General features: G+C 33.1%; 3 protein-coding genes across 6 annotated transcripts in view; 2 read left to right on the forward strand and 1 right to left on the reverse strand.

Moving 5' to 3' along the window:
- The window catches only part of LOC148597623 (cysteinyl leukotriene receptor 2-like), a 13,179-nt gene extending 1,586 nt beyond the window's left edge, over window positions 1–11,593 (forward strand). Inside the window, exon 2 of the mRNA XM_088563466.1 lies at window positions 8,720–11,593. Coding sequence (XP_088419592.1) covers window positions 8,720–9,856 — 1,137 coding nt within the window. The 3' untranslated portion in view covers window positions 9,857–11,593. The remainder of the gene's footprint in view (window positions 1–8,719) is intronic.
- An 18,772-nt stretch (window positions 11,594–30,365) lies between these two features.
- LOC148597624 (solute carrier family 13 member 2-like) lies at window positions 30,366–44,741 on the forward strand. 4 transcript variants are annotated; one of them, XM_088563458.1, is made up of 13 exons: window positions 30,366–30,551; window positions 34,609–34,758; window positions 35,232–35,347; window positions 36,099–36,235; window positions 36,789–37,050; window positions 38,451–38,585; window positions 38,869–38,952; window positions 40,096–40,206; window positions 40,611–40,714; window positions 41,618–41,730; window positions 42,548–42,709; window positions 43,185–43,322; window positions 44,010–44,523. In XM_088563458.1, exons 1-13 carry the CDS (start codon window positions 30,444–30,446, stop codon window positions 44,094–44,096), a joined length of 1,707 nt encoding a protein of 568 aa, XP_088419584.1. In that variant the 5' UTR covers window positions 30,366–30,443; the 3' UTR covers window positions 44,097–44,523. The 4 variants fall into 4 exon arrangements, with proteins under 4 accessions (XP_088419584.1, XP_088419583.1, XP_088419585.1 ...); XM_088563457.1 differs by having other exon boundaries at window positions 30,369–30,551; window positions 44,399–44,741; XM_088563459.1 differs by having other exon boundaries at window positions 30,369–30,551; window positions 36,885–37,050; window positions 44,399–44,741.
- Window positions 44,742–49,377: 4,636 nt separating this feature from the next.
- LOC148597625 (uncharacterized) lies at window positions 49,378–50,349 on the reverse strand. The gene is made up of 2 exons (XM_088563059.1): window positions 50,043–50,349; window positions 49,378–49,865 (listed from the first exon to the last, which is right to left on the reverse strand). Exons 1-2 carry the CDS (start codon window positions 50,290–50,292, stop codon window positions 49,378–49,380), a joined length of 738 nt encoding a protein of 245 aa, XP_088419185.1. The 5' UTR covers window positions 50,293–50,349.
- Between the last annotated feature and the right edge of the window lie 10,599 nt (window positions 50,350–60,948).

Here is a 60,948-nt window from a genome sequence, read left to right on the forward strand (position 1 = left end):
TTTTTATATGTCAATGGATACGATTTTATATATGTATTTATTGACAGTGTAGAAATATAATATGTTTTCCAATAAGAAAGTCACCCATTCTCCCCAGCGAATGATAGTTCGGCCATACCAACATGTGGTGGGTAGAATAATAGACAAGAAGAGACCAGAAATCAAAATAGGGGAAATTGCAAACGTTAATGTGAAATGATATATAGGGGTTAAAAAAAAGCAAAATTTGCAATTCAATTCACAACATTGTTTCATTCGTGCAAAAGGATCCCCAAAAGAATATAAGTTTCAATTAATATCTTTAATCTTATATGAAGTATACAATTTGCAATGAACACCACTGTAAACAATATGTTGAATAACATAAGAGCACTTTTAATTATCTAGATGATTTCTTCTACCATATGTCAATATCAGACCAAATTGGTTTTTAACGATTTTCATGTAATGCTCAAGAATCTGTATTATAAAAAAAAATAATTTATAAATCAAAGATAACAATGCAAATTAATTGATCTCTGTAAGAATAAAAGAAAATACTCGTACATTTTATACACGAAGACATGCATTATACAATACCGTTTATAATGGTATGATATATTGTGAGATAGTATGGTTTGATACCATATAAGAAAATCAGCTGTTTATTAATGGACCTACACATTTATTAAAATAAATCAAATGAATGTTATTAAGGAACTAAATACTCTAATCATGTAAGAACAACAGAAGATCGTACAACTGCATTATCGTAACAAAATGTCTTAATTTAAAAATACCAATCATAAAAATAAGACAAACGTCTGCAGGATGTACACTGGTGTCGAGGACTTCTAAAATAATGTATTTCTTGCAACAAGTTAAGGTATTTTGAGTCTTATTATTACTGAAATCTATCCTATAACCCTTTGACGATGAGTCAGAAAGGCATAAAGTAACGAGCTTCATAATCTCAAAACGGCCGACTGTTTCCTAAGTGTAATCTTGATTGACGCCAGTGGCAAAATATCATTATGATCATTGCACAATGATAAAATGCATACTTCTAATGCTATCGATTTCACCTTGTAGTCGTTCTCAAACTGTGTCATTATATGCAGTTATTCTATATGTCATAATGTATTAAATGCATATAAAGTGAGAAGCAATGTTGAACCCAAACATACTTTTTGCAATTATTTTGATAATATAGTCGTTAAGCATAGTCTTTAATAGAAATGTTTATGATAATTCAGTAAAGTTTTTAAAAAAAACACTTGCTCTGTTTCCGAACTGCAATACTAATTGACAATAATTGCCAAATAACATTAGAATCATTGTACAATTATCAACCGCAGATAATATTTGATGCGAGACCATGACTTGCTTCTTGCTGCACTTACTTTTAGCAATTATTGGAATTTACATAGAGATAATATACGAAGGAATAAGTGACAAGATTGAAGTCATCACTACAGAGGTTGTATGGTCGTCATAATGAATTCGTGGATCGTTATGATGTATCCATCGGCACCATGAAAACTGATTTATTCAACGGGTCATAGTTTTCCTTTCCTCGTTTGTCTACCCCGGACTTGACTTTTTATGAGCAACTCAGCGGGTGTTTCTAGGAAAGCAAAGGACGCTTACCCTACCGGTGCACCTGGTCCATGCTCCCGGTTTTTAGTGGAGTCCGAGTTGGTCATTTGCTTTTGTTACTTTGTATGTATAATTTTAGTTACTTTATGTTCTTTGTTGTGTTTGTCTCTTTTCCATGTCTGGTCTTTGTTCCTCGATTACATCATTTTGATTACCGCTGTAATCATGGTCCTTGATTATTCTAACAATCGTAAATGAACTTTTTTGAGTTGTATGATTTTAATATACGGCAAAATGTGACAATATAGAATAAGAATGTTGAAAATTGTTTGCAAGTGAATGGAACTTTCTTTAAGCTGGATAACGTATTTCAAAAACTCAGCGTGTTTCGGTGATGTCAATTTAATACAATTTGTTATCTGATATCTCGTGTTCTGAATACCAATAACATTATTGAACGTGATTTAACTGGAAACGTAAGTAAGATGTTTGACGAATAGTTTTAAAGGTACAATAATTTTGTTTTTTGTAATCGAAATTAAAGAGCATCAATTAGCTTTGAGCTATGCAGTAGATTCATTTGTCTTTTGTCTGTATTTTTCTCTGATCATTAAAGGAAAATGACGATTGATAGACCAGATAATACAAATGTGATCAAACTAAAGTAAATATTTAGAAATTTCACGTACATGATTTTAGTGAAGAATATATTGCATATTATATTACATTAGCAAAGATAACCTTAGACTAAGAATACTTAAATAATTTTCTGACAAAAATACGTATACATATAACAGAAACGGTGTAGATAGTTTATTGTGTAATACTATGTGATACACTACAAAAAGGCTACACATTTCCATTCGTGTTATTAACTTGCTTTGTGTGTCTATATGCTGAATTGTATGATTATTTTTTTCAATGTGTCTGCCCTTAGGAGGAAATAGTTTTATTGCATTTCACTGTCGTTTACAGAGTTATCTCCATTAATTTTGGATTCTACAGTGCATTCTATATTATTTTTTATTTATTATGAACAAGGTTTTTTATGAAAAGCTATCTAATATTCTCTGTTTACTTTTCAACAAACATTTGAATAAATCATATCAACAAAATATCCAGGCTTTTTAAGCCATGTATCACGTTTTGCATGATTCTTGTCTTATCTGTAACTTAATGCTGATAAAAGTCTACCGGAATGCAACCTGAACATGACTTACAATTTATTTTTAAAAAACGAATAATTGTAGAAAATTGTTTTACAGTATTTTTGGAGGCAAACATCGGTCATAAAAACGAAACAAAATATGGTGAGACATTCATAGTTTCTTCATTCTGTTTGGACTGGGGGAACACAATTAACAAACTAATTTAACATTATAATAATCACACCTAAATTGTTGTTTAATATGTTCTAACAGAAATTGATGGTAAAAAAGGAAGTTTAAAAGTTGCATGTCTCCATTGAAATATAGGGAATATGATGTTTTATTGATATTATATAATAATTGAATAAGGATAAGCTGCTTAACACCTATTGTTCTAATGGATGCTATATCGGATATTGTTGGCTCCATAGGTCTTATATGGTGTATTCTTTTCTTATATCATTGACGTTAATTTAGTTCATGATGTCTAATAAAGCCTTTTTACTATTGTAGTACTGTCAATCATCTATAAAAGAAAATCTTCTTGGTTTGAATATTAAGTAACCATTATAGATTTGAAATCGGTATTTATCAAAATTGACAACTTTCTCAAATGTTATCATAGACATCGTTGATTTGCTAGTTTAGAATGCTCGATCCATGCTGTTCTACGAACACTTTGCTTCAATAAGCGCCATTTTCTTACAATCTTTCTCGCTTTTGTATATCCCTGGAAAAATACAGAGACGTCCCTTATGTTAGTTTTCAAACTGCACACATGTCGGTCGGTAAAAATTATAAAATGCCTTTATTTTGAGCAAAATAATTTTTTTACAAGAAACAAACTGACACCAATAAGATAATTAACAAAAGAAAAGTGAAGGTTGCTGTTAAGATTTACAGAACATGTAAACAACCGTAAACTGTACAAAAAGGGGCTTGGCGCACAAGTGACTGATATCAATCTTTGTCGAGCTTGGACGACATATTAAGGCAATGATCTGTATTGAATTACTGTACATAGGAAGAAATTGCAACATTTGTTTTTCATATGTTTAGGACCACTATGAAAACAAGTGAAAAATATATGTTTCTGAATTCATTAATAAACATCATTTAAAATGTTATAAATTGGATTTCATATACACATCCTGAAACGTGTAACATTCCCACTTAATCGTGTATCGTGTGCTTCGTGGGCATGTTTCGTGGGATCGTGTAATATGCACCGTGGGATTCGTGTGCATATGCTTTTGTGTGCGCACTTCGTGCTTCGTTCTTCATACAACGGTTCTATATTCATAATGGATGATAAAAATAGCTTCTATGGTAGATCAATTTTACGAAATACCGTTGTAATTTCGTTTTCTATGCCAAAATCAGTGTTCCTTTTAAACATATTATTTGTACATATAATCAGCTGATAATGAAATATTGCCAACATTTGAATGGCATTTTAATATGGTCGGGTTTAAATTTCCCGCACAACAGCTTTTATGTTTGTCGTTTGAGAATAAAACATGATTATATTTTACCCCAATTGATGCAATTTCAATATTTTTCCTACTCCCAAACCTGTGAACATGTTTTTGCAATGTACCACATACAATAAAAGGATATTTTTTATATCAACAATGCAATGCAATAGTATTTTTTAGACAAATAAGATGATGTCACATTAATTGACAGAGCTAATTTTTTTTCAAAATAGAGTACTTTTCACCCATACGTTGCCGAAACTACGCAGACTTTTTGAATCGCTCTAGAACTCTAACAAATAGGCTTCTGGAGCAGGGTTATGTTGCTACAAGATTAAAGTCATCACTACAGAAGTTTTATGGTCGTTATCATGAACTCGTGGATTGTTATGGTGTATCCATCAGCACCATGAAAACTGATTTATTCAACGGGTCATAGTTTTCCTTCCCTCGTTTGTCTACCCCGGACTTTACTTTTATGAGCAACTCAGCGGGTGTTTCTAGAAAAGCAGAGTTGCTTACCCTACCGGTGCACCTGGTCCATGCTCCCAGTTTTTAGTGGAGTCCGAGTTGGTCATTTGCTTTTGTTACTTTGTATGTATGATTTTAGTTACTTTATGTTCTTTGTTGTGTATGTCTGTTTTCCATGTCTGGTCTTTGTCCCTGGATTACAATCTTTTGATTACTGCTATAACCTTGGTTCCCTTGATTACTCTTTCATATTAAGATGGTATCGCATAAGTCAAAAATACTCTATAATCTAAATCTTCGTATATTTTACACCAACTGTATAAAATTTCAATATGTTCATATTCCAAGACCTGTGAAAATGTTTTTGCAATGTACCATGTAAAATAAAAATGGACATTTTTAGTATAAGCTTTACAATAGTATATTTTTTACACAAATATCGCATTAAAATAACTTAGCTACCTCAAAAAAAGAGTATTTTTATCACGATATTAATGATCATATGATGGGCCAAATTCAATAAATATGACATTATACACATAAATATAGTTTTACTTATTTCATATTCAAAGCAATAATTGTATGGTAACAAAAACCTATATCAACTTAATTGTTTAGTAACGTTTCTTCAATTTTAAGACTTTTTAATATTTTTCATACTCCCAGGCCACTGACAATGTTTCTCAATGTACGATGTATAACGCAAATGGACGTGATTTTATATCAAAACATATATAGACAGTAAGCAATGTGTGTATATCGAACTTGTTCATTAAAATATAATACACATTAATGTAAAATTACATGTAAGATGTTAGCAATCGACAAAATACGACAAACACGCTCACTGTATATCATAAATTATTATTAGTTTTGTTTTGCAAGTAAGATTACGAAGTATGTCAATTACTGAAATGAATACTTGTGGAGGACACGATCATTCGTGTATCGTGCTTCGTGCATCGTGTTTGGTGTGGCTCTCGTGTATTGTGTGCTTTGTGTGCGTTTTTCGTGTGCTTCCTGTGCGTGATATTGGGAACGTTACACGTTTCAGGAGGTGTAAGAAAATGGTGCTAATATCATGTGACTTCATGTATTTTGTTAAGCACAAAAACACGGTTAAACTATATTGGTCATAAAGATAAGTTTCGATATGTTTTAACGCATGAAAACATATGTTGCATTTTTTTTTCCTATGTACATTAAATATTGTCAATGTTCTATCAATATTCCACTCGTGTAGGATTGGTAACCGACCAAATTTACATTTTTATTGAAAATAAACGCTGTCAAAGTATTTCATATTGCACTAGTGCTACTATCATTATATTCTTCAAGTGCAATATTAGAACAGTGTGACATAAGCTGAAGATATCGCACGCTCTTGCAATATGCTATCTGTTTTGACCAATATACATGCAATAGCACAAACTATGAATTTAACTGTTTTTATGCTTGATTTAAAAAAAAGTCTAATGATATAATTACAGCATTTCCCTTATAATCGTTGTTGAGCGATGTTGATATTGGCAGCGTTACGAATAAGGATGATGTTAAGACAGATTTCATCACATATAATCGTTCGAAATAAAAAAAACACGTGTTATTAGCCCTGGCTTGTGTTGATTTCAATGGGAATGTAAAATGAGGTAATTATTGCAATGACATAATGTTTACAGTGGTTAAGCTGTTTTTAGATATCAGACATTGAGATAATGTTTAGATTAAAATGATGGCTGCATTTCTGTTGATTGTTTGAAAAGCATTTATATTATAAATTAAACTTAAGATGCTGTTTCATTACCTACAGCGTAAATACTTTGACCAAATGAATGCCAATATTTAAAGCATTTTGTAAATATTGTGGTGAGTCATGTATGCATTAGGATGAATAGTGTCAAATAATTAAATTATTCTTTTTTTTATTTTCATCTAGGCAAGGTCGTTAATTTTCCATAAACTTAATTGGTATCATAAAGTCTCCAATGTCGATCTGTCCGCAATCCGACATTCATATAACTCTAAACTAAATAACTAAATAAGGCTTTGATGAAGAAACAAATCTTGATTTAAATCGATTGCAGATTAAATCATAGGATTGATTTTAGTTTTTTTACTTAGTATACTAACACATTCCACATTGGGACAGTTTACTTATGTTTAAAAACTGCTGCTTAGCGGTTCATGAATATAACCCAACGTGGTTTATTTCACATAACCTGATCAAGATTTTAAAAAACAATACTTAAATAATCTTACTTACATGTATATGAAATGTATAGTGTTTGTTTTCAAGGTCGTCTGATGTGTGCTTAGATAAAACAAAAAAAAAACAATCATGTTGTATCAACACACGGGACTTTATGAAATCTGCAATTTCATATATCAGACAGTTGTTAACTGACATGTTTTACCGTAAACCGAACATAATGCAAGGATTTTTCTCGATCTCTTCAATAAATAAAATAAAAAAAATTAAATTGATATTATCTGACAACATGCACTTTTTCCTCTCCAATTTGATTTCGATTAATATAAAAAATAACAGTTCAAACATTGCAAACATGTGAGCAAGGTTCTGTAAAGTTTCAAGTTTCATCAAATTACATTCAGTTGGGTAGGAGGAGTAACGGATAAGAGATTGATTAACTCATCCCCTTTTTTGCGTAAAGTCCTAAACTACGTACGGAAGATAGGAAGAAAGGATAGAAGTATGAACAAACTATTTTATATTAGTAAGATGGAAACCAAAATAAACAGTGTAAGATGTATCAGTATTTCTAAATCTGGTTAAAGTTGGATTGATGAATCGTGTATCATCTTAATGTGAACCAATTCCCAGCATGCAATTCAATCATATTATTTACAGTGTGTATCCAACGTTTATATAATTGTAGATAAGCACATGGTGATGCATTCATTTCACATGAATTTTGATTGATTTTTTCTAAATATATAGGTAAATTATACTGTAGTAAGACACGAACTGTTTATAATATATACATATATTTGAGGTAGTGAAAGGGTAACCCACACGAAAAATTGAACTAATGCTCTGATTACATAAGTTGATGTGAACTGTTCCGCCTATTCAGGCAGCCTCATTTAGGGTCTCAATTAATACACTCTTTAGGTTATAGACCACAAATTTAACCAATGAGCATTTGAAACGTACGCAAAAATAGTCCTACGCAGAAATTTATACTGTTCCTCATAGTGCTGTGAGAAAATTTCTCATTTTATTTTAAAAAATTAAGCTGTAATCTCCATAATGATTTCTAAATAAACCCCTATCGTGTGAAAACACTGTGATTTCCCATGCTATTTATAGATCCTTCACTTCCGGTGACCAGTACTGCACTGCAAGTCTGCTAACCCCACATTCCATTCTGAGCAGGAGCCATTGAATATTGTGAAATTAGCATTGAAGCCTATGGGAAGTGGAATTAGTAGATTCTAGCTTAAAGTCAATTGGTGTTGGTCTAATTCAGGACTTTAATTCATTGCTTTGTGGTTCAATTCAATGTGTTAAAACGTGTTTTTAATCATCTGATTATGAATTATACATTATAAAAGGCACATCAATTGTAAATGTGTAACTTTGTAAGATCGACTCCAAGAATATAAAACACAGTGAGTATTGTTCCTGTATACAGGTCATCAATTATATTCAGTTGATAGTTTTTGAACGATTATTGGAGTCTAATATCCATATCAAATGTTCAGTTTTTAAACCTAGCAAGGAGAAGTTTTCACCCTGTTCAACACAATGAACTGTTTAAATTGAATATGTCGATGTATTCTGGAAAAACATCTTTTTTTTATATTTAATAAAAAAAATATCTACCACACACAAAAATAATAAAATGATTTAAGTTTTGATTTTATTTTACAAATTACACATTCTTTTATAAATCTAAGCAGTTCAGTATTCAATGCGCTGATAATAAATGCATTTCAGAGTATTGAAAAACGTGTTTCAGTTTATTCTTAAGACATACAAAGGGGGTCAAAAAATGAAACAGTTTGATGTTATTCTTTCAGATGAACGAAACAAAGCCCTCATGTGGACATGATTCAGTATATGACAGATTGTTAAAGTTACTAAGAAATAACACGAATACAAGCTGTTTATTCTTTTACACATCAGAAGACTACGAGGATGTATACCAAGCTGGGAGGCATTTTTATTCTTATTTTACACCACTTATCATTATATTTGGAATAGTAGGGAATACATTGTCATTAAATGTTTTCCTGTCGAAGAATCTGCGATCGTTATCAGCTAGTACGTATCTAGCTGCTCTTTCTGCTTCAGATTTATTTACTATTGTATTCTACGTCAGTGTTGAGTGGATACGACGTGGACTGACATTTCTGTTTCCATATGCTGATGTAAAGTTTCTAGATGTTGAAGGTTTGTGTGAGCTACAGTTGTATCTATCCTATGTTTCCCGGTTCCTGTCTGCTTGGTTGTTAGTAGCTTTTACCGCTGAGCGGTATGTCGGTATATGTTTTCCGCTGCTACGTCGAAATCTCTGCTCAACTAAAAGCACACGGAAAATTGTTACCTGCCTTTTGATTGTTTCTGCCGTTGTTGTGATTTACAAGCCAATACTAAGTGGCATATATAAAAGCGCTGGAGGAAACCGTTACTGCACTGGTTCCCCTGAGCATGGATTCCTGTCCTTTGTTTTTGATTCTATCTTCGCTATGCTCATAACTCTAATTCCCTTTGTGATCATAACAATATTAAACATTTTGATAGCACGAAAATTAATTAAGCAAAACAGAAGTCGACATTCCAAGAAGATAATCACTGAAGAGAGCATCATACGACTTGAATTTACGATTATATTACTGGCTCTATCGATCTGTTTCATAGCATTTAACATTCCATATTTTGTGTTGTGGTGCCGAAATTTTCTCACATCGAAATACGTTTCATTATTATTTGATGCTAAGTCTTCAGATGTTAATTTAAAATACTGGCAGGGTATACTTTACTTTGTAAGGACTATATTCTATATTAACTATTGTATTAATTTTTTCCTTTATTTGATTACTGGCGCATATTTTCGGCGTGAAGTGAAAGTTTTATTTTCTTATAGAGCTTTACGACGGACATCTGTACGGTACCCTAATGGTTATCAGGCTACACTCATATTAAAGTGGATTTAACAGGATGATGTTGTTCTTTAGAAAATTTGAAGGTATTATTCATGTAAAGATTATGTTAATATGTGCGTATTCCGATTGCTATTATAACCTTACCTCTATCTGTCATCCTTTATCAAATGACAAAATTGTTCACCTTCTATTTTGTTTTATAATCTGAATGCTGTAGGTTTCCTATATATTGTCAATATAGGGCAATAAGAGTGACCTTTTCACGCATTTTTCCCAGCTTAATTAGTTGTGTTTGACCTAAATCGAAAATTGGAAATATAAAAAAAAATCTCAAGTAAAAAAAACAAACAGATGGTTGATAGGTTTGCAATATTTGCTGATTTTTAATGTTTTATTCATAATTAATTATATGTTATTTAAAATTCGAATCGATAAAAAAACTAACAACTTGGAATGAGAATCTTGATAGTAATAGTAGGTCAAGCACCGGCTTGGTCACGTTGTAACTCAAAAAGTATTTAACCAATGACATTTAAATGTTCTCAGTGTTTATTTACAAAATGGGAAAAAAACGACATATGTTTAAACGCATTTCTTTTTATTTGAGGTTGATGGATGATAGATCCATAGAAATTTGAACTATATTTAGTATACCCTTACTTTAATTCAAGCACGTACAAATTTGATGCCGTTTTAGTGGATATTTCAAATCTCCAAAATGTTTGAGTTTTATATCAATCTAAAATGAAAAACAAAATTAACATAATCAGATGTGGTGCGATGGTCTTTACGGTCATACGATATTAAATAAATGATTTTGGATTTCAGTTCTTGTTTAAGCTAAGAAAGAGTAATCGGGGCTTCAAAATTGGAGCAATAATCTGTTCATTGGATAGAGAATAAACATGTGAAATTAGCACAAGACAAAGAAAATGAATAAACCGAAATAATACATACGTAGGAATAAAAGTTAATGAGCAACGCGAACTCCCTAAACTTTGAACAAGCGCAGCGGTAGTTAAATAAAAATGTTCCATGCTTCTAGAAACAACCGCTGATTCGGTCTTGAACTGTCTCATTCTGGGTTGATGTAGATGGACAGGAATTCTGTAACGCTATGAACTTACACAACAATGGAAACAACATATCGATTCTATGGTGACATTTATACAAGGTTTGCAAATATTACTCTAACCTTATAGCCTAAATGTCTATCACTGTAGAAAAAATCCACGTAGTTTCAACACGTTTCCAGTGACGTACAGGATGATACATAGATGGACGAAAAGTAAATAATATGAAATATGATGTCATTGCATACGCGTTGGTCGAAAACTTATGTCATGTTTTCTATTCCATTGATCCCTTAGAGGTACATCATTTTGATAACATCTTCTTCGAAATATTAAGGAGATGATTTGGAATTCGTTTTACAAAGTACTAAGAATCTGTATCATTCACAAAGTATTTATAAATTGAAGTTCCATTTTCTTTTCAATAACACTGATGTCTAATGCATTTAAGTCGGGATTTCTACTGAATATTTGGAAATGTTGTATGAAGAATTCTCATAGGTCTTGTTGGTATTTTGTTTCGATACTAATACTAACATTGAGAGCTGAAAGAAGACCTTTCGAAGTTTTTTTCGTATCCACGATTTTATAAAAAGCACTTCGGAAGTAACTCCGTCGAGGTAAGACCCTTTGTTACAGTCTTGTTTTTATTGCTGTTCGTTGTTGTTCTATTATTTATTTTTATTTTTATTTTATTTTATTTATTTATTTTTTATTTCTTATTTTTTATACATTTTTTTTTTTGGGGGGGGGGTTGGTTTTTGTTTGTTTTTGTTTTGTTTTTGTTCTGTTTTGTTTCTTGTGTTTTATTATAATTTCTATGATGATATTCAACAGTATATGATTATAACATTTGAGTATACAGTTGTTAATATTTTCAAATCATTTATATCATTATGATTATATAATACATTATATCGTATCTTTTTTTGTTTATTTAGATAAAAAAAAACGACGTTACCTTCAAATAGTTATTATAGATTGTATTTACTGAAATAATTCTTTACCAATGTATGGGAGTAATAATCATTCTAGAAAAAAACAATATATATTACTTTACTCAATGATGTTTTGAATTTTTTTAATGAAAGGTACGAATGTTCTATGAGTATCAGTATTATCTTTCAAAAAGGACTCTTACGTGTACCTGACTGTTCTTGCAAAAAAACTCCATTCAAATTTAATCCTTTTGGTCACGTCGTTACGGGAGATTTGTCCACCTTCGAAAACGAATCTCTGCATATTATTCTTTCTAAAGGTCAAAAGTACCGTGTACAACGCTCCATAAATTGGAATTATAACTAAAGTTCTTATGGATGCCGTAGAGGACTACGCATGAAAATGGACAAAACGAGAACAGGATAATATTGATGTTCTGTCAGAGTGGTTATAGACCCTGAGGTCCTGAATTTTGAAACAATTGAACGTTTTAAGTTGGTAAATGAGTGCCAATCCTACATCAGTTTTTAAAGCCCCGTATGTAGCAAAAATATTTTCTACTATACATGACAAATATATTGTCGTACCACAAAAAAAAAAGCCCAAAACAATATTATTTTTTGACTGCAAAAGGTTTTACATCCAGTTTTTTTTTTTTTTTTTTGTCAGAGGTAGACGTAGAAAATAATAGCAGTGATAAGACTTATACTGCTACCACCCTCTCTTTAAAGAAGAGATTGTGGAAAACCATAAATCTGTGATATGCTCTTTTGGTCTCTCTACCAATGGTGATGATTGTGAATTACCGTCTATGTACTGGATTCCTAAACTCCACAAGAATCCATACGGGTAGCATGACATAGCTTCTATTCTTACAGCTGTCAAATAGGGTCTGCAGTCCTACAACAGCACTTTTTACCGTAGTGGTATCGATTCAATGTGAATGCTAAAAAATTAGAAAGATCTTTAGGAGAGAATTAGTATAAGACTATTATCAGAATATAATAGCATTAAAATCTATGATTTTTCAACACTGTATACTTCAATTCCCAATACTCAATTAAAATCCAGACTTTAACACATTATACATCGTTGTTTTTGTTTTTTTTCAACAAGATGGTATACCTAAATACAAATATATAGTTCTTGGTAGAGATTCCTCTTACTTTGTTAGAAGTAATTCCAAATCAACTTCCAAATATACAGAGGAAGATGTTTACAAAATGCTGGAATTTTTAATCGACAACGTATTTGTCCAGTGTGGTGAACGTGTTTTTTCAACAAACGGTCGGCATTCCAATGGGAACAAATTGTGCTCCTTTACTTGCTGACCTATTCCTTCCCTCTTATGAAGCTGACTTTGTAGCTGATATGATCAGAAAGAAAGAATATCGTTTAGCTAAATCCTTCAATCTCAGTTTCTGCCATATAGATGACGTATTATCTTTAAACAATCCTAATTTCGGAGATTTGATACATCGCATCTACCCAAAAGAGCTTGAGATAAAGGATACTACAGACACTGTGAAGTCAGTGACCTACACTTAGAAATCGATCAAAAGAATGTAATCCAGGGACAAAGACCAGACCTGGAAAACAGACATACATAACAAAAAAGTTACAAATGCAAATGAGCATTCGGACTCCACCAAAAACTGAGAGCATGGACCAGTTGCACCGGTAGGGTAAGCGTCCTCTGCTAGAAACACCCACCGAGTTGCTCATAAAAAAGTCAAGTCCGGGGTAGACAAACGAGGAAAGGCAAACTATGACCCGTTGAATAAATCAGTTTTCATGGTGCTGATGGATACATCATAACGATCCACGAGTTCATGATGACGACCATAAAACGTCTTTAGTGATGACTTCAATCTTCTTGTAGCAACATAAACCTGTTCCAGAAGCCTATTTGTTAGAGTTATAGCGCGATACAAAAAGTCTGTGTAGTTTCGGCAAGCTCTGGCATAACGTATGAGTTGTGATATGAACACTTCATACCCAGGTGCCGAAGGGATGTTACCACAGATGAAAAGTCATCACGTTTGTCGTAAAGTTTGGTCAGTAGTTTTCCTTTACCATCGATTTCTAAGTGTAGGTAAAGAGATGAGGCTGACATCACAGTGTCTGTAGTTATGTCATATTGGTTAGAAATGGTTTAATGAACGAAAGTGAAAAACCATCTTCGCACATAGAAATTAAAATCATACAGGTCACGTTTCTTACTAATAAATATTTAATTAGTTTCTTACTAATAAATATTTGATTATACGCTATAACAACTTAAAACCCTCAATTCAGACTAAATTTCTGACGTGTTATATCAATTGTTCGTTTGTTGCTGTACACAAGTATTTTATTTGAAGTTTGAGACACACCGGAATTAGAATTACTGGAGATCGGTTCGTAAAGTTTATAATTAACCCAGACTAGTTTTATACAAAGCTGTGACAAAATAATTGTTAAACTCACATTTCCAACATTCTCGATCTACTTGTCCTGTATCGAATGTTAACCAACCGATATTGTTTATCTAAATCGATTGATTTGATAGCCCAATAAGTCACTCAAGAAATTCACTGAAAATCAGAGTTACATCGACTAGACTTGCAATCAACTTCCATCAACGTTACTTTTCTACTATTTGATCGTAAATTACTTATATTATCATGAACTGAACTGATCTAATTTATTTATAGAACGAATTCTTACTCACACACATGAATTTAAAAAAAAAGGTTGAAATTGACATATTGAAAAGTCTAGTCTAATTTTCAATTATATCTTCGTGCATTGACTGTGTTTTGTCGAATAAATTCAAATACAACATAAACCACGTGGACGATTCATTGTTTTTATACAGAGTACTTTTACCAATAAAATAATGAAAAAAATCATTATCGACTGTATTAATAATACACTTTAATTACTAACAGTATAAGAAAGATTGCGCAGCAGTAAGGATGTTTTGTCCATTCCTTTCCGTCTATGCAAATATTGAAATAATCGGAAATGCATTTTGCTACCAAGCAGGAAGATGATATTTATTATATAATCTGATACAACATTTCCAAACAGATTACATAACAATACTTTTATTCTGTAAGTGAAAGGAATAATGCCGTCTCTTTCTAATCTGTACTTCCTTGTTTTCTAGAAACCAATCCCCCACAAAGATTCTTAAGCCTGGCAATAAAATACTAATGCTTATGACTATAAGGAATATATAAGGTATATATCACTCTGACTACAATTACTTATTGCTGTCAATAAAGGGCACAAAATGTCCATATATATCCTTTGGACACTTATATGCTTTTGTAGTTTTAAAACATGAAATAAAGAAAATTGAATAACGAAAAAGATTGGAAAAATATCATTGACAATCATTGATATAAAATAGACACAAAGTCGAATGTTTTTAGAAAAAAAAATGATTCTGAATCTTTGTTGAGAAGCGTACATCTTTAGTCAATTTATTTTATCGAGTTTATTTTATATAACACCGATCATGTTACCTGTACATGAATCAACTAACGCTGACCGGGTCATTCCTCCTCGTAAAATTAATCTGGGGCTCGACCTCGTACCATTGTGACATCCAGCGAAAGCTATATTTTTATATAGCCTAGCTGGTCGAGTGGTCTAGAGCGCTGGACTTAGTGCAGGCGGTGTTGCCATAGATACATATTGCGTTGCGTGTACATATATGTATATTGTTCGATTCTCCTAGATAGCACCATTTTGTCTTGAAATCAAAAAGTTAGTGACGTTAATGTTTCTCTTGGTTCTGGCTTTGTTCTGAATATGTCAATGACGCTGCCACTATTAACACGTTTCTTTGGTAAAGAAAATGCATTAAGAGGAGGGGTATGAACTTGTGATTTGTCTTAACTCACAAAGGGTCATTTTCGGAAGAATATAAGACGTCTATGTTGACAAATAAAAAAGGTGTAAAATCTATTAGTGGTAAGCACAGACTTTATCTGAGAACAAAACTGACATTGTATAACTCAAGTCGTCAAGAGGTTATCTGGGGTAACATGGTTGTCAGCGTTGATCAGTGCCTGAGGGTAATTGAAAACCAATTTCTATCGTAATTGAATAAATTTGAAAACAGAATTAAAAATAATAACAATTATTTTTGCAATGCACGATATAACTCTACAAAGCTTATAAAAATAATTGTACCACACATCAATCAGCTAAATAAACAAACGGCCGATTTGTCATAATATATCATTATATGGTTTTATCCTTTCGAATCAAATTGACATTTTCGCAATCACAGAAACCTGGCACACTAATGATCCTGACCATTCAGGACTCAAAGTACTCAAAAAACCGGAAGGTTTCGAAATACATCATGTGGTGCAAAGTGCAAGGAAAGGCGGTGGTGTTCGTATCATACATAACAATGCTATAAAATTGAAATCTATTCCTCGTCTTCCATCTTACTCTCAGCTTGGGATTATTGCCAAAACGTTGAATGCCAACAATAAGCATGTCCATCTGTGCATCCACAGAATATCAGTATAAAATATTAATTTTTTGATTGGTGGTCCGAATAAAGCGACTCTGCAAGGTAAGATCATGATTACTGGTGACCTCAATTTCCATTTAAACAATCTTAATGACAGTTATTCAAGAAAACTTCTGGACACGCTCCGTGATCATGGTTTACAGCAGAATGCAATTTGGTTGACTCATGTTTATGTTTATGGCCATACCCCTCGATGTGGTAATAACTCGTGAAAATAACTGTATTTTGTTGGGTACGCCAATGATCTTTGACTCGAATATAAGCGGCATTAACGGAAAATCAACTTCTGACCATCTCGCTATATTGACTCCTCTCTGTGTCGCAAAACCTGCCAGAGAACGGTGAACTATTTCAGAAAACTTCGTAATATCGTATCAGAATAGCTCTCAAAGGATCTGTCGAACTCCGTTCTTTTACAAACATGCATAAGTGAAGGAATTTAGACGAAATCGTGCAAATGTACAATACCCAGGTTACTTCGATCATAGATTAACACTCTCCGATTCAGTCAAAAACTATCATTTTGCGTCCTAATACTGAATGGTACAGCAATGACAGCAATGCCAAGCAAGAACGGTGCAAAGCCGAAAGGGATATGAGAAAGTCAAACCTGGTAGTACATTAAAAAATATACCGAGAAATTCTTCTACAATTAGTGAAATCATACCGACCAAAAGAGACTATATCAACTCTGCAATGACATGGGAAACAAAAACGAAGTTGTATTTCCATCACACACAGATGATGAAGAACTTTCTAACAGGTTTGGGGATTATTTCCTCGGAAACAATTCACGATAACCTTAATGTTTCTCGAGTAAATTTAGAAACAACAGATGTTCTAAATGTTGATATTGAATTCAGCGGCACTAATTGGACACAATTTCGATTATTGTCGATAGAGGATATCCGTAAAATAGTACAGAAATCCCCCGTAAAATTGTGCGAGATGGATCCTTTACCAAATTTCCTATTGAAAAACTGCATGGAAATTTACCTTCCCGTCATTACAAGAATCGTAAATAAATCTCTATTTGAGGGTTATTTTCCATCTGCATTCAAGAAGGCAATCGTTGGTCCGTTATTAAAGACGCCAGGACTCGACTTAGGTATACTTAAAAAAACTATAGACTGTCGAATCATCCTTTTGTCTCTAAAATACTTGAAAAAGTGGTGGCAATCCGTCTTGAGGAACATTAAGAATTCAACTCACTGTATGACAACCTTCAGTCCGCGTACACCATGACACCGCAATGACTGCAGATAATAACTCGTGTACTGTACTTGTTGTGCTTTACTTATCCGCTGCCTTTGATGTCATAAGCCATCCGATTCTAATGGCACGACTTCAACATTCTTATAGAATAACCGGACAAGCGTTACAGTGGTTTCAATCTTATCCACACAACGGATCTCAAAGTGTTAACATTGGGAATGTGCAATCCGTCGATACATTTCTGTCTTTTGGTGTCCCACAAGGATCAGTGTCGGGATCAAAGAAATGTTGTATGTTTTCTAAACCAATTGACCAGATATGCAAACGCCATATTATGAATTATCATTGCTACACGGAAGACACATAGGCGTACCTGGAAATCAAACCTTCGGACAACTGGACCAACATAGCTACTCGCATGGAAGCTTGTCTTTCTGACATTAGTGCCTGGATGAAATCAAACATGCTCAAACTGAATCAAGACAAAACGGAGTCAATTATTTTTTACCACAAGGAATTTATGAACTGCAGTATAAGATTTGATGACTATACTGACTAAACGAGGCTTCTGTAGTAAAACACTTAGGTGTCGTCTTCGATAAAAATCTAAATATGGAGAAACAAATCAATACAATTTCAAAATAATGTTTTCTTCAAATGCGGAAAAAATGGACGACTTCGAACGTTTATAACGAACGATGCGTGTAAGACATTGATCAACTCATTGGTAACCTCCAGTCTAGACCATGTAGACTATGGGAATGTGCTACTTTATGGTATAACTGCCAACATTACATCAAAACTACAGCGAGTACAGAACACAGTCGCACGTTCAATTTCTCGAACACGGAAACACGGTCATATTACGCTGGTACTAGTCTCCCTATATTGGTTGCCTGTTAGATTTCGAAGCCATTACAAAGTTATGTTGTACATGTACAAGGCCATGATAACTCAAAGCCTGTTTATCTTCAAGAACTTGCCTTTTTGATATCAACCAACCGGAACTTTGAGATCGGAGAAAATGTACCTTCTTAACACCCCACGAGTAAGAACAACAACGTTTGGCGAACGGCGTTTCGACAAAGCTACCGCAACTATATTGAACGATCTCCCACTAGCCATTCGAAACGCAGAGACAATCAGTGTTTTAAAACATTCGGCGGATGTTTCTAGACGCAGAGGACGCTTACCCTATCGGTGCATCTGGTCCATGCTCCCAGTTCTTAGTGGAGTCCGAGTTGCTCATTTGTTTTTGTTACTTTGTTTGTATGATTTTAGTTACTGTATGTTCTTTGTTGTGTATGTATGTTTTCCATGTCGGGTCTTTGTCCCTGGATTACATTCTTTTGATTACTGCTATAACCTTGGTTCCCTTGATTACTCTTAAGAGACTACTAAAGACACATCTTCTTAAAGTAGCCTACGGAGAGAATGCTTTACTGTGATCACTAGTGTACATAGTATTGTGATATTGTTAGGGTTTTATGTTTTTTTATGTTATTTTTTGGCGTTTGCTGCCTTCCGTATTTTATTCATCTTATAGATATTTATTTTATTCATTCCAAATTTTACTTGTATATATCAACTTGTAAATGTATGTGATTTTTTTCATTTAGATTCGCATGTACCTTTCTTTGTTTTAATCTTGTAATACATTTTCTTGAAATATAATTATTATTATTTAAGGGCACATTGTGTTTATTTGTAACTTTTTTATGTTATGTACAGCGCTAAGAGTAATTTTAGTATTTGATAGGCGCTGTATAATTATTGTATAATAATGATTTACATCTTAAGTTTTAAATTTTAATATATCTGCCGAAAGATTTATGGAAGAGTTGTCAAATTATGGAATAGACTTCAGACTATGTCTGTTAATGAAATGTGACATGAAAACACAGCGCTGATCAAACAGAAAATAAATCCGTTATAAAAGCTGAGAATCATGTATCTCATCTGTTCATTTTACAAATTAATCATTTTTTTTCTATTGTATAATTTGTTGAACATGAAATGGAGAAATATTTTGCTGATCTTTAGGGTACGTTTCAGTATATTTCGGTTTTTGAAATGTTCATATAACAAAATGATCTCGTTAGCCAATTGTAAAATGTAAATATCAAGGAGAACCAACTGATATCCATATCTACATCGAATAAGCAATGTATTGGTCAAGTAATAAACAAGTGTACGATTTCTTCCGATGTCGATTTTTTTAAGTTGTTCAACCTGAGGCGCAGACACCTAACGAGTACTGTAAGGTAGTTCAACCTTAGGGTGGACTCCTGACGAGTATTATAAGATAGATCAATCTTAGGTGCGAATTCGTATGATTATTATACGGTAATTCATTCTTAAGTACTCACTTCATGAGTATTTAGAGGTGGTTTACCATACATGCGGATTCTTGTTGGCATTTTGTTTTATTTGTTGATTTGTTTTTGTTTTTATATTTGTATTTTATGCATATAGTAAAGATCGGTTTCATAAATTATCTCAAATTAAAAATTGTTTCAAAACATTTCTTCACTAAAATTCTAACCAAACCAAATGTTAGAAATAAAACATAGTATAATGCCAGACGCATTCCGGGAATATCAAGATATGATAATTTTATATAAACAGTCAGACAGGAACATGTTAAGGTATTGTCCTTCGGTAAAACCATACAAAATAAAATTATAACTGACATAATTAAGAAGTTTCAGAAGGAAATAGAAGTATTATGTCATATAAGGATTGAAAACCGGTCATATGCTTTAAGCACTACTGCCGTAGATTTTTTTTCTTAATTAATATACTTTTAACACTAAACAATTCAGAAAAAATGCATTAATATTTTGAAATCAAAGTGTAACTTGTTCAACTAGCTTTTACAAAAACCCATGATTGATCTCTTGACTTTTCAAAGCATTAGAAAGAGCAGCAACATTTATTTATGGTTAAATTGGAAGTCTAAATAGTAATGCCTCGATTTTAAGTAATTTACAAAGTAATATAGTTAACTTGTATTCATGATTTGTTGTTCTCGTTTATTTAGAATGTTCTAAGTTTCCTCAAATAGACTCACTTTTTTGTTCAGGATGTGGTGTGTTTGAAAGGTTTTTTTTAAGGTTATATTCTATTTGGATTACCTTCCTCACCCAAGGTCTACTATCTTAGGAGCTTTGATTTATAGAAAGTCTCGTACATGAAATACACATTATTCAGTATTAAAGACGTGTAACATATATACACACATATAATACATATTTTGCTTTGACATCCATGTCTTGTTTCCGATCATCAGCTTTGTTTTGAATTCTAATTATATTATTTAATTGTAATGAGAAGATTGTGGAATATCAATGACAGTCGTAATCAGTAATCAAGGGAACCAAGATTCTAGCGGAAACCAGAAGATACACACAAAAAATTAGACACAAACAACAAAGAACATAAAATAACCAAAATAATGCATACAAAGTAATAAAAGTAAATGAGCAGCTCAGATTACAATAAAAATGGGAGCATGAACCAGGTGCACCGGTAGGGTAAGCGTCCTCTACTTCTATAGAAACACCCACCGAGTTCCTAATAAAAACTCAAGTCTGTGTATTTACGCCAAGCTTTGACATGCTGTGCTAGGTGTGAATATGAAGACTCACAGGTGCTGAAGGGATGTTGCCACAGTTGAAAGGGAAGTTGGCAATATAAAACGAAAATTCATCCGTTTGTCGTATAGTTTGGTCAATAGTTTTCCTTTACCATCGAACCTAAGTGAAGGTCAAAATATGAGGCTGACTTCACAGTGTCTGTTGTATCCTTTATCTCAAGTTCTTTATGACATATGCCATGTATTAAATCCCTGAAACAATTACGATAATATGTCACCTATTACGGGAAACTGAATTGAAAGGATCTAGCAAAAAAAAACATTTTCTTCTTTTTGTCAGATTAGCTATAAAATTAGCTTATAAAAATAAAGGAAAAGTCAACAATTAGAGGAGCACAGTTTGTTCCAATTAGAATGCCGACCGTCTGTTGTAAATGCGTCCAAACTTGATAAATGTGTTGTTTCCAGCATTTTTAGGAAATCTTCGATATATTTGTTAAAAATGTTTTGGAATTATTTTCCACAAAGTATGAGGAATCTTTACCAAGATCGACCTATTTTTATCTTGGTGTACCGTCTTTTTTGGAGTAACAACGAAGTCGTTCAATTAAGTACTGAGAATAGAAGTATAGAGTTGAAAAATCATAGTTTTTAATGGTATTGTATTCTAAAGATAAGCTTGAATTGAGGGTTTCTAAAAGATATTTCCAATTTTTCAAGATCCACATTGGATTATTACCAATACGGGAGTAACAGGTGTCGTGATAGGAGTGGATATTTTTTTGACAGCTGTGAGTATAGAAATTAGAGGTTTTTTAAGGGGTTTGGTGATACATTTTGCAGATCCAGCTATGTAACCTTTTTTGTACAGATGCTTGTGGCATTTAGGAATCAAGAACTTATACGGTAGATCATAATCATCGTATCTGGTAAAGAGACCAAAAGGAGAAAACACAGGCTTATGGTTTTTCACTTCTAGTGTGTAGAGTGTAGTGGCAGTATAAGTCTTACTACTGTTATTATTTTCTATGTCTACCTCTGATAATAAACATTAGATGTAATACGTCTTGCAGACAAACAAGACTTTATCTGCTGATACGGCAACATATTTGTCATGTATACTAGACAATGTTTTTGCTTCGTCGGGGTCTTTGAAAACGGATGTAACATTGACACTCATTTACTTACTTAAAACTTACATATGTTTCAAAATTTAACACCTCACAGCCTTTACAAAATCCGACAGATAATTGATGTTTTCATGTTCTCGTTTTTTCTATTTTCTTGCGTAGTCCTCCATGGCATCCATAAGAACTTTGAAGTTATAATTTCAATTGATGGAGCAGAGGACTTCACTGAGAGATTTGCTTTCTATAATGTTTAAATCTCTCATAATGACGTGACCCGAAGGACCATATTTGAATGAAGAGTTTATGCCAAAACAGGTGGTTTAGCCTTGGTCTGCAATGTCGAAGTTCTGCGAAAGCCATTTATAATTAAAAGTTTTGGATTTGATAAATAAGGTATAGGAACATGAAATAATCGATCCTGATTTCTCTTTGAAATACGGGGGAATTTGTTTTCCTTCCGTTTTTGTAATGGAGGATGTTAGCCAAATGAATTCCGTCTATACCTAATTTACAAACGGTAGTAGCAGAAATGATTTTTTTCCGCTAAATCTTTTACACAAACAGCTTAAAAAGTCTGTGGAAATGAATATCAAAAATGATGGCCACAGGTCTGTTTAATGATGAGGTGGTGTCAGGAAACAGCAGTCAGGAGTGATAAGACATGTTTTGTAAAAACGAGTGTAGTAGAATGAGAGGTTTAAGTAGAGTTAAGTTCAAATGTGATCAAGTCCAGGAGGTTTATGTATGAGAGGAAGACATCATGGGTCTTCGATGACCTTATCAGTCATGGATATTTGTCAAACCAATGCATTATATTTATGTTATTGGTATATCGGCTTGAAAGGTTTCATACACTTCTTTTTTAAAGAATACGAACTTTCATAGAGAAGGGTTGTGTGATAATGTTGATTAAAATGTTGATAAGCTGTCGGGGAATTTGGTGGTATTAATTCACGAATTATGACCGGACATCCGTTTATTCAATCGTTCAGCTGTTCATCGACATATAGTAAAAGGAATAAGTTGCATTATCATCTGTAGATTAACTTTGTCTATTTGCAACTTATCACGATGACTATTTAAGTGAAATGTTCTATTTGTTTGGTACTAGTGAAACAAGAGTCGTTATTAGAATGTTACATGTTTTGCAGTTTCTAATTCCACATTTTGATATAGTAAAATGTGGTTCGTCATCGTTGTAGTCAAATATATATTATTTAAAGTGATAGAACATGGTTTGATTACTTTGAAATAGTCAGTTTTTTGGCACTGGATTAGATTGTCAGTGCGATTGGGTTCTCTTTGTTGGAATTATAGGGGCACTGTCCGTACTAGGTGTGAGCGTGCTAGGATTCCAAACTGGGAACACTACAGTTTTACAAAACAAAACAAAAAATAAAAAGATAACCATGAATATATATCATCAAATGTTCGTAATTACACTAAAGACATTTAATGGAAAAAAAATATCATTTAATAAATGTTATTTTTACCTGTTGATATTAATGAGCTTTAAGGGTTATATAACTTTAAAAGAAAAATAAATGAATCTAAAGTATAAAACATAAATAAATGCAGGTTATCAAATGTCGATCCAATATCTATCGTATAAGCCAAATTTCAATGAACTGATGAACGTCTCAGACGCTTCAGCTTTAGAAAGACTTAAACATAACATAAAAAATGCTTATGATGTTTTAAAAGATTGGTAAAATTCCTAGTCAGTGCAAACGCAATTTTAAACGGTTTGTGACGATAATGGAATCATTTACATCTATGATATATTATTTGATATTAATATTTCTCCTTTAACAGAAAATTAAATGCATACATACTTCACACTTTTCATCTACAATCGTGTATTGCAACACTAAAAATTACGAATGATCTCCCTAACTGTTCTTGTCACTGGGTTGAATTCAAATATGATGAGAAAAAGACTATGCCAGAAAATGGTCACAACGAGAACAGGCAGCCATTTTTTCCTAAGAGATCTTAAGTTAGTAAAACACCAAATATCAACCTGACGGTCAGAAAAAGAAAAATGAGATCAAGTAATTAACAGTAATCACAAGAATGTAACCAGGGACAAAGACCAGACATGGAAAACAGACATACACAACAAAGAACATAAAGAAACTAAAATCATACATACAAAATAACAAAGCAAATGAGCAACTCGGATATGGCTATCTAGCTATAAAACTAATCCCCAGTTATAAGGGGCTCAACTTTTGTTACTGCTACGAAAATCATAGAATACAAAAAGACCAGAATTTGCGCAAAGAATAATAAGCAGTACTCAAAATGTTAAGTAGAATAATGTTGTGTCGTAAAAATGAAAATTTAATTAAATATCCCTGATGATTTGTTTAAATTGACACAGTATGGCTGGAAATTCTGGAAGATGTTACGTTTGTGATTGCTTTCCATAAGACAAAGAGAGGTAATCGAACATGAATTGACAGAAAAAAAACTCATTTTACTTTGTTTCGCAGTTTTATTATGGAATCAATTTGAACCTGAAAGTGAAAGCAGAAAATGTAGAACATACAAAATGTTCATCTATAATATCAACTCCCACCAAGCATCGGGATTTACATCACGTTCTCTGTTTCATGAGTGTTTGTTTCCCATACTGACAAAGCTAGATTACCAAACATGAATGAGCCAAAATGAATATTTCTCACTTTTTCTCAAATATGTAATAAATATGTAAAATGAATTCAGTATGATACGGTTTTATTGAACAGAAAACATCAATAAAGGCTAATATATCGGTATGATTACTGTAGGAATGGAAAAAAGACCCTTAAACCTTAATGTTAAACAATATGTAAAGTTCGAGAATAGAAATCAGCCGAAAGACCGTCTTCTTTATGTACGTCAACGTGTGATTTACCGATGCGAATAAAATTCAATAAAAACGTCAACCGTAGTCGACTGTGTTTAAAAGATTGACCGACGATTCACACCTATTACGTAAGGCGGTTAAAATGTGACTATAAAAAACATTAGGAGAAGTCATTGTAAATTTAATTCTTTTTCCGACCCCAAATGGTGAACACTTGTCTCATAACTGTAAGATATTATTAGTGTGTTTGCAGGATACAACATAAAATAGGGAAAATGGCGAAAATGTCTAGAAATTTTAGAGATATTGATTTGAAGTCTTTTTGTCTTTGTTCGTGCCAGCAGTCACAGTTTACAAAATCAAAATGGCAATCCGTAAATCCCATTTGTTTGATATTCTCAAATTACAAAATAATTAATAATTAAATAAGTAAAACATTTGTCGAAACATATATGATATCTTCTTATTGTGTTCAAATGTGTCACTTGTTTGGATCATAATAAAAGAAATCTCTTATTTCATATTATTACAATTTATGCATACTGTAAATACAAATAAAGTTGGTGAAAAATTGTTTTACAATAATTATACATACACAATTACGACTAGTTCAACGTGATATGTATCGAAATAAATGGTGTAACTCCTATGATTTAAGAGTCAAGCAATTAATGAACTGTCCATAATTAACGGGACTAACAAAAAACCAATACTGAAACTGAACACTCATTTATCTTTTCGTCGATTGTCATCTTAAACTAAAACGTGACAAAATAATACCCAAGTCAATAGTAACTAAGTTGCATTGTACTAAATTACCCAAAGTCCAAGCTTTATACAGAATTAATTCCCAAGTCAACAGTAAGTACGTGGCAATATCCTAACCTACCCTTAGTCCAAATTTTATACAGAATCAATAGTCAAGTCAACAGTAACCACGTGGCAATGTCATAAACTACCCGTAGTCAAAACTTTATACAGAATTGAAACTAATCATTTACATTCTAACTATTTATCGTCGTTTCGGATGAAGATCTACCTTTAGTTTTGCCCTATATTTTTTAAATATGTGTCATATATTTAAAGGATCCTTTCAGCAATTTAAATGTTATTTTGAACTTAATAATTCATGATTCATATGACAATTGTGTATCTTATTATGAATATATATTTTAATGACTATTTACTAGCTTTTGATCTGTTTTGCTAGTATTTACAATCTGATTAATATTTCTATCTGAACGACATTGACATTTAAATCAGATTAAAACGTTTATTTATGCAAATGTAAATCGCAATTGGAAAATTTATAATTCGATTCGGTAATTTTCCATTCGCCTGCTGTAAAATATCACTCGTTCTTTCTATAATAACGTTATTTTACAACTCATAAACATAGGTTTGCCTATAGAACTGAGACTTTCATGTCCTGCAAATCTCTTGACAAAAATGATTGATTTATCGAATTATCGTCTTGTTTTGATTTATTAGTATGTTGGGTTTGTTTTTGATTTTTTTCTCATTGGTTATATTTGTTTGTAACTGTGTTTGTGTTTTTTGCTTATGTTTTTGGTTTTGTTTTGTTTTGTTTTTGTTTAAAAAATTCTTGCTTTGTTTGTTTCTTTGAATGTTTGATGTAAATTCTGTTCTGTGTGTGTGTGTGTGTGTGTGTGTGTGTGTGTGTGTGTGTGTGTGTACAAATGCTTGCAATAGGAGTCTCAATGACATGATCTTTTTTAGGGTCTATTTCAACTATTACATACGCCTTGTTCCCTTGATTACTCTTAAGGATAGAGTGTCAATGAATGATCTCTATGGACGGCCTGAGTCTATACTATTACATATGCGCCCATAACGTTTAGTAAAGACATGATATCTTTGAATGATCTCTCAACAATTAAATACGCTTTCAAAAAGAGTGTAAATGGCGTGATTTCGTTAGATTATCTGTTTCTACTAATACATTCTCTTACATGAACGTTGCAATAACATTGTCTCTTTTGATGATTAGTTTCTACTGTAACATACGCTCACATGAAAAGAGTCAATGACGTGGAAGCAGACGATGATTACCTGACAGGTACACTAGGTCCATGATGTGGTGTACGAGTTGCCCATTGTTTACTTGTTTACTTGGCATATTTTATGCTCATTGCTGTGTGTGTCCGTTTTTCATAATCCTTTTTTTTTGTGATTACCGCCAGAATCTTGAATCCCTTGATTATTTCTAATTTAACATGCGCTTACATAAGGGTTGACAATTATATGATCTTTTTGCATGATCTGTTTCTTGACTATTTCATAGGATTACATAAAAAGTGTCAATGACTTGATTTCTTTGAAGGATGTCCTTCTCCTAATACATACGCTTACATAATGAGTGTCAATTGTATGATCTCTTTGGAGGATCTCATTCTCCTAATACATACGCTTACATAATGAGTGTCATTGGTATGATTTCTTTGGAGGATCTCATTCTCCTGATACATACGCTTACATAATGAGTGTCAATGGTATGATCTCTTTGGAGGATCTCATTCTCCTAATACATACGCTTACATAATGAGTGTCAATGGTATGATCTCTTTAGAGGATATGCTCCTAGTATTACATGTGTTTATATAAATGGTTCAGTGAAATGATATATTTGAAGGATCTATTTCTACTATTGAATTTTCAAACAGCTATAAAATTTGACAGATGACACGGTGTCTTTCATCCGGAAAAAGCCGTTTTGAATTTGTCTCCTGTTGTTCTTTAAATAAGTAAAAACTATCATAGGGGAATAGAGGAATACTGGATACGCAGACTAGGTACTGCAATTCCTTACGGATGCAATAACAATATCAAAAGTATAGGAAACCTATCAAGCCAATATATCAATAGCATAAATGTGATGAATTTATTTGACAAAAATCCAAGACGGGAAAGGAGTCATGGTCATCGTCACTATACGTCACGATAACTTGCATAATGTCTCCATAGATGATCTCCTTTCTTTCATACAAAAACCTCTTGGACTTCATCACATTAGGACCAAACTTTATTCTATACCTCTCACTCTACTACACTCCCTTTACAAAACAAGTCTTGACACTCCTGTTTCTGACCCCACCTCATCATTATACAGACTTGTTGCCATCATTTTGAATATTGGTTTCCACAGACTCTTTAAACCAGCTTGTGTGAAAAGTCAAGATGAAGAAAAACGATCATTTCTTCCACTACCGTATGTCAACAAAGGTATAGATGCAATTAATTTGGCTAACATCCTCCATCACAAAAACGCTACCAACAAAATTCCCCCATATTTCAAAGACAAACCCATACAAATTATTTCATATTCCTATACTTCACCCATTGCATCCAAAATTTTCAATTAAAAAGGCTATTGCAGAACCTCGAGATCGAGGACTTCAAGGCTAAACCACCTGACTGTTCTTGCAAAACCTCTCCATTCAAATATGGTCCTTCTAATCACGTCGTTACTGGATATTTTATCATTATCTAAAACGAATCTCTGCGTAATATCCTTTTTAAAGGTCCCAAGTACCGTGAACCCCGCTCCATAAATTGGAATTATAACTTTAAAGTTCTTATGGATGCCGTCGAAGACTATGCGAGAAAATGGATAAAACGAGAACAAGAAAACATTAATTATCTGTCAGAGTTTGTAAAGGCTGTGATGTGTTAAATTTTGAAACATATGTAAGAGTGGTTAAAGACCCTGAGGTCCATAAGTTTGAAACGAATGAACGTTTTAAGTAGGTAAATGAGTGCCAAGGCTACATCAGTTTTCAAAGACCCCGATGTAGCAAAAACATTGCCTACTATACATATGTTGTCGTACCAGCAGACAAACAACGTGTCATAGCTGGATCTGCAAAATGTACCACCAAACCTCTTTCAAAACTTTTAACTTCTATACTCACAACTGTCAAAGAGGGTGTGCAGTCTTACCACAAAACCTGTTTCTCCCGTAGTAGTATTAATTCAATGTGGATCCTGAAAAATTCGAAAGATCTTTTGGGATTTGATACATCCATCGCATCTACCCAAAAAGAACTTTAGATAAAGGATACTACAGACACTGTGAAGTCAGCTTCATATCTTGACCTACACTTAGAAATCGATGGTAAAGGAAAATTATTGACCGAACTTTACGACAAACGTGATGACTTTTCATTCAGAATTGTCAACTTTCCTTTCATCTGTGGCAACATCCCTTCGGTACCTGCGTATGAAGTGTTCATATCACAACTCATACGTTATGCCAGAGCTTGCCGAAACTACACAGACTTTTTGTATCGCGCTAGAACTCTAACAAATAGGCTTCTGGAACAGGGTTATGTTGCTACAAGATTGAGGTCATCACTATAGAAGTTTTGTGGTCGTCATCATGAACTCATGGATCGTTATGGTGTATCCATCAGCACCATGAAAACTGATTTATCCAACGGGTCATAATTATCCTTTCCTCGTTTGTCTACCCCGGACTTGACTTTTTATTAGCAACTCGGCGGTTGTTTCTAGAAAAGCAGAGGACGCTTACCCTAACGGTGTACCTGGTCCATGCTCCCAGTTTTTAGTGGAGTCCGATTTGCTCATTTGCTTTTGCTACTTTGTATGTATGATTTTAGTTACTTTATGTTCTTTGTGTATGTCTGATTTCCATGTCTGGTTTTTGTCCCTTGATTACATTTTTTGATTACCGCTTAACCTTGGTTCCCTTGATTACTCTTTAACGTTTAATCGTCTAATATGTATTGTGAAGTTATACCAATCTTTATTAGCCAGTTGTGTTATGAATAATGAATTGTTCCTCTTTTTACATTTTCATATTTTTATATTTTCTTAAACCGATTTAATTAGAATTACACTTCTTTGATCTGATATCAACAAAACAAAAGGTATTCATTTCCAAAATGAGATGAAATTTTTCTATGTAAAATCATTTTTTTCTAAGAAGCTTATTCAAAGGGTTCTTTCAATTGACAGGAGTCGTACGATGCATGTATACTACCGTGGTTGACATTTTAAGGTTGATCGACATACGGTGTTTTATAGATTTTGTTCCTGCAAGTGACACATTCAATCAATGTCGCTTTGAGACAAACAGAACTGTTCCATAACTAACAATTATCTTGCACTGAAAGGGTTGTTTTTACCGCTCCACTACAGTTCCGTGAACGTAAGATTTGTTAAAAACCGTTAGGTGTGTGATATGTGTAAATTTTGACATTGAATCAGTTTGACCCAGTTGTGTTGTATGGCTTTTCATTGACCAGTATGAAAGGGTTTCAGTTATTTTTGTTAAATATATGGGCACTACGTAGTTTGATTGTTGTTGCTGTAGCATTCCTGTCACCCATCAGCTTATTAAACGACGAATTAGTGGTAAGCATTTTGTATTTATAGACAACTTACGATGTAATGTGATAAAGGATTTGATATTCGCTAGTAAGGTACGTTGAAGGAAGAACAAGGTATATCTTGTGTTTTTATATTTTTTATATTTTTTATTAAAGATTACTTTAAATGAAACTTATTATTAAAAGCTTATATATTGCAACATATACGAAACATTTGTCACCGATTTAGAGATATTTGAGCCTAAGTATAGTCATTGAATATATATTCTGTACGGAATGTTCTCTAGTTTTGGATCCTATAAAGATAAACAAGTTACAAGAAGTTTTTTTCTTTAAAATCACTTAACTGACATTATTTTCATATTTTTCATATTTAAAAAGGTAATTTTGGGTCACTAATTATTTTGTCGTATGATACTCAGAATACCGGAAGTAACCATTTCACATTTCCGGTATCATTTGTCAAGCATTTTGTGTGAGATATGACATAGTATTAAGCACATTGCAACAATAACAGTACAATATTATTCCAGATAAAAAATTATCAAAAATATAACCTTATGTTATTCTTGCATATAAAAACGAGACAAAGAAAACCCAACCTTATCTATATCCAAACTCTATTGGACCATATCTATAAAGTATAATAACTTCCCTTAAACTAACACACACACATATATATATATATATATATATATATATATACTACCCTTGACCCTATCACCTGTAACCTTCATTGACCTTATCTACATTGGTTAATACCTCCCTTTGACCTTTTCATCAGTAGGTCCCCTTGACCTTATATACATATGATACTTAATTTCCTTGACCTTATAATAATAATACGATAATAAACCCCTTGGAATTATCGATACCCTTGACCTTATCACCTAAAACCCCCTTGACCTTATCTATATATGATAAAAACTCACCTTTAACTTATATACATCTATATACGATAACCACCCCCTTGATATTATCGATATGTGATAACAACACCATTCGAATATTTCTAGATAGGATTATAATTTTCCACAAATTATTGGGAGTATTTTACATTATACAGTCGAACTTCACTGACTCGAACTCGGATGGCTCGAACAATACGGATTTCTCGAACACAATTCAAAGTACCAAAATTTTCTCCTATACAATCAATCTAAGTAACCTTGGATTTCTCAACTTCCATTTTGACTAGTAGGTCCGTTCGGTAATAAATCTTAGAGAATAACCCTCAATAATTCGAACTCATCAGCCATTTTGTCATCTTGAGTTATAAAAGGTGTGAATTCCCCTTGACACAAATTATTTGGAGTAATATATCTAACATTATTTGTTATATAAATCATTTTCTGTTTATGCTATTCTGCCCTTTGACCCCCCACCCCCCCCCCACCCCCACCCCCACCTCTGCTCTATGATATCATTATATGTATTTGCACGTCGATATTCTCGTATGTAACATTAAGTTGAATGCATGATTTGCTCATGAATATGTATTTTTTTAAATATTTTTTTCTCATTTTAAAATGTGAAACGAGAAATTTACATGTATCAAAAAAAGTTGGAAAGTATGTTCCATGTATTACTGCTTGTACATTTTATGTGAAGATAAATGTAAAGGATCGTAAACAACTTTTTGTCAACAATTTCAAAAATTTTAACAAGTGATGTAAGGATAATTGTAAATGTGTCAACATGAATAAAACTAGCAGAGCAAAATGATTGATGTTTTATTGGTTTTGATATATTCACCGATAAGCAACACTTTCCCACATATATTTTAACTTGTACACATAAATGTAGAATAACAAATAGATATCTAATGTTATTGATATGACTCAAATGCATACTCACAAAATCAATAAACTTTAATGCTTCGAAACGACAGTAATTAACATAATAAGATGCAATTTTCAGAGCAAACACAAAGTTCATGTTGTACACATGTAATACAAAATATTATGCTCACATGGTCCAAAAATAAATGTAATTTATTTTCCATCACTCAGCGTCCGTTGTGTGTTAACAAATTTTCATCCAAAATGAAATGATATGTCACGCAAAGAATGCAAAGTTAATAATTCTTTTTTAAAAATCAATCGGTGACCTTAGTAAAAACAAGTACTATCTTTAAAAAAAGATTGCTGACTCAGTGTTCTTTTCTCTTATAATTTACAACATTTCATTCAGGAAAAACACATGGTACGCAATTTAAATTTTCGATGCAGTTGCTTTTGAACGTCTCTAAGTTATCAGTATTTGGCCAACCGTAAAATAAAATTGCGATCAGGTGACTTGTGTTTCCATGGTAGAACCTCTTTAAGGTCAAAGGGTAAAAAACGGAAATATACCGACTTCGTGGGAAAAAATCTAACTAAAAAGACAAAAAGCAAAAATAGAATGTAAAGTAGCTACAATCTGTCTCTTTATTGAACGACATATCTGAATTAATGTCGTCCCAAAACAGATTCATCACAGAAAAATGCAATGTTTCTAATTGGAAAATGAACAAATCAATTTGATATTCAAATATTGATATGTGTTTTTATATTTTTGACTTGTAAAACTCTAACAATTTTTATTTCAATATATGAAAATTCAACAATTTCTGATGACTAAATTTAGGGACTTTTTATGACAAATATATAACATTCATCTATTGACTATTTAACGTTGCTTTCTGATTACAGACTTTTCAAGAGATTACACAAATACCAAAACCTCATGCAATTGTGGTCACTCCTTTGAAAACGGCATTAATTATTGAATTGAATATCATGTTTATCAAGAAGCTACCTATATAAGAGAACATATTTTTTTTTATTTATAGTCGGATGCCCATTACAAAATACATAAGTTCTGTAGAGATTTTATACCGACTCACACGACAAAACAACACATAAGTACACACAAGTCATGTAGACCTACAGATATACATAATTATATGCGTGCAATACATATATTACTTAAAATACAAATTTAAGCACATGCAATGTTTAAGCACTACATAAAAACCACATTGATAAACTAAGCAAGAAGTAAAAGCTTAAAATGATCACTGATTATATAAATAAAATATTTAGTAAAATAACTGAGTAAAACAACTGAGTAAAATAAAAGGTAACATACTAAACATGAAGCTGTTTTAAACAAAATATGGCATAATTTTGTAATTTTTATACAAAAACGAAAACAGATGATTGGGCCACATTTTTTAGATCTGCAAGTGCAACATTTGCCTAAGCTGCGATTCCAGTTATCAATTTACTCTTGAATTGTATAAGACTGGTTTCTTTCCAGATATTGTCAAGCAGCTCGTTCCACAATGTGGTTCCTCCATATCTGAATAAGTTTAGCCCGAATTTTGTTGTTTTTACCTGTGGTATTTCTACTGTATTTGCCTTTCTAGAAGAATAAGAAGTATTTTATAAATTTAATTATCCCATGTAAGTATGAAGGAGACTGTTTCGATAGTATTTTCAATTTATGTAGCCATTGTTCGTAATCTCCTTATTTTTAATGTTGGTAGACCAGATTTCTGAAGTTAAAATTTCATTACATCTGTTATAGTCTCCGTGAATAAATCTCAAGGCGCGTTCTTGAATTTTGTTTTTTGTTGTTGTTTTTTGTTTTGTTTTTTTTTTTGTTTTTTGTTTTTTTCTTTTTCATTTTATTTACATCCCAAGAAATGCCAACTAACTGGACAAAAATTAAAATAATTAAAGTTTGGCATGATGAAGGAAGAGTTCATAGTTACGTTGCGGTACATTTAGCTGCCTTCAAGTTTTTGTTTTACATATTTCAGATACATTTGTAGTGGATATATTGTACAACGATAGCAATGGTTTTAAGCACAGACAAAATTAAAAATAATGGGAAAATGTGCTCCTGTTTATCAAACATCTAAAACGTGTTTGAGCATTTTGAGCAATTCATGCATTCTCTTACTTGCTCACAACATTCTTCTAGTTTTCGATTTAGTGCTGAGTGTGATAAGACATCCTTTATATAGATAGGTTTGGTTACATTTAACGTATCATTGACTTCGATTATAGGTATAGAGACATATTGTATTTTAGGAGTCAAAATGTGCATACGGTCTCATAGTTATGTCTATACTCTGGATGACAGAAGCACTACCAATACCGGTCACAGCACTTCTTCCAGTGGTTATTTTCCCGCTCCTCGGAGTAGTTCCCGGACAGACTATCTGCAAATCATATTTCAACGTAAGCAATTATACCTCATATATTGAAGAACTGAAAGAACATAATATACCGCCATATTTCTGCTTTAACATAAAGTAAAAAACAATCTGACCTTCAGAATGAAAATGCCACAACTGGTTCCCAATATGAGACTTACCACAAATAACATTGAATTAGCAGGGACCAAGATTTGTGGCAGGAAATCTTAGTATTTCAGTTCTTCAGTTATGGGATAATAATGTATGTCTAAAAAAAATGCATAAAATAAGATGGCGGATAAATATTACGTACCGTGCAAACTTCTCGTATACAAAATAAATATAGAAATGTTTCGATCTAGGAGGTAAGAACGAGGAAGAATTGTATGAGGTTGTGGTACAGAACAAAATGTTTATATATATATATATATATATATATATATATGGAAAGAGACTAGGTGAATCCGAGTATAAGCATTTTTTTCTTGGGTTAAAGCAATCAAATTGTCCATGCAGGAAACCAGTATGCTATTTATGGGTGGTCTTATAGTAGCTGTAGCTGTAGAAGATGTCGGTCTTCACACGAGGATTGCAATGGGAATAGTAACTCTACTCGGCTCAAATCCTAACATGTAGGTAGCCAGTTTAAATACGCGTTATTTTACTTCACCAATTATCTCAAAAAGTAAATATTACTCGAACTATAAAAATCATTTCTAATATGTATCATTTAATTTTAGTGTTTGATTTATGAAAAAAAATGAAATGATATGGTTGTCATCAATGGATACGTTAAGGACTTGAGTATCTATATCATTTTAAAAATTCAGAACATACTAATATAGGTTTTATGTTGAACATCACAATTATAAATTTGAATAATACATGTAGTGTTATGATGTTGAAAAATAAATCCAGTGAGCTGATATTTTGAGATATTTTAGTTTTATGACTATAAGAAAATTTTCCCAAAATGTTCCCTTGGATTATTTAACCTTCCGAAATGTGGCTTCTGCAATAGCAGACATTTAATGAATCGACTGTCAAAGACATCATTATATGACAACGAAATAAACTTCACAACATTATTTTACTATTCAAATTTAATGAGAAAAACAAACATAGCAAGACCGTCAGCCTAAAACCAATCACAAAGGCAGACCTTAAACAGCTAAAGAGTTTTTGGGGTCGTGTTTCTTTTATGTTTTGTTCTATTGTTTTGTTCAGTTATTTGTTTTTGTTTTCTGTTTTGTTTTGTTTTTTTTTTTGTTTGTGTTTTGTTGGTTTTTTTTCTTTTTTGTTTTTGATGTTTCTGTTATTAGTTTCTGTGTTTGCTTGTTTTTTCTCTTTGTTTGGTTTTCCTTTGCTTTCATTTTCTTCCAGGTTATTCCTAGGAGTTATGTTACCCACCTGGTTCATGTCAATGTGGATCAGTAATACAGCAGCAGCTTCCATGATGATACCGATAACACAGGCTGTGATAGAACAGATACGATTGGCTGATGGCATTCAAGACAATGGTAATGATACCGTTGTTTCATGACCATCTACTGAAAAGTTTAATGCACTTTATATATGTCCGTATTTCACATCCATGACGTTATGTGCACTACAAAACGTGTCTTGGTGAACCTTTGTACTTAGCCTAAGTTTCATATTTTTTATAGTGACTGCTTACCCTGTCAACATGTCTAATTGCTAACATAGGTTCAACATAAATATATCTCAACTCAGCGTGATTCTTACCTGTTACTTCTGCCTGACCCAATTCCACCTTCAATTCTTTTAAATTTTATTTAATTTCAACATTTCTACTCCATCTTCTATATTCTGTAGCTCTGTCTTTTATCTTGTTACTTTCTACAAAGAACTGGTTTGTTAAATCTTACATTTTAATCATTGATTTTTGTCAATTACGGTTCAAAACGATCAATTAAGAATAGTCAATGTTGAATAACTCAAAAACTCCATAAACTAATTCGCCAAAAGATATATTTTACAACGTTATCTTAATGAGACAACAGGTCAATATTTTGTATCGAAATAAGAAAACAACTGATGATAATTATTTAGATTACGACAACGAGGCTTTTGACGGAACAGAAATTGCAGATGCAAAACTGCATACCGTTGAAACAAAATCCCAAGTGAACGGATTGACCTTTTCAGAAGATACCAAGTTACCAAGTAAAGCAAACATTAAGGAGAATGAAGTTAATTTCAAACGTTTTGGGAAAGGATTGGCCATGAGTGTAGCGTATGGTGCGACCTCTGGTGGCATAGCAACATTAACTGGAACGCCGCCAAATATCATTTTACAAGGACAAGCTGATAGGTATCGTATAATCCATGTCTTAATTAGTATTTGCTATCATATCTAACTATTAGCCAAAATTAAATAATGATAACAAGTTATAAATTTACATATCACACATGTTATGCAAGAGCTTGCCGAAACTACGCAGACGTTTTTGTATCGCGCTAGAATTCTAACGAATAGGCTTCTGAAACACGATTATGTTTCTTCAAGATTACTACAGAAGTTTTATGGTTGTCATCATGAACTCGTGGATCGCTACGGTGTATCCATCTGCGCCATGAAACTGATTTGTTCAGCGTGTCATAGTTTTCCTTTCCTCTTTCGTCTACCCCGGACTTGACTTTATTAGCAACTCGGCGGGTGCTTCTAGAAAAGCAGAGGACGCTTACCCTTCCGGTGCAACTAGTCCATGCTCCCAGAGTCCGAGTTGCTCATTTGCTTTTTTTACTCTGTATGTATGATTTTAGTTACTTTATGTTCTCTATTGTGTATGTCTGTTTTCCATGTCTGGTCTTTGTCCCTGGATTACATTTGTTTGATTACCGCTATAACCTTGCTTACCTTGATTACTCTTCCATGTCTGGTCTTTGTCCCTGGATTACATTTGTTTGATTCCCGCTATAACCTTGGTTCCCTTGATTACTCTTTGATTACCGCTATAACCTTGCTTACCTTGATTACTCTTTCACAGATTTAATAGAAGATTTTTTATTAACATCGGAATGACCGTACACTGCTACAAAATATCATGATGTGCCCGTGTTTATTTTTTATAGACTCTCCATACAAAAATGATGCAAATCCTATGAGAGACAGATCTGTCAGTATCGGTAGTTGATAAATAATGTTCAAAGTTGTATAATAAATAAACTAAGATATCGTGGATTAGTCTCCTTGTGGTAATTTCTATGTAATTCATTTTATTATCATAGTTACAATACATTAAAAAAATAGTAAACATGAATCGTGAATCAAATGATTGAAATATTTCTTTAAGCAATTATGCTACCGTTTTGAATTGTTTTGTATAAGTAAATACATATAAATGGTTACCCATTCTCTCCATTCGAAATGCACATCTCCGAATACATAATGAAATGAAATTAACTTTTTACACATATCTCATTTTCTAAGTAGTGTTCATTTGCCTGCGAAAACCGCCCAGGGTGTTTTTTTTTTTTTTGATAATGAAGAGAAAGGTATATTGATCCACGGGAGATAACTGTGGGATCTAGACTTACATTAGCGTCCTTTAAGTTTTGCGATGCCACAAACCTTGTGAATGTAACAAAAATTAGAATCTGGCGATATACCCCTCTATGTGGTATGTTCACCACCAATTGATGGTTCTTTATGATATTTTTAAAATGTACTTACGATTGTGTGAAATTCGTGGATATTTGTTTATTTTGTAGAATTTATGAAGAGAGACAGCCAGGGGCCGACTCTGGAATCACATTTGCTACTTGGATGGGATTCGCGTTTCCCTTATCTTGTATTTTATTAATTTTGTCTTGGTTATGGCTTCAAATATTTTTCCTGCGGTCACTGTAAGTCTATGAAAACGTGTATGATAATTTTGTATTTTTAGAAGCTTTCGGAAACATATTGTCTCATACGATTATGAAGAAGCAATCGCTACTTTTTTTAAGAATAAAAAAAATGGCACAATAAGACGAACAAATGGTATTGATTATAGGAACGTAAGAATACACGAAAAAATTACAAATTTTGCTCTGAAAAGGCCAGATGTCTTGATTTAGAAGCTTTACTTATTTCATAACATGATTATCAATAGATAATACAAATGAAAGATGGTTTAAAATGTTTTAGATGTTGTAAGAAGTCTGATGAAACCAGAAACAAAGCTATACAGACGGCAATACATATAGAGAAAAAGAAACTAGGACCAATGAAGTAAAGTTTATTGTTCATATACGCTCCACTTGTCAAAAGGCACTTGTGCAAGAAATCCTAGATCATCAATACTGTAGGAACGTGTTAATGTGTATCACATATCAAATATAGAACTTATACAGTAATACTACAATAACAAAAAAACAATAATTGAAGCCGAATGCTTGAAATCGTAAAACAATTTCAAAACCTTTTCATGACAACTCAGGTTTCAATAATGTCATAATGCATGAAACTGAACTTTTTTATAGTACCGAGTCTCTTAGTTATAATATTTCATAATGTCCAGAGTAATTCAGTTTCTCAGGAATGGAAGAGTAATCAAGGGAACCAAGGTTATAGCGGTAATCAAAAGAAAGTAATCCAGGGACAAAGACCAGACATGATGAAAGGAAAGTTGACAATTCTGAATGAAAAGTCATCACTTTTGTCGTAAAGTTTGGTCAATAGTTTTCCTTTACCATCGATGTCTAAGTGTAGGTCAAGATATGACGCTGACTTCAGAGTGTCTGTAGTATCTTTTATCTCAAGTTCGTTTGGGTAGATGCGAAGTATCAAATCCCCGAAATTAGGATTGTTTAAAGATAACACGTCATCTATATAGCGGAAACTGAGTTTGAAGGATCTAGCCAAACAATATTCTTTCTTTCTGATCAGATCAGCAATAAAGTCAGCCTCATAAGAGTGAAGGAATATGTCAGCTAGTAAAGGAGCACAATTTGTTCCCATTGGAATGCCGACCGTTTGTTGAAAAACACGTCCACTACACTGGACAAATTGGAAACAAGCAATTGTTGTTGTACTGTCATAAAGATCATTTTAGATAATATATTTCTTATTTTTGTTCAAAATCTATTTTAAACATACAAATACATCTTTTACATTCCTTCGTTTGAACAAAACTAAAATTAAAAGCAAGCTTACATAGTTTATGCAATAAGTATTACATAATATCGCGGTCATAGTAATGGTGTTATGTAAAATATTCAGTTCGAACAAATAAATATTTTGGTATGAATGCCAACAATATCCTCTTATGAACTTGTGATTGTATTGAATAAACATTTGATGTAGGAAAAAAGACAGAAAGACTAAATGCAAACGAGTTTTGAAATATCAATTAACATTATCTTTTATATAAAGGTTTGGTGAGGTAGTAGTACTAATGGCGTTTAGCAGCCTTGCTCTTCTGTGGATATTCCGATGGATTCCAGGTTTTGGAGGATGGGCCAATTTGTTCAAATTTGTTAATGGGTATTTTAAATCTGTATTTTGCTTCAAGTTGATCTAAGAATGATTTAAAACACAAAGGACATACACGTTGGGTTTTATTTCGTAATTACTTACAAACCATCTATTGCGTATAAAGTTTCGGGTCACGATAGTCAGTTGGGTGGCATAGACAACCACAACTTTTCAGGACATAAATACGTACATAATGACACAACAATATATATACTCATAACGTATTCCCTTTATTTTATTATCACAAACAAATTGACAAATACAAACATTAGTCACTTGTCACGATTTTCCTGTACAGTTCGTTCTGCGTCAGTTATTCCGTGAAATTGAAATGCAGCGTTCAAAAAATATTAGATATGATTCATCTTTTCATATAAAACTTGAATTGCCAACATAGTATCATGTCTTTATAGGACAAGTCCATTTGCTAGAGACTCCACCTCTGCCATGCTGATAGCAGTTGCTTTGTTTGTATTACCTAGACAACTTCCAAATATATTTTGCTGGGCGTCAGAAGGTATATAACATGAAAAAGAGAATTACAGGTTTCTCATTGACATCATTTGTTCATGTTGTCAATATGTATATACGATGATTATAATTACTAATTTAATATTATTATTTAAATTCGAATTCATTTTCAGTTTTAACCTCATAACATTGTAACTGGTAGTTATTTTTATTTTAAGTTTTTCAAATAAAATAATTCAACTTCTAATAACGAAATTGTTGCTGGTAAAATCTTCCTTTATTATCATATGTTCAGATATCATAAAATCCGCATCCTGAAGGAAGTTTAATATTTACTATCAAGGGTAAGGATATCATCAAACTATCACCTGAATGGTAGTAAGGTTTTGAAGCAAAGCTATATACCAATCAATCCACAACCTGAGGAGACTTTATATTTATTACCAAAATTAACAGCATTAGTGTGTTTCCAATTTTAAGGGGAATTTGTATTTATTACCAAGAGTTAAGATATTTTCTAATTAACAATCTGAAAGGGAGTTTATTTAAATTCCCAAGGATAAAGGTATCATTAAATCTATCACTTAAAGGGAGCTTTATGTTAATACTCAGGTTTTATGTATAATTGATACTACTATTCTATTGGAGATTTTTGTTTTATCACCAGTGGTTATGCAATTATAAAATCTACCAACTGAAAGGAAATTTATATCATTACCAAGGGTTTAGGTTTGTTAAAGTCACCCACCTGAAGAGGACTTCGTATTTATTTTGTATCTTCTTTGTGGCAACTACTTGGAACTAATATTTACTGAAGTAGGTCTCAACAACCAGTAAAGATTATAAATGAATTTTCTTATTTCAAATTTATTATTTGGACATTCAACGAAAATCCTAAAATTAGATCAACTTACTGTAAATAAGATCCCAATATGTATGTTTGTTGTAGAAAAGAAACCGATATATACTCCTATCTTGACATGGGGAACTGCAGTACGTAAAGTACCGTGGGGAATTATTATGTTGTTAGGAGGAGGTTTTGCCTTAGCAGAGGCTAGCAAGGTATAGTTACTTAATAAGGTTTAGACTTTAGTATTGTGTTAAATATGGTATAATAATTAACAGGATAATTAATTTGAAAGAGTGAATAATCAACAGATGGTCACGATTGCCGAAGAACACCTATACTTAATAACGAGTGGTCGGAACTTTTTAAACTCTTAAGTTAAATCGTAATACGTTCCTGGCAGTAGTGATCATATGTTGGTTATTCACAATAACCGATTGATTGTCCTATTCATCATAGAGATTTCCTCCATTACTCGTTGACGTTTACAATATAATTTTCAAATTTTGTAAACGGAGGATTGACATTCGTGCCGTGATATCCTGACGCGAGAACGTCCGAGAGTGAAATTACCGAATACTATATATAATAAGCATATTTACCAAGCCTATTCTCCCATATACGATAATCTGTCATTTGGTGAAAAAAAACTGGGGATGCTGAAACAAATTTTATTTAGGAGGGTTCGATTAGCCATGGACAAAATCAAATGATTTCTAAGTCAAAGTCTATAAGATTTTTGATTTTTTATTTCAAAACAACACATCAAGAATAATTCTTCTTCAAAGTTAATTTCCTTTCTATATCTTTGTAATCTTATATTTAATGAGTGTAGGATGAAAACGATTAGTGCTATAGATATGTCCACTCAATGTCAACGTGTCTTCTGTAATTACGATTATTATACATGAACATCATCTATGTATAATGTGTTTCAGTCCTAAAACAGTGACAAATGTTAGCTATATTTAATTATGTACCTTCAGAGTATCAGGTTTGACCGGTTATTATCTATGTAACAAATCTCTACAGATTTCAGGTTTGTCAAAGTTAGTTGGGTGTAAACTACAGATATTTAACCATATGGACCAATGGGTAATGAACCTTGTTATCAGCTTTATTGTTGCTGCAGCCACCGAGATTACAAGTAACAGTGCTACAGCAACATTACTGATGCCTATCGTAGCTGAGTTGGTAAATGATTAGAAGATAATTGTGTTAATTAGGAGGTGTCAATTATGATGCAAATGTGACATATTAAGTTAACTGGTGGCATGACTTATCAAATTGCTGCCATGAACTAACAGTAGTCAATAAAATTAGAAAATTATTTTTCTCGACTCTGTGTCGGCATTTTGTAATACCATTCATGGCATATGTTAACAACATGCAAGATTATAATATTGAGGAGTTACACTGATATGTAGCGAAGTATTTCAATATAAACTATTTAGCATTATCAACAAAAAGAAAAAAACGTTGTAGGCTTAAACAGAAATGGTATATAAATATACATATATATCTTACATAAAAAATTGTCATATATATCTTACATAATAAGCTACACTGACCTAGAAAATATACATAAATAGTGTATAGATCTTAGAAATAAACAGAAAGTTAGTACCTGAAGAATTATATTATGACAGCAATTTATTTTTTTCTGTAGGCTATTTCCCTTGGTCAGCATCCCCTATATTTGATGGTATCATCAGCTGTTGCATGTTCATTTGCTTTCATGTTACCAGTTGCTACTCCACCGAATGCCATTGTATTTTCTACGGGCTATATTAGAATACCTGATATGGTGAGAATATAAACGTATCACTAAAATTAAATTTTAATATTTTATATCAAGTACTACGTTCCAACAAAAATCGTTTCTCCCTAAAGTTGTGATATGTTACATGTGCATGTCATTGTAAAAGGTCGCGCCGACATACAGCCTTGAACCGATCTTCACAACGATTTGACGGATCAATGACCGTTGACTGATTAATCGCTTCCGGATCGATGACCGATGACCGATCTGATCGCAGTTTGTTATGCAAAATGACGTTATATCTGTTTTAAATAAAAGAAATGTAAAATAAAAGAATAAATTGATGTTTAAATGTATGGCATTATGTAAATATGTGTAAAATTGACAAAGAAAATAACAATAATCGTAAAATACATTTAATGGATCGATGACCGCTCGCAATTATTGTTGCCCGAATCGGTTCAGGTACTGTAAGTAGATGTATTTGTATGATGCATTAAGTCCATTTCTTAATACCAACTCTCTTTAATGGATAAGTAACATCTTTATGTATGTCAGATAGGAGGCGATTCGTCCATGTAAACAACGCACCCTTTTTTAATCTAAAAAAAAGTTACTCCACATGACCAGTCTCGGGTTTTCGGATTTTGAATTTTAAGACAAACGTTTGGTAGGTTGTGTAAGAAATGTTCATTTTGCGAGAGTTAACGTTCTAAAACTGGTTGATTTTAGTGTCAGATGAATATAGACGGAGCGTCAGCAACGTCCTATATATGTAGAGCATTAGACCAGAACTATGAATGTTTAAACATTTTCTGAAGCACCCACAGAGTTGTTCATGAAATATCATGTCCGGAGTAGATAAAAAAACAAAGACTTTGTTCAATATGTCTTTTCTGCAGCATAAAACGGCTTTATTATATGCAGTAACTGAAATGTATATGCACTGGCACTTCACCTGACAAAAGTGATTAGCCTATATTGTAAGACGCAACTTATGTAGATTAAACACAGAGACACATGTAACTACCTGTACATTTAACGGAGCCAACCTGATATCCAAGAGACAGTTCTATAACTTAATTTTAGTTTATTTTTAACTGTTCGCATTTGTTTTAAAGGCAATTGCAGGTATAGTGATGAATGTGATCGCCACTTCAGTACTGACTCTTGCCATCAATACTTGGGGAATCCCTATTTTCGGACTTGATATTATACCCAGTATATTCAATACAACGAACAACAATTCGACGCAATGTGTCTAGTAACAAAACTGACTGATGTGTTGAATTGAAGCTAAAAACCTCCCCATTATATTCAACAATAATTTTATTTTGGATGTAACGTCTCTTTTCTTTTTGGTTGACAATTTTAATTATCATTCCTTATGCGAAATTTTACCATGTGAAAGAGATGTCATAAGATGTTGTGTGTTTTATTAGAATTAAACATTTAAAAAAATGATTTTAATATATCTATAGATTATTTAAATGCAAATGCACTTATATGCATTGTGTAGCTCATTTGTATAGTTATATATGAAGCTTATTACTCAAATTGAAACTTATTCTAAGAAATCAGAGCAAACCAAACGAGGGGAAAGAAAAGAGAATTGTTGATATATATTCCTACATAAATTCGTTCAACAGATGTAGGTCTACTACCCTTCAAATAATGGTCCCCTTGATTACTCTTTATCTCTCATAAAGTGTATATTGTAAATGCAATTGAAAACTTAGATTAAAAGTGTTGTCTAAGAAAATCATGACCAAACAATATCAACTCATAGACTGCACGTTTTGAAAACCAGTGTTTAGTACGGTAACGACATTAGTCTCACCAATAATTCCCTACGGTTGCCAATCATTTCTACAAATCGAATAATAGCTTTTTCCGAAATAAATGATGATGAATAATTGTTAATACAAAAAATATTATATTAAAACATTGTCATTTAAACAGCAAAGGTTTTTTAAAATGTATATTTCTATCCCACCTACTTCAAAATTAGACAAATGTGTATAGTTCGTTTTATTGTTGTGTTTATCACCACTGTCCAAGGTTAAGGGGAAATTTGAGCGCTGACAAACAAGTTTAACTTTGTCACATACATTATGTGATGAACAAAGCCAAGACCTTGTAGCTGAAAATCGTGTGATGACCTGTAGGGGTCAAATTGCTCGTCATTCGCATTTGGTGAATTTCATTGGCAATCATTCCACATCCCCCTTTTTTATATCTATGGCCAATAATTGGCTCGGGACTTTGTTCTCTATTTAATCTATCATGTATCCGACACAAAATCGAAAATCGGAAAGGACACCCGGAAATAGTAAGAGATATTGGTTTTAGATGAAAGAAAATCTAAGAAGTATGTTTGTCTGACGCATTCCTAAATTAAAACTTAAACCTGGGAACAATGACCAGATAAATCGGTGCAGTAAGTGTTCTGATTTTTTCAAGAAATATCAGCTGCAGGTGAGTGTATGATAAAATGTCACATCTGGGGTGATTGGTGAATGTAAAGGTGGGGTATTGTGTTTCAGAGAGGGGTGTTGTTTTATGATTTTTAGACAGGTGATGTTAAATTTAATGTGGAAGACAATTGATGTTCCGTGTTATGTTTAAAGACAAAATGGCATTGCGTTCAATGTATTAAATTGATGTTGTTTTTTTATGTTTTTGTTTCAAGAAATATCTGCTGGGTTTCTAATAAAATGTCACGTCCGGGGTAATTGATGGATGTAAAGGTTGCTTACACTCTCGATTGCCCTAATGAATCCTTTTAGTTTTGATGGATCTTCATATTATTCTACACCATTGTATCTCTTGGGTTTGTTTTTTCTAAAGTCAATTAGATTTTATTTGAAGTAGGTTCATGAGAGTACAGCATGAGCTGGCTACACCTTTGACATAAACAAAGTAGGATGTTGTATTTCATGTGATAGACAGGTAGTGATGCTTTGTTATGTTTTAGACATACATGTATTGTTGAGTTATATGCTTTGACAGGATGCGTCCAGTTTTATGCTTTAGAATGTAGGGTATTGCGATAGACAGAAGGGTATTGTTTTTATGTTCTAGACAGGTGATGTTAAGTTTTATGTTTACAGACAAGAAGGCATTGCGTTTAATGTGTTGGATAGGTGGTGTTGTTCTTTTTTATGTATCTGAAGGTGGTATTGTCTTTCAGAGAGTAATCAATGGAACCAAGATTCCAGCAGAAATCAAGAGAACTGAATCAAGGGACAACGGGACAAAGACCAGACATGGAAAATAGACACACACAACAAAGAACATAAGATAACCATAATACCAAACGAAGAAACAGAATTAAAAAAACTGGGAGCATAGACCATAACATTATACGTTATGCCAGATCTTGCCGAAACTAGCAGACTTTTTGTAAGTAAAGGAGAACAATTTGTTCCCATTTGAATGCCGACCGTTTGTTGAAAAACACGTCCACCACACTGGACAAATATGTTGTCGATTAAAAATTCCAGCATTTTGTAAACAGCTTCCTCTGTATATTTGGAAGACGATTTGGAATTATTTCTTACAAGGTATGAGGAATCTCTACCAAGAACTAAATATTTGTATCTAGGTGTACCATATTTTTGGAAAAACAACGATGTATAATGTTTTTAAACGTGTTATCTTTCAACAATCCTAATTTCGGGAATTTGATACATCGCATCTACCCAAAAGAACTTGAGATAAAAGATATTACAGATACTGTGAAGTCTCATAACTTGACCTACACTTAGACATCGATGGTAAAGGAAAACTATTGACCAAACTTTACGACAAACGTGATGACTTTTCATTCAGAATTGTCAACTTTCCTTTCATCTGTGGCAACATTCCTTCGGCTCCTGCGTATGGAGTGTTCATATCACAACTCATACGTTATGCCAGAGCTTGCCGGGACTACGCAGACTTTTTGTATCGCGCTAGAACAAATAGGCTTCTGGAACAGAGTTATGTTGCTACAAGATTGAAGTCATCACTACAAACGTTTTATGGTCGTCATCATGAACTCGTGGGTCGTTATGGTGTATCCATCAGCACCATGAAAACTGATTTATTCAACGGGTCATAGTTTTCCTTTCCTCGTTTTTCTACTCCGGACTTGACTTTTTATGAGCAACTCGGCGGGTGTTTCTAGAAAAGCAGAGGACGTTTACCCTACCGGTGCACTTGGTCCATGCTCCCGGTTTTTGGTGGAGTCCGAGTTGCTCATTTGCTTTTGTTACGTTGTGTGTGTGTGGTTTTGGTTGCTTTATGTTCTTTGTTGTGTCTGTCTGTTTTCCATGTCTGGTCTTTGTCCCTGGATTACATTCTTTTGATTACCGCTATAACCTTGGTTCCTTTGATTACTCTTTAAGTCGGGATTTTAACTGAGAATGGGGAATAGAAATATACAGTGTTGAAAAATCATAGGTTTTAATCCTATTATATTCAGATAATAGTCTTGAACTGATTGTCTCCAAAAGATCTTTCGAATTTTTCAAGATCCACATTGAATTAATACCACTGCGGGAGTAACAAGTGTTGTGGTAGGACTGTAGACCCTCTTTGACAGTTGTGAGTATAGAAGTTAAAAGTTTTGAAAGATGTTTGGTGGTACATTTTGCAGATCCAGCTATGAAACGTTGTTTGTATGGATTCTTGTGGAGTTTAGGAATCCAGTACATAGACATTGTTTTTGCTGCATCGGGGTCTTTGAAAACTGATGTAGCCTTGGCACTCATTGACCTACTTAAAACTTTCATTCGTTTCAAAATTAAACACCTCACGGCCTTTAACTACTCTGACAGAGAATCAATGTCTTTTTGTTCTCGTTTTATCCATTTTCTTGCGTAGTCCTCGACGGCATCCATAAGAACTTTAAAGTTATAATTCTAATTTATGGAGCGTGGTTCACGGTACTTGGGACCTTTGGAAGGATATTACGCAGAGATTCGTTTTCGATAATGGTTAAATCTCCAGTTACGACGTGACCAGAAAGGCCGTATTTGAATGGAGAGGTTTTGCAAGAACAGTCAGGTGGTTTAGCCTTGAAGTTCTCAATCTCGAGGTTCTGCAATAGCCTTTTATAATTGAAAATTTTGGATGCGATGGGTGAAGTATGGGAATATGAAATAATTGGTATGGATTTGTCTTTGAAATATGGGGGAATTTTGTTGGTAACGTTTTTGTGATGGAGGATGTTAGCCAAATTAATTGCATCTATACCTTTGTTGACAAACGGTAGTTCTGATTGAAGTGCCTTTAAAGAATGATATAACAATATAGTGCAACTAAAGCATAATGCAGAAATATACATTAAGTGATAAATGCATATTTTCCACATACCTAATAGCTGAAAATATTTGAATTTTTCAAATTTAAATTAGTACAATATTTCACACTAGAACTAGTAGTCTATAAAATATCAACCTTTGTATGATTTTTAGACGGATCAATACTAAAAAAGATACTGGTACTAAAACAACTAAAATAAATTGGTGACATTTTAATAAAAAAAAAGACAACAAGTAAAAGCTTTCATGACAAACCAATTGTGAATAAAAAATAAACAGAATTATGAATTCTTACATTTAACACTTAAAAATAGACTTGCACATCAGGACAAAATCAGTAATATTTTACACTGTGTACAGAAAAAAAACAGTTACTGGATACAAATCACAGTGAAATTTTAACATGTCATTTGAATTTCTGTTTTCCAATATTATTTCCATTATTTACAATACTAGTACCACAAAATTAAAAAAAACACAAAGTGTTTACCATAAATCTAAAATATTTTCACATTTTCTGGTTCAGTGAGATAAACTGAGTAAAAGACCCCACAGGTGAAATATCAGATACAATAAAATTACATGAAAAAAATCTTTTCATTATTTTATTTGGAGAAAAATTTGAAAAAACAACTTTTTTCCAGAAATCTCAAAACTTTTCCTATTTTCTGATTCAGTGTGATGAGTAATACAAGACCCAACAAGTTATGTCAATTATTTAGAATTAAAGATATTTAGTGTCATTAGAAAAAAAAAACACATAAGTTATTTTACAGAGATTTGACAAATAGTTATAAATGTTTCATGTGACTCTTTAAAAGGTTTCTAATAGTTTTATTGTGGATGTATGTAACACCTAAAGGTGTTTTACCACTACAGTCTTTCTGTATTGGATCAGCATTTCTATCTAACAGTAATTGTACAATATTAGTATGACCTCTCTTACATGCAACATGCAGTGGAGTCCGTCCTGCCCAATCGACACACTGTGACAAATCAGCATTTTTATCTAACAATACTTGTACAATATTAGTGTGACCTCTCTCACATGCAAGAAACAGTGGAGCCCGTCCTAACTCAACACACTGTGACACATCAGCATTTCTATCTAACAATAATTGTATAATATCAGTATCACCTCTCCTACACACACCATACAATAATTTTTTATGTTCATTCATTACTTCCTGAATATTTCCACCTTTAGTTATTAACAGTTCTACAATACTAAGATGACCATCAAGACATGTATAATACAAAGCCTCCTGAATGTCAGCACCTTCAGTTACTAACAGTTCTACAATATCATTATAACCTCTCGTACACACATATTTCAATAATTTTTTATGTTTATTCATTACTTCCTGAATATTCCCATTTTTTATTATTAAAAGTTTTACAATATTAAGAGAACCATATTTACATGTATAATACAAAGCTTTCTTAATGTTAGCACCTTCAGTTATTAACAGTTCTATAATATCAGTATGACCATCCTCACACGCTCTATAAAATAAATGTTCATTCATTACTTCCTGAATATTTCCACCTTTAGTTATTAAATGTTTTACAATATTAAGATGACCACCAAGACATGTATAATACAAAGCTTTCTGAATGTTAGCACCTTCAGTTATTAACAGTTCTATAATATCAGCATGACCTCTCCAACACACATCATACAATAAATCTTTATGTTCATTCATTACTTTCTGAATATTTCTTCCTTTAGTTATTAACAGTTTTACAATATTAAAATGACCATAAAGACATGTATAATAACTGTAGTACAATGGTGAGTTTCTAAAAACATCTGTTTTGTTTATATTACATTTTATAGAAATGAGATATTTAACTAATTCATAAAAACCGAACTCTGATGCTTCAATCAGTGGTGTAGAGAAGTTATAAAATTTGGATATAGTATAATAATCAAGAAAAAAAAATATTGTTATTTTTATTTTGCACGTTTTTGTCGTCTAACACATGAAATAAATACAAACAAGAAAATTTGTTTTGTTTTATATAAGTCATTACTTTGTCTTTAAAACTTTGTTCTTTTAACTGTTGGTTGTTAAATAAGAATTTTCCATCTTTTTCTTTAAGATCTCTGAATATTCTGTCAAAGTAAAGATGTTCATGATCTTCTGATAGATACAAATACGAATCATCTTCATCTGGATCTTGATCTGGAAAAACACTTTTAAATCTGATTTTGTCAGCTATGAATGATGAAGGTGCATACGTAATGAAAAGTTCTGAAATTTGACAACCACAAGTAACAACAACAATATCATATAGTTTATCGTGGGCTATTGTGTACACTGATCCTCTTTTCTTGACATAAGTTCCATCAAGACGTTTAAAGGTATCACTTAGCTGTTTTCTTTTCATTTCAATTTTTAAACTGATATCAAAATTAGCAACTATTTTTTATATCTTCTTTTTAACATTTCTTGTTGTCATCCTTAGGTTCATATACCTTTCATCAAATCCATCATGAAACAATACATATAAAACCAATACACAGTTTTCAAATTGATTGGATTCTATCATGACTTTAATATCATTCTTAATATTGTCAATCGGAGATGAGAACAGTTCAGTTAGTTCCGCCATTGTTTTCCCTTTGGACATTTTACAAAGCAAGAGAAAATAGTGATACTGGTCTATATTTCCAACTAATGACTTCATATCAACTTCTACATATAAATTACTTGTGTTTTTTTTTTTATCATGTTGATTCTTTCTTCTGGAAGTAAACAATGATATTTTAGATTGTAAATCACGAAACAAAATGTTTAGTAAACATTTCTAATGATTTCAATTTGTCGTTCCTGAAAATATGTAAACGACATGAGACAAGGATTTTCATGTGTCCATTGATTTTGTCTTTACAGGCCCCGTCTATGTCTTTTTGGCCAATGTTTTCTAGGGAAAACAATTTATGAATGTTGTCTGCTTGATCATTCCATCTACTTACTTGTTGTAAGTCATTGTCTTGGTTGTTGTAAGTCGTTGTCTTGGTTGTTGTAAGTCTTTGTCTCAGTTAAGGTAAGTCATTGTGTGTCATTGTCTTGGTTGTTGTAAGTCTTTGTCTCAGTTAATGTAAGTCATTGTATGGCATTGTCTTGGTTGTTGTAAGTCATTGTCTCAGTTAAGGTACGTCATTGTGTGGCATTGTCTTGGTTGTTGTAAGTCATTGTCTTGGTTGTTGTAAGTTGTTGTCTTGGTTGATGTAAGTTGTTGTCTTGGTTGTTGTAAGTCATTGTCTTCGTTTTTGTAAGTCATTGTCTTGGTTGTTGTAAGTTATTGTCTTGGTTGTTGAAAGTCATTGTCTTGGTTGTTGTAAGTTATTGTCTTGGTTGTTGAAAGTCATTGTCTTGGTTGTTGTAAGTTATTGTCTTGGTTGTTGAAAGTCATTGTCTTGGTTGTTGTAAGTCATTGTCTTGGTTGTTGTAAGTTATTGTCTTGGTTGTTGAAAGTCATTGTCTTGGTTGTTGTAAGTCATTGTGTGGCATTGTCTTGGTTGTTGTACGTCGTTGTCTTGGTTGTTGTACGTCGTTGTCTCAGTTACGGTAAGTCATTGTGTGGCATTGTCTTGGTTGTGTCTTGGGTGCAAGTCATTGTCTCTGTTGTTTGAAGTCATTGTCCTAGTTATCTAAAGTTGATATCCCAATTGTCTTAGTTGTTAGTAATTGTCTCAGTTTTTGAAAGAAAGTAATTATCCTAGTTGTCTAAAAAATGTCTAAATAGTTGTATTTCATTGTTCTAGGTATTGTATTTTATTGTTGTAAGTCATCAATTCATCAATGCCTTATTGGGTCAATTGTTGTTATTTCTGCCTTTTATGTAGTTGTTTCTGTTTGTCATTGTCTAATTGTTCTAATATCATGGATTAGTTGTTGTAAGTTATTGCCTATGTTGTTGTAAGTCATTGCTTATGTTGCTGTAAGTCATTGTCTATGTTGCTGTAAGTCATTGCCTGTATTGTTGAAAATCATTGTCTTTGTTATCGTTAAACATTACTGAATTGTTAAAAGTTGTTGTAAGTTATTGTCTTGTGTTCTTCATTATGTGTTTTTTTTTTGTTGTTTTTTTGTTTTTTGTTTTGTTTTTGTGTTATTTTTTTATTTTATTGTTACTATATGTATGTATAACTTTGGTTGTTTTATGTTCTTTGCTGTATGTGTCTGTTGTCCATGTCTATTCTATGTCCCTGGTTTACATTCTTTTGCAATTCTGTAAGTATCTAGGTTCCTTTGATTACTCTTAATTTAATTTATCTTATATGGAACAAGAGGTTCATTTTTCATCTGTTAATGGCAATAACTCTGACGATAAGTTGTCCAACAACTTTGATATTATGAAGACTTATGTAGACCTTATAATGATATAGGGATAATTTCAGCGATTGAAATAATTTAGCTAAACCAAGCATTTATGAGAAAAACTTCTGACTGACTCTTTTGATATCACGTTTATGTCTAATTAGTCTGGTAGTTTTAGCTGAAAAGATTTTTGAAAGAAAGAACATTAAAGATACCCTTAGAAATAGTCATGCATAACTTGTTTACACTCTAAAAGTTAACGGGCAACGGACACTTAGTGATGGCATAAGCTTACTTTGCCTTTCGGCCAGGAGAGCTACAAAGCATATCTTACAAAATGTATATATGAATGTATCACTCTGCAAAATGTGAATGATATTGATACAATACTATTTGAGTTATTGTTTACTGTTTACACAAAGTCGGTATCGTTCACATCATAAACATGATAAAGTGACAAAAATGGCTCAGTTAAAATGCTATAAATGACAACTTGCCTGCAGTGATATTCCTGCTTGTTCTGTGAGTTGCACCGAATGACTTTTGAGTCTGTCTGAATGATCTGCGAGTTTCTCTGAATAATTTGTTAGTCTCTGCTCCACGTCATTTAACTTATTTTTCATCTCCTTGATCTCTTCTGGAATAACAACGATATTTTGAACAAGACGTTGTACTAATGTCTTTATTTCTGTGAAGCCAACACATTCAATAGTCATTCCATCAATGAACAGTTTACCTAAAAAAGAAGACAGATATAAGAAAAAAACATCTTTGATGTATTTTTATGTTCACCTTAATAGTTTTCCTGAAGTAAATTAGAGTTTTTCCTAAACGTTGCTAGAAAAAACTCTAATATTCAATTGTCAGGATTCTTAATTTTCTGTACATGTAAAATTATCTACATTATTAGGATATTTAAGAGGCTGACTATGAAAAACTCAGGTTTATCATATGATCATTTGTGCAAATTGCTTGCAGTGTAAAGTTTATTTCATGTGTATGACAAATAGTAAAATAAATTCTTTAACTTGGAAATTGAAGGCTCAGAAAAATGATTTTAATGTTCCCTAACAAGTTAACAAAATTTTGCACATAATAATAAAGAGTTATCTCCCTTTTCCAATCAATTTTAATGCTTTAGATATAATTCATTCTCTAGTTCAAATACTTGAGAAAAGATGCATATTTTTGTGAAATGAAAAGGATGAATTCGTTTTGGACAAAATGTAATATGCAATCCACTACATGGACATCGCCTGAATCTTTAAGTGGCTTTTAATCAAGGAAACACAGACTTATTTTTTTCAGGGGACTACAAACATAATAATTTAATGTTCTAAATCTAACTATACTGTATGTTGTAATTTAGGAGTCAGAATAAGCAACGAATTGTATGTGGCAAGCAAAATTCATGATGGGAAAAGCAAATAAACTTATTGACTAATTTTGGGTGTTTTATAAGTTTTATAAGCGCTGCAAAATTTCCTTTCGGGACTATTTTTTTGGCGACGTGCTACGTGACGTTGCGTATGTTGTGCAGCTGTGATACCCATCATTTGAAACAAAATAGGTTAACTATGACGATCGCGTTTAAAATTTAGTGGAATAAATTTGGGATTTTTTCATTCTAATCGGGTACATGTAGTTTACTGTATTTAATCATTTTCTATTGCAGACTAGATAATATTGCCACAAATGATCTATTATTTCATACGCAGTAAACAAAAAGACGTTTTTTTGGGGGGTCGTCAAATATTCCTACGCTGTTGCTTGTATATCTCGCGAGGACAAAACAAACTAGCGATAATTTTCATTCTCATTCAACTGGCGTGAGATTGAAAATTATCATATAGCAAGATCAAAAGGATTTTAAACAAAATATTTTATCTTATTTCTTTTATCATATATTCAGAATAATTCATTTTCTAATTTGTCATTTTCTGTCGCACAGAGTTGGGAATACCTTCAATCGATTCAGGAGGGGTCAGAGATCTCAATTGAACAGTCCTTTTTTTAACATTCATTTCCTTATTTGCCATTTTAGGCCGCACAAAGCTTTGCATATTCGCATTCAACTTGGGAGTGGTCAGATATCTCATTTCAAGATTTATATACTTTTCAACATTCATATCCATTTTCAATATTGATTTCCTTATTCGCCATGTAAGGTCAAACATAGCAGGGAGTAGTCCTAATTGACTCGGGAAGGGTCAGTAATTTCATTTTAAAATTCATTTCCGTTTCTAACACTCATTTCCTTACTGCCCATTTGAGGTCGCACAGAGTTGTGAGAGGTCGTAATCGAATCGGGAAGGGTAAAAGATCTCATTGCAACATTCATTTCTTTTTTTTAAATTGATTTCCTTACTGGCCATTTAGGTTTGCAAGACAGTTGAGAATGGTTGTGATCAACTGAGGGAGGGTCAGCGATCTCATTTCTACATTCATATCCTTTTCAACATTCATTTCCTTATTCGTAAGTTTAGGTAGCACAAAGTTTAGAATTTTCACATTCGACTCGGGAGGGGTCAGGAATCTTATTCCAATATTTATTTTGTTATTCGTCGTTCTAGTTCGCACAGAGCATGAAATAGTCGTAATCGATTAGGCAAGGTTCAGAAATCGCATATCAAAATTAATTTTCCTTTTGAACATTGATTTGCTTACTGGCCATTTGAGGTCGCACAGACTGGAAAAGGTCGAAATTGGCTCGGGAAGGGTCAGAGATCTCATTTCAACACTCTTTTCCTCTTTCAATATTCATTTCCTTATTCGCCATTTTAGGTAGAACATGTACATGAATTTGAATATTGGCATTCGAATCGGGAGAGGCAAGAGATCTCATGTCAACATTCATATCCTTCTTCAACATTAATTTCCTCATTGGCCGTTCTAAACCGTACAGAGTTAGGAATATTCGCATTCGGCGCGGGAGGGGTCAGCGATCTCATTTTAACATTCATTTCCCGTTTTCAACAATCATTCCTTTACTCGCCATTAGAGGTCACACAGATTGAGAAATAGTCGTAATTGACTCTGGAAGGGTCAGAAATCTCATTTTTAAATTTATTTCCGTTTTCAACACTTATTTCATTCCTCGCCATTTCAGGTCACAAAGAGTTGGGCAAATTTCGTTATCGACTCGGCAAGGGTCAGAGAGTAATCAAGGGAACCAAGGTTATAGCGGTAATCAAAAGAATGTAATCCAGGGAGAAAGACCAGACATGGAAAACAGACATACACAACAAAGAACATAAGGTAACTAAAATCATACATACAAAGTAACAAAAGTAAATGAGCAACTCGGACTCCACTAAAAACGGAGCATGGACCAGGTGCACCGGTAGGGTAAGCGTCCTCTGCTTTTCTAGAAACACAAATTCAAACATTGAATTTCAATATTCATGTGCTTACTGGCCACGTTATGTCGAACAGAGTTGGGAATGGTCGCCTTCGTCTCGAAAGAGGTCAGAGATCTCATTTCAACTTTTTCCTTTTCAACATGTATTTCCTTAATCGCCATTTGAGGTCGCAAAGAGTTGGAAAGGTCGTAATCGACTCGGGAAGGGTGAGAGGTCTCATTTCACCATTATTTTCTTTTTTCCTACATTCATTTCCTTATTGGTTACTTTAGGTCGCAGATAGTTGGGAATGGTCGGAATCGACCCGGGGGGGTCAGAGATCTCATTTCAACATCCATATCATTTTTCAACATCTTTCTGCAATATTAATTTCCTTATTGACCGTTTTAGTTCGTGTAGATTGGGGAATAGTCGAAATTGACTCGGGAGGGGTCAGAGATCGCATTTCAACATCCCTTGTTATTTTTTCAACATTCATTTCCTTACTGGCCATTTAAGTTCACAGAGAGTTGAGAATGGTTGTTATCGACTCAAGAGAAGTCAGAGATCTCATTTCTACATTTATATCCTCTTCAACATTCATTTCCCTAGGTCTACAGTCCTACCACTACACTTGTTTCTCCCGTAGTGGTATTAATCCAATGTGGATCCTGAAAAATGCAAAAGATCTTTTGGAGACAATCAGTTCAAGACTATCTGAATATAATAGCATTAAAACCTGTGATTTTTCAATACTGTATACTTCTATTCCCCATACTCAGTTAAAATCCCGACTTAAAAACATTATACATCGTTGTTTTTCCAAAAAAGCTGGTACACCTAGATACAAATATATAGTTCTTGGTAGAGATTCCTCATACTTTGTAAGAAATAATTCCAAATCATCTTCCAAATATACAGAGGAAGATGTTTACAAAATGCTGAAATTTTCAATAGACAACATATTTGTCCAGTGTGGTGGACGTGTTTTTCAACAAACGGTCGGCATTGCAATGGGAAAAAATTGTGCTCCTTTACTAGCTGACCTATTCCTTCACTCTTATGAGGCTGACTTTATAGCTGATCTGATCAGAAAGAAAGAATATTGTTTGGCTAGATCCTTCAATCTCAGTTTCCGCTATAGAGATGACGTGTTATCTTTAAAGAATCCTAATTTCGGGGATTTGATACATCGCATCTACCCAAAAGAACTTTAGATAAAAGATACTACAGACACTGTGAAGTCAGCCTCGTATCTTGACCTACACTTAAAAATCGATGGTAAAGGAAAAATATTGACCAAACTTTATGACAAACGTGATGACTTTTCATTCATAATTGTCAACTTTCCTTTCATCTGTGGCAACATCCCTTCGGCTCCTGCGTATGGAGTGTTCATATCACAACTCATACGTTATGCCAGAGCTTGCCTAAACTACGCAGACTTTTTGTATCGCGCTAGAACTCTAACAAATAGGCTTCTGGAACAGGGTTATATTGCTACAAGATTGAAGTCATCACTACAGAAGTTTTATGGTCGTCATCATGAACTCGTGGATCGTTATGGAGTATCCATTAGCACCATGAAAACTGATTTATTCAACGGGTCATAGTTTTCCTCGTTTGTCTACCCCGGATTTGACTTTTTATGAGCAACTCGGTGGGTGTTTCTAGAAAAGCAGAGGACGCTTACCCTACCGGTAGCTCATTTACTTTTGTTACTTTGTATGTATGATTTTAGTTACTTTATGTTCTTTGTTGTGTATGTCTGTTTTCCATGTATGGTCTTTGTCCCTGGATTACATTCTTTTGATTACCGCTATAACCTGGGTTCCCTTGATTACTCTTATTCTCAATTTTAGGTAGCGAAATATTTTGAATATTCGCAATCGACTCTGGAGGAGTCAGATATCTCATTTAAACATTTATATTTGTTTTTACATTTATATCATTACTCAACATTCATATCCTTTTTCAACATTAATTACCTTATTGGCCGTTTTAGGTCGTACAGAGTTGGGAATAGTCGTAATCGACTCGGGAGGGTCAGAGATCTCCATTTCAAAATTTATTTCCTTTTTCAACATTCATTTTCTTACTGGCCATTTCAGCTTGGTATTTTTGCCAATACCGACTCCATTACGACCTCTATTACATTTGAATATCACACCCTATATCACACCCGTACTCAGAATACAATTGATAAGTATAATATGATGTTACGAACATGCCATGTCAACCCTGAAACCTATATCGGCTGGTAGCCATTTGGATGATACAAGAGTCTCAGGTTGACACAGATTTTGATACAAATTTTGACAAGTAATAGTCAGTATACATCTACACCTGACCAATACATGTAAAGGTCATACTAGTATAATATAAACAATTATCATAGAGGTTTGTCTTGTCTGCTATACTTGAATATGTCAATCCCTAGCTGACATTGCTCCAGTATGGAACTGTCCGTGTTCATGTCAGAAAATTGCACAAGGGGGTCAGTGGCAGTTAAATTGGGGTTCATTTTCAAATAAAAGTGGGCCAATATGGGAGTATGATAGGAGACATTTTAGGTATAAATATCATACTCATATAATATAAACTATTATTATATAGTAATATTTTTCCTATTTAGTCCATTGTGAATGATCGTACAGTATATTTCCATATTTTACTCTGCCTTGGCCTGTAATGACCAATTCCGGGACAAGTATAGGTGCGTTCCGAATATGAATTTTCGTATTGCACGCTCGTCGTCTGGTAAACAGTAAAAGATGGCGGATCAAGATATTGCCTTTCAGTTAAAAAGGGGAGAATTTTCAGGAACCCCCAAATCTAAATGAAATGAACTTAGTAGACTTGTCGATAAAAACAAAGTGAAAGATTAAGTTTATCAACAGAAGAAACAGTGGACTGTTAATTGCACAAAAAAGGGACTTGAACATTTTCTACATGTGACCCATTGACAAGAATGAATTGAGATCGATTAAAAATTTACCAGTAAAATGGGAAAACAGAAATAAACAAACAATTTGTTTTCCTCTGACAATTAAAACAAATATATTACACTAGGTCAGATATAGAAATATTGGTCTTTAGTCCCTGGGTTGCTTTCTTTTGATTTCTGCTATAACCTTCGTCCCCTTGATTACTCTTTCACTGAAAAGTCCATGGACCATATCTTCTGTAAAAATCTCCAACGATAACCGAAGTTCAGCTTAATTTGTAACTTTTCAAGAAGAAAATCATGAATCATCGATACTTGACACTTTGGTCATAGTTATCCAGTGCTTGACACTTTGGACACGATTACCGGGTACCTGAAACTTTCGATATAGTTACCCAGTACTTGACACTTTTGACATCATATCTCGGTACTTGACATTTCGGAATGGTTACCCAGTGACTGACACTTAGGACATGCTTACCCGGTACTTGACACTTTGGACATGATAACCCAGTTCTGGAAACTTTGGTTTTTGTTTGCTGACAACCCCAGAATGTAACACGCCAGGGGTACCCCATTCAACCACCTGGGGCACACATCCCAGTTGCTCTGCACGAGGTTGAACACGTTGGACATGGTTACCGGCACTTGTCACTTTAGACATGGTAACCCAGTTCTTGACACTTTGGACATGGTTACAGTGTACGTGACATTTTGGACATGGTGACCGTGCTGTTGTTACTTTGGACATGGTTACCGTGTACTTGTCACTTTGGACATGGTTACCGTGTACTTGTTACTTAAGACATGGTTACCGTGTACGTGACACTTTGAACATGGTTACCGTGCACTTTTTTTTTGGTCATGGTTACCGTGTACTTGTTAATTTAGACATGGTTACCGTGTACTTGTCACTTTGGACATGGTTAGCGTGTACTTGTTACTTAAGACATGGTTACCGTGTACGTGACACTTTGGACATGGTTACCGTGCACTTGTTACTTTGGACATAGTTTCCGTGTACTTGTTACTTAGGACATGGCTACCGTGTACTTATTACTTTGGACATGGTTTCCGTGTACGGGTCACTTTGACTATGGTTACCGTGTTCTTGATACTTTAGACATGGTTACCGTGTACTTGTCAATTTTGGGCATTGTTACCGTGCACTTTACATTTTGGACATGGTTACTAGGCACTTGTCACTTTGGACATGGTAACTCAGTTCTTGACACTTTGGACATGGTTACAATGTACTTGACACGTTGGAAATGGTTAACTTGTACTTGCCACTTTGGACATAGTTACCGTGTACTTGTCACTTTGGACATGGTTACCCGTGTACTTGTCACTTTGGACATGGATACCGTGTACTTGTCACTTTGGACATGGTTACCCGTGTACTTGTTACTTTGGACATGGTTACCGTGTACTTGTAACTTAGGACATGGTTACCATGTACTTGTTAATTTATACATGGTTACCGTGTACTTGTCACTTTGGACATGGTTACCGTGTACTTGTAACTTTGGACATGGTTACCGTGTACCTGTCACTTTGGACATGGTTACCGTGTACTTGTTACTTTGGACATGGTTACCGTGTACTTGTCACTTTGGACATGGTTACCGTGTACTTGTTACTTTGGACATGGTTACCGTGTACTTGTCACTTTGGATATGGTTACTGTGAACTTGTTATTTTGGACATGGTTACCGTGTACTTGTTACTTTGGACATGGTT

The sequence above is a fragment of the Perna viridis genome, chromosome 15, assembly GCF_037379345.1.
Source record: "Perna viridis isolate PV_CMFRI_1.1 ecotype Kerala chromosome 15, ASM3737934v1, whole genome shotgun sequence".
In the NCBI taxonomy this organism is placed as follows: Eukaryota; Metazoa; Mollusca; class Bivalvia; order Mytilida; family Mytilidae; genus Perna; species Perna viridis.

What these genes read in the sequence shown, in the direction of transcription:
- LOC148597625 (XM_088563059.1), bottom strand. Translation starts at nt 50,292, where the DNA reads ATGAATGAACATAAAGATTTATTGTATGATGTGTGTTGGAGAGGTCAT. An exon ending in AGAACTGTTAATAACTGAAG is followed by an intron (nt 49,866 to 50,042) that starts GTGCTAACATTA and finishes TAGTAACTGAAG; the next exon opens with GTGCTGACATTCAGGAGGCT.
- LOC148597624 (XM_088563457.1), top strand. Translation starts at nt 30,444, where the DNA reads ATGAAAGGGTTTCAGTTATTTTTGTTAAATATATGGGCACTACGTAGT. An exon ending in TATTAAACGACGAATTAGTG is followed by an intron (nt 30,552 to 34,608) that starts GTAAGCATTTTG and finishes ATTGTATTTTAG; the next exon opens with GAGTCAAAATGTGCATACGG. An exon ending in CCTTAGCAGAGGCTAGCAAG is followed by an intron (nt 41,731 to 42,547) that starts GTATAGTTACTT and finishes AAATCTCTACAG; the next exon opens with ATTTCAGGTTTGTCAAAGTT.